This window comes from Manacus candei, unplaced genomic scaffold (genome assembly GCF_025592945.1).
Source record: "Manacus candei isolate 608988 ecotype Guabito, Panama unplaced genomic scaffold, ASM2559294v1 h1tg000022l, whole genome shotgun sequence".
NCBI lineage: Eukaryota > Metazoa > Chordata > Aves > Passeriformes > Pipridae > Manacus > Manacus candei.
Genome location: NW_026138070.1, coordinates 5,638,723 through 5,708,250, shown reverse-complemented (window position 1 = coordinate 5,708,250; position 69,528 = coordinate 5,638,723). Strand labels below are relative to the sequence as shown.

Here is a 69,528-nt window from a genome sequence, read left to right as displayed (position 1 = left end):
TTTCTTTTTTTTATTTTTCTTTTTTCTTTTTTCTTTTTCTTTTTTCTTTTTTCTTTTTCTTTTTTTATTTTTTATTTTTCTTTTTTTAATTTTTTATTTCTTTTATTTTTTATTTTTCTTTTTTTCTTTTTTTCTTTTTATTTTTCTTTTTTTAATTATTTTTATTTTACTTTTTTATTTTATTTTATTTTATTTTTATTTTTATTTTCTTATTTATTTTTCCAGACATTTGCAGACAAACAAATCCCAGGCAGAGGAATCCCAGGACACCCCGAGCTGGAAGGGAGACCCACAAGGATCATCAAATCCAACTCCTGGCCCTGCACAGGACACCCCAAGAAGATTGTGAATTGTTCAGAACTTGGAGTTTGAAGCAACTCCCCCAAAATCTGGAGACTCCTTGACCTGGGCTGTGTCTGCAAAACTAAACCAGAAAGCTAAAAGGCTTCCTGCAACATAGCTAATATTTCTCCTTTCATTCCATCTGTTAAATCCCTTAGGAAAGGACATTTCCAGAGCTTCTGGTGGGAAGGTCTTACAGCAAACCCTGGGAAGTAGAAGGGGAAATTTAGGGTAGAAATCCAGAGGAAATTCTTCCCTGGGAGGGTGGGGAGGCCCTGGCACAGGTTGCCCAGAGAAGCTGTGGCTGCCCCATCCCTGGGAGTGTCCAAGGCCAGGCTGGAACAACCTGGGATAGCAGAAGGTGTCCCTGCCCATGGCAGGGGGTGGAACTGGATGATCTTCAGTGTCCCTTCCAACCCAAACCATTCCACGATTCTGGCAAGTGACTCTTGGTACACAAACCCAGGAGAAGAGTTTCCCACCTCACTGCATCCACATGGATGGGGAGCTGCAGGGAAGGGATGAGCTCCAAGGTCGTCTTGCTGCTCCTGTGCTGGATGACAGAGGGCTCAGCTGGGCTGAACCCATTGCTTTCAAAGGCTCTGCACCCTCTTGGAACGGGAATTTTGGCCCCCAGAGAGACTAATTCCATTCAGCCCTTGTACTCAATCCCTGTCCAGCACGAGGAGTGCACCCAAGGCATGGAATGATGTTTTGTGGTGGGATAACACCCTGCTGACCTGTCCCAGGAGGTGAGCAGGTTGCTGAGCCTGCTGTGGTCACAGCCCAAGGAGACAGAGCTGGAAACAGGTCGTCTTGGTAAATGGAAGAGGCCAAGGACACATTCCCAGGGCAATCCTGAGCTGCTCTGAGTCCCTGCAGAGCCTCCAGCTCTCCCCTGTCCCCACCTCCCCCTGGCTCCTCTCCCCACGCCATGGGTGGCACGTCCAGCCCCGGCAGACTGTGCTTTCCTGTCCCTCACATTATTCTTGGCAGCCTGCAGGTCCTCCAGAACCAGCTCTCTGAGGGAGCTCAGAAAGATCAACACACACTGGGCTGTTCTGTCTGGGAGGCAGGGAGGCCGTGCAGGGTGGCAGGAAAAGAGAGGAGAGAGGGTGACCCGGGGAAAATGAAGCCTCACAGCGGCCCTGCCTCGGGAAACTTGGCCCCCAGAAGGGTTTGCTGAGGTTTAGAGCAGCCCAGCTGTGTGTGGGGTGGTGGAGTGAGGGATCAGAAGGGACATGGGACGGGTGGAAGGGCCCCCAGTGGGGTCATCTGCTGCCACCTCCCTGCTCCAGCGGGGTTGTGCTGCTCTGGGGCTCCTGAGCATCTCAGCTGACAAATTTTGTGTGGAAGATGCAACTGAAACAACACCTGAGACTCAAATCTGGTGTTTGAGCTGCAAGAAGGGGCCTGGAGCTGGCACTGCAGCACCTGTGAAGCTGCTCAGATGAGGTGCTGCAGGTTGGAGCTGCTCTTTCCTCCCCCTTTCCAGCCTGTCTGACCCTGCCTGGAGCAGACACACAACCTGAGCCCTTGGCAGCACCAGGCCACTATGAAATCAGCCTTTCACTGACAAATTCCCCAATATTTCATGGCATAATGAGGTTAATTGACACTGTGGCCCTGCAGTTTCACACGTAACAGCTCCCACGTCGCTGAGCAAACAGCAGGAATTAATTCAGGCAGTGCAAAATGAGCTCATGTCCAGCCCGTTTCTAACACAGAATTTCTGTTCTGCACTGGCCTGACACAGAGGGCAAACCAGCCCACCTGTTTAGTGCCATTTTAGCAAAGACTTGGGAATAATCAGCCCTCAGTTTGCGAGTTAAATGTTTTCAAAAACTAAGACAAGGGGTTTGGTCCTAAAAATGAAACCCAAAAAAACCTGTGCAGCACAGTCAGAATCGTCCACAACGAATTAAAGTCGTGCTGGAGGCCAAGGAACAGTTTTATCTTCAGAGCAGAACATCCACCATGGGTCAGAAGAGGAATGATCCCATAATATTCAGGATTCCATAGGATTGCAGCCACCAACAGGCAGGGAGAAGTGCTGAGGTGGAGCTTGCTGTGTGCTAGTTGGTGGCCATAAAGACGTCAGAGGAGGCAGAAATTTGGGAATTAGGGGGATAAAATGAGAAGCAAGTTTGTCTGGAGCACGAGGTTTTGCAGCCCAGGAGGGAGTGTGGTGGGGTTTGACCACCAGGAGATGGTGGGAGGCCAGTTGGACACAGAGCCCAAAAAATGATGGAGAACTGAGCCCCATCCAGGGAGGCTTTGGAAGGGATAAACAGGAAAGCAAGCGTCAGAGAGGGAAGGAATTTGCCTCCAAAGCCACTTTGCTCCCAGCCTAACCATGATTTATTGACTCCCTTGGGCTCAGCTGAACCTCAGCTGGTGCCAGGGGCAGAGTCCAGGCCTGCCTTGCCCCAGGGAATGCTCGGGGTGGGATTCAGGGATCAGGGATGTGACAAGCCCAGCAGAGGAGCTGGATCTGTGTCTGCCCTGGGAAGAATCTCCCCCAAATTCAATCCCAAGTGGGTTGAAACCTGGTGGTGGCTTCCAGCAAGTTATGAGCAAATTGAGCTTGAAACCCCAATGATCACACAATGAGGACACCAACAGGCTCTCCCATCCTATAGCAGCGTGGTCTAAATGAAATAGGTATGGCAAAAGTTATGATTTATTCTTGCACCAAAAAGAGGGAAAAGCAGAGAAAAAAAAGGAGGGCAAAAAACCAAGAAAGCAACCCTGAGGGGAAAAAAACCAGCAACCAAAACCCACAGTGTGATGGGAGTAAAAGCCTGTCCTTCTCTTGGTGTTCATTCCCCCCATCAATGGGAATTAAAACCACATTTAAAGGTTAAAAAAATGCTGTTTTCTCGTGCTGTCTTTAGGGGGAATTGGGGCTCTCGAGGTAATTTATTCACCCACTGTGAGGGATGTCCAAGTTCTGGGAATTTTTCCCACACACACGTGGCTGGAGCAGCAGTAAAAAAGCAACTGCTGTGCCCTCAGAGCTGCTGGGAGCACTTCTGATGCTACCTGGGGACATTCCTTGGGAGGGAAATGAGGCAGAACGGGGAGATTTTGGGAATTCAGAGCTGCCACAACAATATTTCCGACTTCTTTTTTCCCCCCAGTGCTTATTCCCACGGATTTGTCCCTGATGGGGACACAGAAAAAAAATGGATAAGGGGGGAAAGCCATGCAGTGGGACCTGGCATGCTGGGAATAAAACAAAAGGATCATATTTCTATAGAAATATCCTAATTTACCCACAAAACTCTGGTAGGCAACAAGGAATTCCTGCTTAAAAGCATGGAGCAGAAAGAGGTCCAGCAAAGACTAAGAGGTATAATCAGAATATAGAACTATATGGGTTAGACTGTGAGTGTTCTGCTTGGGAAAAAATAAATGAATGGAGACATGAAAAGGCTATAAAATCATCTAAAGCAGAGAAGAGGAATAAAATGGACCCAATTCCTGTGCAGAGCCCAGCACAGACCGTTTCCCTGGGTTGTCATGTGTGGATAAGAAGATTTTAGAAATGGAGCCAACCCCCTCAGAGAGCAGAGTGGGAGAAGCACATCAGCCTGGCTCGGCCCAAAGTGAATCAAGATGATCTTCATTCCAGGAAATTTGTTTTCATTCACTGGAGAATTTAATTAGCCATGGAAGGAACTCTAATTATGCTGAAGAAGAAAGTCTTGGGCTGCATGTGACTGAGGGCCAGTCCTTCCCTATTGTTTCCAAAGTAAACACTTGGAGGCCTGGGTAATTTTTAGATCATCTGGGTTACAATGAGAATAACAAAGATGGATGAAGCTGAGTCAAATTTAAAAAAAATAAAATAAAATAAAATAAAATAAAATAAAATAAAATAAAATAAATAAAATAAATAAAATAATAATAAAATAAAATAAATAAAATAAAATAAAAATGATAAAAATAAAAATAAAATAAAAATAAAATAAAAAATAAAAAATAATAAAATAAAAAAATAAAATAAAAATAAAATAAAAAATAAAAAATAATAAAATAAAAAAATAAAATAAAAATAAAATAAAAAATAAAAAATAAAATAAAATAATAAAATAAAAAAATAAAAAAATTAAAATAAAATAAAAATAAAATGAAATAAAATAAATTAAAAAAAAAAGCAACAACCTCTCCCAGGAGTTTGGGGCCTTCACCTCCTGGCAGGACACGCTTAGTGGTCCCACTGCAACTTCATCATCTCTGGGAGAAACTGGGGTTGGATTGTGCACCAGGGATTTCCCTGGGATAGTTCTTTGGGAATGCAGGTCAAGCTTTCACTTCCTTTCTCCTTCTGTCTGCAAACAGCTCTTCCTTGGCTGGAAAATGGGTCAGAGCCATGGAACAGTGGGGATGTGAGGCTGCTCCACAGGAAAATGCTTCTTGGGAGTCTTTATAATGAGATTAGAATTTGCTTTAAAGGGAAAAATCCAAGCTTGGGTTCCTCATGTGCTTTCCTGGCCTCACAATGGACTTGTCTCGTTCCTACAACCCTTCAAAAATCAAGGCTTGGGATCTTCCAAAAATCAAGGCTTGGGATTTTTCAAAAATCAAGGTTTGGGACCTTCCAAAAATCAAGTCTTGGGACTTCTTAAAAATCAAGGCTTGAGACCTTCCAAAAATCAAGGTTTGGGACCTTCCAAAAATCAAGGTTTGGGACCTTCCAAAAATCAAGGTTTGGGACTTTTTAAAAATCAAGGCTTGGGACCTTCCAAAAATCAAGGTTTGGGACTTTTTAAAAATCAAGGCTTGGGACTTTCCAAAAATCAAGGCTTGGGACCTTCCAAAAATCAAGGTTTGGGACTTTTTAAAAATCAAGGCTTGGGACTTTCCAAAAATCAAGGCTTGGGACCTTTCAAAAATCAGGCCATGAGACCCCAATATTTTAATTATTGCATTCATAATATATCAGGCCATTCAAGGCTCAATTCCCTTTCCAAAGCCTCGGTGTTTCCTCCTGTAGCTGAGGCAGGAGAAACCCTCCCTGGCCTCCCAGATGTGCCCGTGAGCCTTGATTAATGTTCTCAAAGCACTTGGAGATCTTGGAGAGGACAAGAAGCTTCCCAAATGCCCAGCAGGGCCCTTTCCAGCTGAGTTAGGTCTCAATCCCTGGGAGAGCACACAGCTGGGATTTCCCTCGGTGACATCCTTGGATTTTTGGCTCTTGGAGTTGGGTAAGACAAACATCCTGAGGCTGGTGACCATCTGGAGGGCTCTGATCAGTGGGAACATCTGCTTTTGGGCTCTGGCCACCAGATGGCAGAAAAAAAAGGGTGGAAAACTGTCCAGGAAACCTGGGAGATCCGTGCTGGGAGGAGTTACAGCAATATTTGGGAGGAATTTGCTGCTCAAAGGTCCCGTGGGAGGCTGTGACATCACCCAAGGTGAAGAGATTTATTCCAGGAGAGGTGGGGATTAATCTAGGGGGGACACTGGATAATCTAGAGGGTAATCCAGCCCCCTAAATTCTCCTCTGGGGTGTCTGGATCCCCCTCTCTTAGCAAATTAGTTCTTATATTAGCAAATTACTTCTTGTAACCCCTTTGCTGGTAAACTATTTCTTATATCCCCTTTCTTAGCAAATTATTTCTTATACTCCCTTATTAACAAATTATTTCTTATACTCCCTTATTATCAAACTTTTCCTTATATTCCCTTTATTAGCAAATTATTTCCTATCCCCACTTTGTTAGCAAATTATTTCTTATATCCCCTTTATTAGCAAATGATTTCTTATATCCCCTTTATTAGCAAATTATTTCTTATATCCCCTTTATTGGCAAACTATTTCTTATACCTCCTTTATTAGCAAACTTTTCCTTATATTCCCTTTATTAGCAAATTATTTCTTACGCCCCCTTTCTTAGCAAATTATTTCTTATATCCCCTTTATTAGCAAATTATTTCTTATATCCCCTTTATTGGCAAATTATTTCTTACGCCCCCTTTCTTAGCAAATTATTTCTTATACTCCCTTATCATCAAACTTTTCCTTATATCCCCTTTATTAGCAAATTATTTCTTATATACTTTTTATTGGCAAACTATTTCTTATACCCCCTTTATTGGCAAATGATTTCTTATATTACCTTTGTTAGTAAATTATTTCTTATATCCCCTTTCTTAGCAAATTATTTCTTATACTCCCTTATTAACAAATTATTTCTTATACTCCCTTATTATCAAACTTTTCCTTATATCCCCTTATTAGCAAATTATTTCTTGTATCCCCTTTATTGGGAAACTATTTCTTATACCTCCCTTATCAGCAAATGATTTCTTATATTACCTTATATACATGATTACCTTATATATATGATTTCTTATATTACCTTATATACATTCCCTTTCTTGGCAAATTATTTCTTATACTCCCTTATTAGGAAATTATTTCTTATACTCCCTTATCAGCAAACTTTTCCTTATATCCCCTTATTAGCAAATTATTTCTTATATCCCCTTTATTAGCAAATTATTTCTTATGCTCCCTTATTATCAAACTTTTCCTTATATCCCCTTATTAGCAAATTATTTCTTACACCCCCTTTCTTAGCAAATTACTTCTTACCCCCCCTTTCTTAGCCCATCATTTCCCATCACAGCCCCCCCTGGGCTGGGCACTGCCAGCCTTGCCAAATCCAGTTTTTGCCCAGCCCATGGAGGGAGCAAACTGTTCTTCTTTTCCTCCTGCTTGGGAGATTTCCCACATTTCCAGCGGCCTTTGGCACCTCCCACTCCCGGGATGTGATTCCCTGCTCCCTGAAGAACATCCCAGCCCTCCCTCGGTGGGTTGGGTTGGGCTGGAGCCTTTTGTTGGTTTAATTTTCTAATCAGAGTTTTCAGCCAGGCTGGAGCCACGACCCCGAGCAGCAGCTGGCATGAAAAACCCCACTGTGCTCCTTCACACTGGGGCCTTTTGTAGCCAGGGCACGATGGTTTCAGCACCAGGGCAATCACCCCCGGGGATTAAATATCCCAATTAGTGCAAGTCCCAGCTCTTGACAACGCTCTTTGCCTGCCAACATTCCCCAGGGACAAGAAACCACCCCAGGTGGATGCAAAGGAAGAGGCAGGAGATGCTGCAGGGTTGATTATCTGCATTTCCAGAAGTCTGGTTTACCTCACGGCACCTCTGGAAATCCAGATTATAAACCCTGCAGCATCTCCTGAAGAGCCCTTTTGCTCCCTCTGTGTTTTGCTGGGCAAAAAACTGGATTTGGCAAGGCTGGCAGGGAGCTTTGATGAGAAATGATGTGCTAAGAAAGGGGGGATAAGAAGTAATTTGCTAAGAAAGGAAATACAAGAAATACTTTGCTAAGAAAGGGGGTGTAAGAAATAATTTGCTAACAAAGGTAATGTAAGAAATAATTTGCTGGTAAAGGGGATATAAGAAATAATTTGCTAAGAAAGGTCATATAAGAAATAGTTTGCTAATAAAGGGGATATAACAAATAGTTTGCTAAGAAAGGGGACATCAGAAGTAGTTTGCTAATAAAGGTAATATAAGAAATAGTTTGCTAAGAAAGGGGATATAAGAAATAATTTGCTAATAAAGGGGATACAACAAATAATTTACTAACAAAGGTAATATAAGAAATCATTTGCTAAAAAGGGAGTATAAGAAATAATTCGTTAAAAAAGGGGATATAAGAAATAATTTGCTAACAAAGGGGATATAAAAATAATTTGCTAAGAAAGGGGACATAAGAAATAATTCATTAATAAAGGGGATATAAGAAATAATTTGCTAATAAGGGAGTATAAGAAATAATTTGCTAATAAATGGGATGTGTTTGTGGGCTCCAGTCCCTGCCAAAGCTGTGCCACCACGGGATAATTAAGGTTAGAAAAGCTCTCTAAGGTCACCAAGTCCAGCCAGGAACCACCTGGGCACTGCCAGCTCCACCCCTAAACCAGTTTTTTACCCACAGATTGTTCTAGATTTGCCCAGAAAAAAAACAAACAGGGGGAGAGTAAAAAAAATTCCTCCCATTTCCTTCCCTCTCCCCTGGGCAGGATCCTCCAAGCTCCCACTGCCAGTGCCATGCAGGGTGACTCCCAAGGTTCAATGGTTACCAAATGATGATTTAATCCCACTTCTGTCTTTATTTTTTTTGTCTTCTTTACGTCTGGTTTCTTGCCATGGAGGGGGACAGCCCAGCTGTGGAAAGGTGTTGGATTTAAAGAGTTAAAAAACAACAGTAAAAAAGAAATAAATATCATAACAGTCTTTTAACTAAAGCTCAATGTTCCTGATCCAGTTGTTTATGAGGGGCTGTTCCAGCCCATTTCACTGACAAAAGCCAAGGGAAATCAGTGTTTGCTGTCTGGGATGAAATGGGAAGCTCAATGGGAAGGGAAGTGCTGGAATAAACACCCTGATTGCACGGCAGGGGCTGGGGGAGAAATCAGGGGATCCCACGTTGTTTTGGGGCAGGGGAAGAAAGGGAGAACACATTTGGGATGATTCAAGGAATGAGGACGTTGAGATGCTTAAAAGCATGGAATATCCTGAGTTGGAACCACAGGGATTGCCCAGGGCATCCCAACAATCCCACCCTGTCCCTCAGAGCGTTGTCCAAACACTCCTGGAGCTCTGGCAGCTCCACAATATCCCAATATCCACAAACCTCCTGAGCAGAGATCCTGGGAGTGGAGGGTGAGTTCTCTGGGGATGGGAGCCCCATTCAGTGTCTGAACCAAGCAGGAGCAGCTCCCAGAGTTGGTGGAAGAACCATCCTGGCCCTTCCCACCCTGCAGGGACAGACCCTTCCGAGCACTTTGTACCTGCTCAGTGATGTTGCTGAGGCTGCATTTTCCTTGGATCTGCAGAATCCTCCTCCCAGCTGCTGCAGACTCAGCCTCTGGCCATTCCCAACCCAGGAATCTGCAGCCACTTCCAACCTGCTCCTGGGCCTGTGCCTGTCCTTCTGCTTGGGGTCCTTCAAATCCCACGGAGCGATCCCTGCTCAGCGAGGACGTGGACTGGGAATGCAGTGGGAGGAAAGGAAATGAGGGCCTTTGATCTCTCTTCTCATCTGGAAGGCATCAGAGAGCCAAATGTTTTTGGATAAACAAGCTGTCAGAGGTAGGGAGTGAGCAGATCCACATGGATTGGGTGGGATGGGATGATTCCCAAACATTCCCCTGCCTGCTGATGGAACCTGTGCCCGGGCTGGGGCTGATCCCTACTGTCAATCCCGGGATAATTAACCTTGGAAGAGACCTCTGGAGGTGCCTGGTCCAACCTCCTGCTCCCAGTGGGAGCACAGCAGGTTCCTCAGGGTTGGGAAACCTCCAGGGCTGGGGACTGCACAACCTCTCCAGTCAAGGTGATCCAACCACTGTTGGACTGTTCCCATGGGGAAAAAATTGCCTTTTAATCCAGTTCCAACCCCTCTCATGTCAATGAGCCCATTGCCCCTTGTCCTCTGCCATGGAGAGCCTGGCTCTGGGTCCTTCCCAACTTCTCCCAGCTCTGTATTAATCCCCCCCCAAATTTCTTATCCAGGCTTATCTGGTTTCACCCAGGTTTGAGGTTTGGAACCACTGAATTCCCCCAGGCATTTCCCACTTCCAGAGGCTCCCACAGCACTCCCTGGGCTTCCCCTGGCTCTGGTGGGGCCCTGCCCCTTTTCCCAAAGGAAATGGAGCAGAGAGCTGCTGCTGGGACACTCTGCCGAGGAGAAAGCTCCTCTTGGCACAGCTGGAATTAAAAACAAGGTCATTTTACCCTTCCCTGTCCCTCATTTTCATCTCAGCCCTTCCTCTCTCCTCTTTAGTGACCTCAATGCTCAGGACAACAGGGCTGGGAACCTCCTCCCTGCTGGCCCATTCCAGCCAGCTGGAATATTGATGCAGCAGGAAATCTTTGGGACCCTGCAGCTCCCTGAGTTCCGTTTGTCTCAGGTTTGGGGATTTATTTCAGTGACTCCAGCCTGGCTGAAAATAGGAACTGAGCCTGATGTTATCTGCAGCCCCTGGAGCCCTCAATTATCTCCTCCCTGCTACTCCCAAGAAATTAGATCTTGCTTTTTGTTTTCTTACCCTTCTCCCTGTCCTCAGAAACCTTCCAGCTCCGGGCTTGGGCTTCGATGGAGCTTTTCAGGAGCCCGATTGGACTTTTTTACAAATTTATTCCCTAAATCCAGCCACGGATCCCAAAGCCTTTGAGAGCTTGGCTTGGTGGTGCTGGTGTTGTTATCGCTGCACTGAGGGAGAGGCTGAGGTGTGGAGGGGTTATTATTTCATTTTCAGGGCTGTTTCCACTCGGTTCTGTGGGAATAATGGATGCACAGCACGTTTAGGGAATATATTTGGGAGACAGTGTCAAAGGCTTTGCTGAAGTCCAGCACTGGATCAGTGTCTGGATTTTTCCACGTTTTTTCCACGTTTTTATTGAAAATGATAATAAAAAAAAAAGAAGAGGAAGAGGGGAGGGTGAGGAAAGAAGGGATGAAGGCTGGATTTGGGGATGGAATGGGGAGGTTGTGACGAAGCCGGGGCTGTCCCACTCCATCCCACTCTGGAATAAACAGGAATTCCTGCACGGACACAACCCCTGGGTGATGCTGGTGGGCCCCTGATCCACATTGTCCCACTGCTGTGGGCTCTTCTTCTCCTGGTGCTCCAGAATTCCAGGCCTTGGAGGTGCTTTTTATTCCCCCCTGGAAGCTGCACCCACATGGGATCTGTTTTACTGATAATAAATAAATAAATAAATAAATAAATAAATAAATAAATAAATAAATGAACAGTAAAGATTGCGAAATTTAATTTAAACCAAATATTTATTCCCCATAATTATTGGTGACTCATCCCCTAACCCTGTTTTTTTTCCCAAAATTCTTTAACACTCCCCAAATTCCAGCATTTCAGGTGAATCTTGTCATTAAAGATGAGGAGTAACCAATTCCCTACACCAGGAAAAAAGGGAGTCCCTCCCTCCTGGAGTGTGAATAATTTTATATTTTAACAGAAATATTCCATATTTTAATATGAATACTCCATATTTTAATATAAATATTCCACATTCTAATATAAATAATCCACATTTTAATATAAATAATCCATATTTTAATATAAATAATCCATATTTTAATATAAATATTCCATATTTTAATATAAATATTCCCATTTTAATATAAATATTTCCTGTTTTAATATAAATGACTAGGTTTCATTTCTCCATGTTTTTTAATCCACCCCCAAGTTCAAGCAGGAGTCGGACACAGAGATTTTTTTTTCTTGGAATTCTGAACTTTTTGGAGATTTCAGGAGGTTTCCCTTCAGAAAAGGAAATTTCTCCCCTCAAATCACTCGAATTGTATTTTCAGCTGATGGAAACCCCCAAAAAATCTCGATTAAAGGGATGGGGGGGGGTTGGGGTTGTTTGGTTTTCAATCATTAATTCCACGCAGCAATATCTTAATAACTCCTTCCTAATTCCATTTGGGAATTTTCCTTTTCTCCCCAGTCCCTCTGTGTTAAAAAAGTAGATTTTTGTTAGAGAACAAAGGCAGATTTGAGGCACAAACAGCTGATTTTGGACACTTTGGGGGCCTTTCCGTGCTATAAAAGGCGGGCAGTGACATCTAGTGACGGAATTTTAGAGGGCAAGGCAACAGGAAAATTTTATTTTATTCTATTTATTCTATTATTTTATTCTTTTTCTTTTATTCTATTTATTCTCTTATTTTATTCTATTTATTTCTCTTATTTATTCTATTTTTTAAATTTATTCTATTTATTTCCTCAATTTATTTTATTTCTTCATTTTATTTATTCCATTTATTTTAGTCAATTTATTTATTCAATTTCATTCATTTTTATTCTATTTATTCTATTATTTTATTCTATTTCTTTTCTTTTATTCCATTTTTTAAATTTATTCTATTTATTTTATTTCTTCATTTAATTTATTCATTCTATTTATTCCATTTATTTTAGTCGATTTATTTTACTTATTCCATTTATTTTACTCAATTTATTTTATTTTACTCAATTTATTTTATTTTATTCTATTTATTCCATTTCTTTTATTTTACTCTATTTTTTAATTTCTACAATTTTTTTTATTTATTAATTCCATTTATTCCATTTATTTTAGTCAATTTATTTTACTTATTCCATTTATTTTACTCAATTTCTTTTATTTTATTCTATTTACTTTATTATTTTATTTTATTTCTTTTATTCTATTTATTCTATTTCTTTTATTCTATTTTTTAATTTATTCTATTTCTTTTATTTCTTCCATTTATTTTATTTATTCATTCTATTCATTCCATTTATTTTACTCAATTTCTTTTATTTCTTCCATTTATTTTACTCAATTTATTTAATTTTATTCTATTATTTTATTTTATTCTATTCATTCTATTTCTTTTATTTTACTCTATTTTTTAAATTTATTCTATTTCTTTTATTTCTTCAATTTATTTTATTTATTCATTATTCATTCCATTCATTATGTGCCAGCGACAATAATTTATTGAAATTAATAACTAATAACTCATTGAAATTAATTCCATAAATCGATAATTAACGATTAATTTATTGAAAATAATAATTCATTTGAATTAATAATTTATTGAAACTAATAATTTATTGGAAAGTTAAACCAGTACCAAATATATATATATATATATATATATATATATATATATACACACATATATATACACACACATATATATATATATATATATATATAAAAATCTTTATTTTTTTTTCTTTCATTTGTGGAACTTTTGGGGATTGAAATCCAAGTGCTGCATCTGCAATAAGAGGATTTTTAGTAGGAAAAGTTCAACCAGGACCAAATAGATAGATAGATAGATAGACAGACATATTTATATATATATAAAAAATCTTTATTTTTTTTCTTTCATTTGTGGAATTTTTGGGATTGAAATCCAAGGGCTGCATCTGCAAGAAAAGGATGTTTAGCAAGAAAAGTTACACCAGTACCAAATATAATCTTTATTTTTTTTTCTTTCATTTGTGGAACTTTTGGGGATTGAAATCCAAGTGCTGCATCTCCAACAAGAGGATTTTTAGTAGGAAAAGTTCAACCAGGACCAAGAGGTGAGAATCTCTCAAGCTGTTACAGTACCATCTGAAGTTTCAAATGTCATTTAAGTAGCTTATTTTTCCTGTACAGAACACATTTGGCAGGAATTATAAATAAATAACTCACATTACAGGCATTTAAGCACATATATACAGACAATACTGTGGCAAACAGACACTTAAAAATAGAAATAAAAGTTAAAATCCAGGGAAATTTCCTCTAATCTCGTTAAATTCCTGGTTTGGAAGAGGATCCCTTGGGAAAAGCACATTGCCTGGCAGTACCTAAGCATGCATTAGGAGGGCCACATGCTAAAATAAATGAAATTTTTCCTTAATTTCACTTTGTTTTTCAGAATTTTCACTTCTCTTAATCCTCAATAATTTGATCAAAATGAGAATAAAAAGAAAACAAACAAAAAAAACCCCAATACTTGAGTCCTTTGGTATGAATTGCTAATTTTGTGGTGAAAATAAAGATATTGGCACCCTTTTTGTTTGGTTTTTTCTTTGTGTTTTGTCTCTTCCTGCAGAACAGAAACGGTGTGAAAGTGCAGAGTGCAACAAACAGTAAAATTGGTCCTTGAGGGTGTCCCTCAGGAAAAAAAAAAAAAAGGACACTTCAAAGAGAAAGAAATGTAACATTTTTACACAGAAAAGCAACAAAACTCTGCTGCAGCTGACAGAGCTCACTGGGAGTTGGAAAAAAATCCCTGTGGGTGTTATATATTATATATATATATTATATATGTTTGAATTCCAGGCTCAACTAAAGGTCTGGAGAGGAATGATGTGGTGGAATTGTTTGTCTGCCAGCACTGACTGGTAAAATCTGCAGTTGATGCTGGGCCAGGCCCAAGAATTATTTCAGTGCAGCCACAGCTCAGGGCCACAATCACATTGATGGATGTGGCACCTGAGCAGTTAATTCAGACCTCCTGTACAATTATTTTGAGTTCCTTCACAAGGTGCTTGTTGGAGAGGAGGAGGGAATTCACCCAGGCCAGCTTTGGGCATCTAAATGTGACTTTTTACACTGAAAAGAGAGAGAAGGTTCTCAAACAGGGATTTGCAGAGTGGAGGAACCTATTTCTCTTGAGTACATAGTTTATTTCTTTTTGGACTTCCACTGCTAATCTAGATGAGAACTAATCCAGAGCAATATAAAATCTGAATTCTACAATGCCTTGCAGCAGTGTGAGATATTTACTGCTGGAAGGGAAATGTTTCCTCACACACAGTGTGAGAACCAACCCCTGAAGGCTTTGCAGAACTGTCTGCCCCTCAAAAAAAAGAGAATATATTCTCTACCTGCCCCATACCAAACTCACCCACCTTTCTAAAAGCTCTGGAGCTGCCAGATTTAATTTAGAATAATTTATGTACATGTTGACTTTAAAAACAGCAGAAAGCTTAGAGACAAGTTACACAGAAGGTCTAAGAACTCCATTCCTTGCCAGGAACACTCTCCCTTCCCCCAGCACAGGTATCCCAGGAGGGACACCCAAACTGGTCCCTTTTCCTGCCCATGCCAACAACCAGCCCTGTTCCCTCTGCAACAGCAGCTGACTTGCAGCTCTTTTACTCTTCCCAAGCTGACACTTCTTCCTGGCCAGGAAACAGCAGCAGGCTCTGTTTTCACAACCTTACAACAGCACAAAGGCCTGTCGTGATCTTTAGCAAATAAATCCTGGGAAAAATCTCCCAGCAACTTTTCTCTCCTATCCATATTTCGCCTTCAATCCTGTCACAGGAGCCTTTCCATGCTTTCTGCCACCTATTCCTGTGTTTTCTTTTAAACACCTCTCCCTCCTGCCACGTCAGCAGCTCTGGGGGAGTTTCAGGGTTTCATTGACATAACGAGCCGTGCAAAATCTCTTTTTTTTTTTTTTTTTAAGAGTAATTTGTGCCCCCTGGTTACTGGGATTCTCCCCAGGTAACAGTAACCAAGCTGCGAGTCCATCAGCACCCTTCCTTCCCTCAGGCTCTTCACGGGATGCCATCCTTCCTCTGGCAGCACTGCGAGGGGGGCACCCCCCAGTCGTACATGTAGGAAAGCCGGAGCTTAACCTCCTCCTTACAGAGCTTCCCTTCCTTAGCCAGGGTCTGGTGCTTCTCCAGCATGTCCTCGATGCTCTGCTTGTGAGTCACTATGTACTTATTGTTGCAGCCCCGCGACTTGTACTCGGTGTCGAAGCGGGGGTCGTGCACCCTCTTCACGTCGATGGGCGCCAGCCAGACCCCCAGGGACACGTCCTCGCTCTGCCACATGTTCAGGTAGTCGCTGCTGAGCCGCAGGTAGCGCACCAGGTCGGCGGAGATGACATACCCGCCGCCCAGCGCGTAGGGCAGGTAATAGTCACACAGCACCCAGGCGCTCTCCTTCCACTTCCCCCCCGACTTCACCCGGCCCCGGCCCGAGAAGAAGCCCCAGTAGAGCCGCCGCGGCTCCTTGGCTTTCAGCTCCTCCACCAGCACGTCCAGGCGCACGAAGGTGTCGTCGTCAGCCTTGAGGGCGAACTGGAAGTCCAGGTGCAGGTCGAGCCACACGTAGGTGGCCAGCACCTTGGCCGTCAGGTTCTCGTAGGAGTCGCGCAGCTCCGGCAGCAGCAGCAGGTCGCGGTGCCGGCTCTGCTCCAGCTCCAGGCTCCGCAGCTCCTCCTGCCCGAGCCCGGCCGTGCCCACCACGAAGCGGCTCCACACGCGGCCGCGCTGGGAGCGCCCTCCCGCCGCCATCCAGGTGCTGCGGATGATGCTGCGCCGCTCGCTGTACTTGGGGCCGCTCATCACCACCACGGCCACCAGGGCGCTGCCCTCGGCGCGGGGGGCGGCGGGCGGGGCGCCGCCGCGGCCCGGCTGGCTGTGGGGCAGGGCGGCGGGGGGCGCGGGCAGCGGGCGCAGCCCCTCGGAGGTGCACTTGGCGAGGTAGAGCAGCACGGCGGCGCACAGGGACAGCCCGCCGAGCCCCAGCGCCGTGCGGTGCCGGCCCAGCCGCCGCAGCGCCTTCATGGCCGCCGCGGCCCCCTCACGGAGCGCGGCCACGCCCACGCGGTTTAGGCGGGAACGGGGGGGTGTGTATGCGGAGGGGGCCGTACGGCCGCCGCGAGGGGACAAGATTCCTCGCGGGATGCTCACCGCGCTGCGCCCCGCACAGGGGGATTCACGGCTGCTCCTCGCTTTCCGCCCTTTCCCACCAACTGAGCCTTAGGAGAGGTTTCTTTCAAGAGCCGCTTTTAGGGGGTGCCGCCCCCTCTGAGGGGGAGGTGGCTCCTGCCCTCACCCAACAAGGCGGCCGCCCTCATCCAACATGGCCACCGTGGCCTCGCGCTGCGCGGTGACGTCGTTCCGCCATCTTCCTTCCTCCTCCTCTTCCTCCCCCTTCTCCTCTTCCCGCAGAGCGCCCGGGGGTCCGTGAGGGGCCGCGAGGGGCTGAGGGGCGGCCGGGCCCGCCCGGAGCCTCCCCGCGCCTCTCACGGCGCTCGGGGCCGCGTCCTCCTCCCTCCCGAGCGCTCCCCCGGTGAGTGCGGGCGGCCCCTCCCGCAGCCCCGCGGGGCTTGGGGCGTGTGGGGAGGTTGTGGCTGGGGGGGGGTTCCGGCTCTCCCGCGGTCGCGCTGTTGGATTTGGGGCGTTTTCCCTGGATTGTCCCACATATCGCAGGATATTCTGTGATTTCTGTGGTTCTGTGACAGGTCCGCCGCGGGGTTGCGCTTCCTGCCGCTGTTTCCTGCGTGTTTCCAGCTCCGCTTTCTCTTGGTATCAAATCGCTTTTCCACCACTCATCCCTCTCCAAAAAGACCTTTAATCCCTTTCTAAACAGCTGTCGTGTTGGGATCTCTGGGATATTGCTGTGCTGCCGTGGCTATTTCTTGAAGGGTGTTCCCTTCCAAAGTCCTCTGCCGGCTGAAAACCAGCACCTTAATTCCATTTATTTGTTACTTAAAGGGCTCTTTTTTACTCTCTCACAGCAAATACTTGTGTATTTCTGTGTAGGTCCTTCCTAATTTATACTTCCGTGTAGTTTTTACTACACATAGTATACATATTATACATATTATATATATTTATTTAATGTATATATATTACATATATTTTTATAGTGTACATGTATTATGATGTAGTATATTCATGCCTCTGTGTAGTTTTTTTATACTTATATATTTATATTCTGTGTAGTTTTTTATACTTACATCTTTGTATTCTGTGTAGTTTTTTATACTTATATCTTTGTATTCTGTGTAATTTTTTTATACTCATATATTTGTATTCTGTGTAATTTTTTTATACTCATATATTTGTATTCTGTGTAATTTTTTTATAGTCATATATTTATGTTCTGTGTAATTTTTTATAGTCATATATTTATGTTCTGTGTAGTTTTTTATACTTATATACCTGTGTGTAGTTTTTTATACTTATATACCTGTGTGTAGTTTTTTATACTTTTTATACTTTTATATATTTATAGTTGTGTGTAGGTTCTTCTGAATTTTAGTTGTTTATTATTTCTTATTATTCGTGTCCTCACGTTCCAGAGTTTAACTGATATGTTTTCTCCTTTTTGTTTTTAGATCATTTAACCCCCAGTAATTTCGTCAGCCAGTATTTTAAATTAAAAAAAGGACAAAATGATGTCGAGACAAGCCTTCCTGTGCAGTTTGGGCTCTCTGTATTTGTCCCTCCTGTTCATCTTCCTCCTCATGGATGTTTATGCCAGGCCTGCAAATAATTCTGTGCTCAAGGAGAAAGCGGCTGAGGGGAAGGATGAGAACGAGATCCTGCCCCCAGACCACCTGAACGGGGTCAAAATGGAGATGGACGGGCACCTGAACAAAGAATTCCATCAGGAGGTTTTCCTGGGAAAAGAGATGGAGGAGTTTGAGGAGGATTCAGAGCCCAGAAGAAACAGGAAGAAGCTGATGGTCATTTTTTCAAAGTGAGTCGGGTGGTGCCAAGAGCAGGGAAAGAGTGAAAATTGGAGGGGTTTCCTGTAATATTGAAAAATTACAATGATGAAGGGGGGAAAACCTCACCCTTTAAGTGCTGTGTTTGTGTTTTGAAGGGGTTAAAGACCCAGGAATTCAGCAATCCAAATGAAATGAGGTGTTAACAAAGGCAGTTCCTCACAATTCAGAAAAAGAGAGGGTGAAAAGATTAAAGTTTTCTTTTAGAGCTTTTTAAAAAAGTTCATCTATTTCTTTACTTGGTATAAAAATATTTACTTTAAGACCTTTCCTAAAGCACTTTTTGGTCTGGGTCAGATGTTTGGAGGTCAGTTATTGTGCTGGAGATCAAACCCAGGGTGTGTTTTTAGACACAAGGTGGCACAATTGGCTTTATTTGTATTTTTGAATGAAGGATTAATTTCCTTAGAGCAGCTCAAGTTACATTGGTGCCCTTAATGCTGCTGATTCCACGAGTTTTATTTTAATTTAGGGTGGAATCCTTTATTATGTCTGTTATTCACTCACTTCACTGGTAGGATATTTAAAAATATTAAGATTTCTTTGCTGTTTTACATCTATTGGAAACATTGTTAGTAATTTGGGAAGGACAGTTTACTAACTCTTTAATTTCTGCCTGTTTGTTATGAAAGAGGTTTCTTAGGAAGCTTAAATTAATTGGATTTAAGATCAATTCCATTCAGATCCTTAAAATTACATTCCCTCAGATGATCAGCTTAAAAATGTAGGGAAGCATTTTGGGGGCTCTGATTGCTTTCTAAACATCCTCCTAAAGGCTAAAAGAGAAATCCTGGGAAACTTGTGTGAAAATCCAAAATCCTGGGCTTCCAGATCTTCTGGAATTGCTGTTGGAAGGCACAAAGACAATGAGATTCCTCAGGGGCTAAATAGGGTAAAATAGTCAATTCAAAGCATAAATTATTGTCTAATAGGAGTAGTGAAAATAAAGTTGGGACATGAAAGAATTGCTTCCCAACCTGTGATTTTTCCAGGCAAGTTCCATGTGACTGAAGCAGTTGGTAATTGTGTTTTGCTTCCTGGTGTCCTCCCTGAAATCATCCTTTGGATGAAACACAAACCAGCTCTGAAGTGATTTATGGGCTTGAAAAAAAAAAAATTGGCATTTTTGGGGCTCTGGGTGAGACCTGGAAGTGGGTTCTTGATAATGGACCTTCTGGAAGGTGGCCACAAAAATCTGATTTTTTTTTCATGGCTTGTGGTTGAGAAACTGGGCTACAAGTGGCTTATTTTTCTTTTATCCATATGTAATATAACCCTCACTGTAGGAAAAAGTCAGTTATCCTACAAAGTGCCCACTTGTTTCTTACTCAGAGGTGCCACCTGTGTGCTTTCAGGACCTAAATGAGCAATAAATGGGATGTTTGTTCCCTCCCTCTGCAGTTATGGGGTGATTTAGGTGGAAAGTACAGCTTGGAAGTAGAAAGTTTGATAGCTTTGATCTAAGGAAACCAAATGTTAAACGTTGAGGGGGGGGAAATGCTCTGGTTTAGTCTCATTTTTATTGTACCTGGTGGGTGCAAAATCACCATCTTCTTGCTCTTGTCACCAACACTGATATTTATATATTTAAATATAGCCCTGACATGATATTTAAACCCCTCTCATAACAGTTTTATTGTGTTTTATAAGACTGGGCTTGTTCTTTGGCTCAAGCTTTTAACATTTAGTTGACATTTAAAGGCAAATCACTTGGGTTTCAGTGATGACACTTCAGTGATAGAGAGATAACAAAACAAGAGTCGAGCTGGGGCTTTTTATTATGTTTGGGGTTTGTTTTTTTCAATTGAACCAGAGTGGTTTTGGTGTGCCTTAAATAGATCCTTGCCTCTCAAATGTTAGTGGTGGCTTTTCAGTTGTAACTGTTTTGAATAAATATTTAAAGGTGTGCTCAAAAAAAAAAAAAACCCTCCAAAGTGGCAAATTAGTGACTTTGTGTTTGCTCTTCATCCATAGTTTTTATATTCTGAATGAAATCAGCATTAATGGAATTGGAAAGCAGTTACTGGTGGCACATTGAGGAAAACAGGATTGTCAGGTTGGATTTTTCCTGGTTAATTTTAGTCAGAAAAAAAGCACATCCTTGGACAAAGCAGAGCCAGACAACTTGGAAACCTCGTGGAGAACAAGTGTTAAATGTGTTCAGAATTAAAAACTCTCAGCTGTAACATGTTCCCAGAGCTGGAGGTGTAACAGAGGAAACTTGCTTTAGTAGGGTTAATTCCACTTAAACTATTTTATAGTTTGTAGTATTTTTAAAGTACAAGTTTATTCATGTTTATTCACGTTTATTCAAGTTTATTCATGTATTTTCATTGTTTGGGGTGAACACAGAGTTGATCTGGGCAGATACAGGGAGGCAGCTCAGCAATAAACCTCAGAGAGCTTGGAATATTAAAGGGAAAAAGGGCTTGGAAAGACAAATGGAGAGGGAATTCTTGGCTGAGAGAACTTTGGAGAAGTGTTTGCAATTAGTGAAAGCCTGAAGCTGCTGGCAGCTGACAGCTCTGCACCAAAGGAAATGAGCCAATATTCCATTTGTGATGAGCTGTGGTTTCCTCCCTGTGAAAAATTGCCTCAGAAACATAAATGGGAGTTGACTTGAGCAGAATGTGAGTTAACTTGACCGAAACATGAGTTAATTTACAGGGAAGTGAAGGGTGGCTGAATGGGTTTCACTGAGGGGTAACCAAATGTTGCAGTTCCTTTAATTAGGCAATAAATTGCTCACTTCCTGCTTGTTACTCTGGAGTTCCAACAATGTGCAGCTTCTCAGAGGGGGTTGTAAATGTTCTCAGCCTGCTGAATAAAGCAATTAATTTAGAATCTAAAAATAGATTGCACCTTTCCCTCCTCGGTCCTTAAATCTTGGACAAAGTAGAGCCAGACAGCTTGGAAAGCTCGTGGAGAAAAAGTGGATGTGCAGAGCCTTTAGATGTGTTCAGGATTAAAAACTCTCAGCTGTAACATGTTCCCAGAGTTGGAGGTGTAACAGAGGCTTTGTCCTTTCTCCAGGGTGGATATCAATAATGATAAAAAGATTGGAGCCAAGGAGATGCAGCGCTGGATCATGGAAAAGACGGATGAACACTTCCAGGAGGCCGTGGAAGAGAACAAAATGCACTTCAGAGCTGTGGACCCCGATGGGGACGGTAAGAGGAGCCATTCCTGCCACCTCCTGGTGTCCAGAACTACTCAGAGGTGCTGTGCCAACATCCCAAATCCCTTTGGGCTGCCCACAATCCCAAGTTTTTCATTCCTGTGCCCCAGCCCGTGGCTCTGAGCTCACTGCTCTGTCGTGTCACTTGTGGGCAGAGGGCACTGGAACAAGAGGCTCTGTGGGGATGGGGTGACAACAGTGACATCACTGATTGTTTCCACAGAGCCCAGACAACAAGAAAAGTGAAATCAGGTGAGAGTTTTCACCTTGCCATTCATAAATCTCAGTCTGCTGCTCGGGCTGGACCAAAAGCTTTGGGACGAGTTGGTTTTTTAGTCACAAGTTGATCATTTTTAACCCTCTTGTGTCATGCCTGACATCTGTCTCCTCCTTACAGGCCACGTGTCCTGGGATGAATATAAAGTTAAATTCCTGGCAAGTAAAGGCTTCAATGAAAAAGAAATTGCTGAGAAGATCAAAAACAACGAAGAGCTGAAAATAGATGAAGAAAGTAAGTGCAGACTGGGGGGTGTTGGTTTTTCTGTTCTGTTCTTAAAACCTGAATGTCAAAACTGTTCCTAATAGGAGAGGAATGCTTTGGTTGTTCTGCTTGTACACAAATATAGGATGTGGGAGTCATAAAACAGAAATCCTACGTTCTTTCCAGCTGGAACATGCCATAAAAATGGCAAATTTTAGCAGGAATCTCCCTGCTCCCTGACTCAGGAAGGGTTTAAATTTACCATTGATTAAAACACGAAGCTTTTGCCTTTCCCTGCAGGAATTAGTCACTGAAAATCGAGTTTATGTGACACTTTCCACTGATCAAAAAGCAACTGAGATGCAAATGGGAGCAGGGAAAACACCTGGGCAGTGTGGTTGGGGTGCAGTTTACAGGAATGCTCATCAGATAACACAGCTGCTGAGTCAGGCAAGTGTCTGCAGCAGCACTTCTCTACCTGTGCTACCCAGCCTTATTTGGGAAAATCAAATTACTGATCTGCAGCTGCCTGGGCTGAGAGGCAAAGCTGAGGCTTGGGCTCTAAAGCAGCATAAAAGTGCTTTTTTGGGGGGTCTGTTAAAAAAAAAACACCAGGATGTTCAGAGCTTAAGGCCTGTTCTGAGCCTTGAGCAGGAGCACGGGACAGTTTGGATGCCAGGCCAAAATTAAGGGCACCACTTGAATTAATTGATGCAGATAACATCAATTTTAGCTGGTGATTGACAGTTTTAATTTAGTTTTAATTTCATTTAAGACTAAGGCAAAGGGAGTTGATTTAGGACTTCTCACATTTGGGATTGACTACCTTGGAAAACCATAAATTATTCTGAGTTAACTGTGTCCTTGATATAACTAAAACTTGCCAGTTACAAACCTGCCCAAGATTATTAAATATCTTCATATTAAGACTGAAGGATTTCTTTACTCTTCACAGGAATATTCACTGAAAACTTCACTCTAAATTCCAACTCTCAGCTCAACAAATGCAGATGTTGGGGTGGTTTTTCCTCTTGTAACTCAGCAACCAAAAGCCTTCAGGAGTTATTAAAGCCAGTTTGTTAAATTAAATTAAAAAATGATAATCTGAAGGTTTTCAGAAGGTTTTTAAAGTTTTGAACTCACAAAGTTTTAAATTGTTAAAGCGTTCAGGAGTTATTTAAGACTATTAAATGAAATAAAAAAAATTATTAAGTGAAATTTAAAAATTTATTTTATTAAATAAAAAATATTTGTTAAATAAAAATATTTATTAAATTAAAAATATTTATTAAATTAAAAATATTTATTAAATTAAAAATATTTATTAAATTAAAAATATTTATTAAATAAAAATATTTGTTAAATAAAAATATATATTGAATTAAAATATATATTGAATAAAAATATATATTGAATAAAAATATTGAATAAAATATTTATTAAATAAAAAAATTAAAAAATATCTGAGTGATGAATAACACTCAGAGTGTTGAAAACTTACTGAAAGCAAAGACTTCAGACTTGTGTTTCAGGGTGTTTGCAGGTAGCAGGGAGTGCTACAGGCAGAGTTTTTTCCAGTGTGTCATTTAGAAAATGCCTACCCGAGACAAAGAATACTCTGGGCAGGTATTTCTTTTCCTGTGGCTCTGCTCAGGCCCAAATTCATGCTGTGTGGGTTTGATTTCAGCTCAGATGTGTGGTTTTAGCAGAAACCCCGGGGGGTAAATTCTGATTCTCAGTCGAGTCAGGAAAAAACTTCACTGCAGTGGTTGTGTGCACGGGGAGAGATGAAAGGAGTGGGATTGTCAAATGAAATGAAATGAAAGGAGAGAGAAGTAAAAGGATTTTTTGCTGCTGATTTCTCTGTTGGTTCACAGGAACTTCGACTTGCATTTGCTCTTTGCAGCAAAAATGTTTCCTTTGTGTTAAATTACTGAGACACAGGGAGGGTTTTGGCTCGTGGAGCATCCACCGAGTGTCAGGGCAAGGTGGATTTTAAATGAGATTGAACGTGACAGCAACTTGAAATGTGGTTAAATTTGCAGCCCAGGAAGTTTTAGACAACCTGAAGGATCGGTGGTACCAGGCTGACAACCCCCCTCCTGACCTGCTGTTGAACGAGGAGGAATTCCTGTCCTTCCTGCACCCCGAGCACAGCAGGGGGATGCTGAAGTTCATGGTGAAAGAAATCATCCGGGATCTGGGTATGGAATTCTCCAGGGCCTTCCTGGGAGCTGCTTCCCTGCACACCAGTTCATTTCCCTGTCAATTAACTCACACTCTGCTCAAGTTCACTCACATTATGTCTCTGAGGAAATTTTTCACAGGGAGGAAACCACAGCTCATCACAGATGGAATTTTGGGTGGTTATTGCAGTGCCAGGGGTCAGGCTGGGATTCTGGCATGTCTGGTTTGCTCATCTTCTGATGTGATAAGTAAAAAAAAAAAACAAGCTGTTAACACAAATCCTGCAGTTGTCTCAAGGCTAAGTTGGGTCTCTGGTTGTTAAAAACCAGAACATTAGAAAGATACTCTGAGTAGGAACATTAAAGGTGCTCTGAGTAGGAACATTAAAGGTGCTCTGAGTAGGAACATTAAAGGTGCTCTGAGTAGGAACATTAAAGGTGCTCTGAGTACTTCATACAAAGCAAAACAGCTTCTACTCCTTCAGCTTCTGCTTCTTCACTGCTTCACACAAAGCTCTGCTGCTGCAGGGTCATTGGAGCAATAGTAGAAAAGGTTTGCTGAGCATTAAATACTATAAACCACATTGATATGAAATGTTAAATATTATAAAACACCTTGATATGAAGGTTTCATGAGGAGGGCATTGACTGCTCTGCACTCCCCTAGTCCAGCAGCCCTGTCACAATCGGGACTTCCACTCAGAAAAGTGGAAATAAATGGTTGAGTTTTCCAAGAAATTGTGTTTTTTAATTCAGAAGTGTTGGTACCTGAGTGCAGTGAGGACTGCTCAGAGCAGGCAGCCTGTCCCAGGGAGGTTTTATCATTTTTAATGGGCATTAAGCCAATACTTCTGAGTTCTTTGGTGGTTCTTTTGTAGATCAGGATGGAGATAAGAAGCTCACCCTCTCCGAGTTCATCTCCTTACCTGTTGGCACCGTGGAGAACCAGCAGGCTCAGGACATTGATGATGACTGGGTCAAGGACAGGAGGAAGGAGTTTGAGGAGGTCATTGATGCCAACCACGATGGGATTGTCACCATGGAAGAGCTGGAGGTGAGTTTCCTGATCATTAAACCCCAACAGTTTCAAAACACACCGTTGAAACAGCTGGAGAGATCCCAAAATCCCAAAATATTCCAATTAATAGCACAACCCCCTGGGTTATAGTGCTCTGTGGGGCTTGCAGGTGCTGTTATGATTTTAGTTCAAGAGGAGGGGGAGTTTTCTTAACCAAACTGTTATTCAGGGCTTTGCTTTGAGGGTTTTTTTGTCACACACAACACACTGGTGAGTGTTTTTTTGGGGTGCCTGAAAGCAGCCCTGGATTTCCTCAGGTGAGCTGGGCACAGAGTCACTGTGACTCAGACTTTCAGTTGCAAAAGGAGTAACTGCCAACCTAGAGATTCTTTGGGGGGGGGGGGGAAAACCCCAGCAAAATAAAAGAAAGCAAAAAAAAAAAACCCCAGTGCCCAACAAACACTGGGGCCCTTGGAAAGAGGGGGGTGTTTTTCTTCTTTAAAAACCCAAATGATTTTCAAGAGTGGAACAAACACAGCTTTGAAAAGAGCAGAGAGCTCTTGTCTTTTAGGCTGTTTTTCTTTTTTAAAAGTTGTTATTTTCAAGTGTGGATTCTAGTTTGGGGCCTTTTCTTTTTTTTTTTTTTACTGCAAGAAGAACTACTCTATTACTTTTTTCTCTCCCCAAGGCTGTTAAAGTTGAGATGGATGTTGGATGAATGTTAAAGTCCCTCACCTTCTCAGTGTGCAAATATTTGGATATAGATACTTGGTAGTGTGGATAAATTGTTATATGGACAGTTTTATGGTATTTTATGGATATATGGACAATTTTATGACCTTTTTACTGAGAATTTTCTTCTAAAAATAACTCTTCTACCTGTGAAGTCTTTATGTACTTACACATCTGTCACATATTCTGGGGAGAAATGAATCTTGACTCTTCTAACTTTTAATTAAGTGCCCCACCTGAGACCTTTGAATTTATTTTACCTCAGGTGAAGGGGCAAAATGCTTTCATTCTGAGCTTTCTGACCTCTGCAGTGTGGTTTAAAATGGCCCAAATTAAACATATCCTCAAAAAAACATTGTCTCCAGAAACAGGAGAATTTAGAATTTTGAATTGGGGTGAATTCTGAATTTGAAGTTGCTCATTTGGTTTGAAGCCAAAATGTCAAAAATATTTCTATTGGCATAAGCTGAGAGGAAAAAGAGCTGGGACAACGTTCTTGGCTCCTGGAGATCAGTGCCAGGAGCTTCTCCCAGGATTTGGGAAGGGTGGTGTGGGTGAAGTCCACACAGAACCAAAATTCCTCGTTCCGCCGTGTGGGAAAGCGAATTCCAAAGCTCCTCCTCCCTGTTTTTCAGGAATACATGGATCCCATGAACGAGTACAACGCCCTCAACGAGGCCAAGCAGATGATTGCAGTGGCAGATGAGAATCAAAACCACCACCTGGAGCTGGAGGAGATCCTGAAATACAGCGAATATTTCACCGGCAGCAAACTCATGGACTACGCCCGCAACGTCCACGAGGAATTCTGACCCTGCTCGCTCCTCCAGAGCCCTCAAGCACTTTCTGGCTTTCAAAAAAAAAAAGAGAGAGGGGGAAAAAAAAAAGCCCCAAAACCAGACAGAAAGTTCCTTTGCTGCTAATCTGTGTCCTTTGCCTCCGGTGTGTTGTCCCAGACTTCCAACCTTCCGTCCGTCCACGGGATCTTGCTGCCTTTGGGGTGAGGGGAAACCAGGCCAGGAAGAGTGGGAAAGGTCCTGGAATACCTCAGTTCCCCCCTGGATTGGGCAGGAATTCCAGCTGAAGTTGGGCAGATCGTGTTTGGGGGAGGCTTCTGAAATATTTCACTCGTGGCCCTCGTAGCTGCTGATCCCTGGGAATCCCAGATAACAGGGGGATGGGGGGTTTTTGGGAAGGGAGTGGCAGTTCCAAGGCATGTTCTGACCTCCTGGGAATACCCACGGGATATTCCACTGATCTCCCAGTGTTTTCTCAGCCTAGTTGGGAATTTAATCCACGTTTTCCCCCCATCACTCAGTTATCCTTCAGGACCGTGGGGAGGAATTCATTTTAAAGGTTCCACAGAAGCTTTTTTGCATCTACCTGAAAATAAACCTGGTTGTAGCATACCAGGCTTTGTGCTGGGGGGAGATGGGGGAGAATTCAAATTATGGCTGAAAAAAAAATCAGATTTTTGCTCTAAAATGAAACCAAGAGGGGAAAGTTTCTGTCTTGGTCAGAGAACTCCTTGCTCAGACTGGTAAAATCAGTTGTCCCTGTGCAAACTGGAGCTGAATTGGAGGTGCTGAAGGGGTGGAATTCCAGGATTTGCTTTGGAACTGTGCATACTTGGGAAGCCCTTGGGTCAGCCTGGCTCTGGGTAAATCTCGGAGAGCATCTTGGCTCACATCCACTCCTGCAAAAACAGAACAGTTATTTTTACTCTGGTTCCATCTTTACTGTAAAAAAAAGAAAACCCCTCTTTCTGAAGGGTTCCTGCAAGTGAGATGTTATATTTGATTAAATTTATTCTCTTAATATAATGTAAATATAAGTGTTGCCGGTTCTGTTTCACTCTTCCTTCTCTTTAGTCTTTATTTTTTTTTGTTTGTTTTATTAAATGGCTTGTATAAGAGTCTTTTTATATCCATATTTCTCTTTTTTCTCTTTTTTTTTTTTTTCCCCATCAAATATTTTTCTCCCTTTGGAAACAGTGCTGGGTTCAGGTTTGTGGGGAAAAATGAGAGAAATTAAAATACAATTTTAAAAATGGAAGAGAGGGATAAATTCCATTGATAACCTCTCATTAAAACGAGCTTAAAGACAGAAATTTTAGTAATATCAGTTGATAAATGTGTGTCCTGAACTTTGGCTGTTAATATATGCCAAGATCATTAAAATTTGGGAATTAGATGATGCTTAAACCACCTTAATTAACCTGACAACATGAGCAGGGAACCCCTTGGAAAAGGGATCCACCAGGTTATTTCTGGCTTGGAATGTTAGGTTCAAACTATTCCAAGTTTGTCAGGAAACTTCTTTTTAAGAATTCAGGTATTTTATATGTGTTTTTATATTTTGTATTTGATATTAATAATTTCTGTTGGGCTCGGGATGATCCCGAAATGGGCAGAGGTTTGGCTGCTCCCTGCCTGCAGTGAGCAGGGAAAGGGGACTTTGGGAAAGAAAGATTTCAAGCTATAGCTACTTTTCCATAGGGATTGTCTTCCCAAATCCTTGGAGAACAGGAGAAGTAGTAAAACAGTTGCTGTTTTGCCTCTCCCAGAAATTTAGGAGAGAAGAGAGAAGTGGCAGCTCTGGATAAATCCCACCGGGATGTCGCCATCCAGCCTTCCCAAACCCTGCAGGAAAACTGCAATTCCAGGATTCCTGGTGTTCCAAGCAAGTCTCCTTTACTCCTCTGGCTGTGACTTGGGAAGCCTGGCTGTGGTTTTTAATCTAAATTAAATCTAAATCAGAGATTTGCTCCCTGTGGGGTGTCTTTGCTCCAATCTCGGGAAGACCGAAAATTTCATTCCAGCAGGAAAAGCAGGGATGGAAGAGGCTGAGCAGCTCCCTGGCATCTCAGCCGTGCCCCCACCTGACACCAACAGGCAGAAAAAGCAGGGAACACATTAAGAATTATTAAATTTAATTGTTTGGTCTCTCAGAATTTGACTCGTTTGGGCAAGGAATGAAATTTTCAGCCTTCCCGAGACTGGAGCGAAAAGCCCGAGCGAAGGATTTCACTCCTTGCCCAGACGAGTCACATTTTGGAAGGAAAGATTTCAGGCTATAACTTCTTTTCCATAGGGATTGTCTTCCCAAATCCTTGGAAAACAGGAGAAGTAGTAAAACAGTTGCTGTTTTGCCTCTCCCAGAAATTTAGGAGAGTAGAGAGAAGCGGCAGCTCCGGATAAATCCCACCGGGATGTCGCCGTCCAACCTTCCCAAACCCTGCAGGAAACCTGCAATTCCAGAGTTCCTGGTGTTCCAAGCAAGTCTCCTTTGCCCCTCTGGATGTGACTTGGGAAGCCTGACTGTGGTTTTTAATCTAAATTAAATCTAAATCAGAGATTTGCTCCCTGTGGGACGTCTTTGCTCCAATCTCGGGAAGACCAAAAATTTCATTCCTTGCCCAATCGAGTCAAATTCTGAGAGACCAAACAATTAAATTTAATAATTCTTAACATGTTCCCTGCTTTTTCTGCCTGTTGGTGTCAGGTAGGGGCACAGCTGCGATGCCAGGGAGCTGCTCAGCCTCTTCCATCCCTGCTTTTCCTGCTTTTCCTGGCATTCCCAGCCTGGCCTTTGCCGCTCTTTTGGAGTCGCCGCGCGGAGAGCTAAGAATAGAAACCTCCTCAAAATGCAATTCAGCATCTTACCTTCCTGCCTGCGAATCTTTCAGTGATGAACTTAACAAAAAAAAAAAAACCCTCCCCGGGGCTCGGGGTGGTGTGGGAAGAAGGAAAGGGGGGGGTGGGAAGAAGGAAGGGGGCGTGGAAAACTCGCCGGGAATTTCCCGGCGCCCGAAATATCAGTTTGTTCTGGTGGCCCCGGGGCTGCGAAATCGCTGCTCCCCGAGCACCCAAAGCGGGCTGGGACGGGGATGGCACGGCCAGGGGGGAATTTTCCCGCTGTTTTCTTCCTCCTGCTGGTTGCTGTTCCCGATTCCCGGGGGTTGGAATGCAGGGAACACCAATATCCGTACCGGGATAAATGCTGCAGCGACTGTGCCCCGGGTAAGTCGGGTTCGGTGGGAAATCTTATTTATTATATAAAATATATAAATGTATAAAACAGCCTTCTAGGAATATTTCAGGATATATTTAAATATATACAAGGATATATTTAAGGCTGGAGGAAGGATAACGTAGAGAAAATTTGGTGAGGAGCTTTTTTTCTTTCTATAACATAAAATCAGATAAATCTTTCTATGACATAAAAGATCTTTCAGATTTTTTTTTTTCTTTCTATAACATACAAAATTTAGGGATCTTCCTTTTATTCTTTAATTTCTGTGTGTCTGATGTGTCAGTCAAGGGCATTTTCACTTTGGGAGTGTTGTCTGTTAAAAAAAAAAGTGGTGGCATTTCTGTTATTGTCTTTTATCACATAAAGAACCTCAGAAGTCTCAGATAACAACAAAAATTATTAATTCTGTTGCTAAAGGTGTTTTTTGAAGCTTTTTTCCTTTGTGGCAGAGTTTATATTACTCCTGTTACTGGTGGGTTTTTTTAAGGGAAAAAATATCAGTGTTTTTGGATCATAGAGATCAGCAAAGTGTAACAAGGTGGTTTTTTTTTTTTAAACAAAAATACTTTATTCCTAGATGAAGATGAGCAAAGTTACTTGATAGGGACTGTATTTGTTTCCTCCTTTCTTCTTGTAGAGATTGAACAAATTTTTTTTCCCCAATCCACGAGTCTCCAGGAGGGATTTCAGCCTTTTGTCAGGAAAAACCAGCTTGGTTTTCCCTCCTTAATTCTTATTTTCATCATTAAATCTATCCCCAAGATGGATGCAGGAGTTTCATCCTCCAGGATGCTAATTGGGTTAAAATCAGCCTTTAATCTTAAGTTTTGAGGCAGTTTGTGGTGTTATTCTCAAAATTCTTTAGAATCTGAGTGTTTGTGAACTCAAGGTACGTTTGTGGGCAGAGACAGATAAATAACACTTTATCTCTCACATTTTCTTCCCCCTTAAACTGAAAAAAACCCTCTTATCAGGTTTTTGCATTGTTAGAAAATGTGCTGCTGTTGGGGAAACGTTTTTTCACAGTCTCTTCCTCGTGCAGATGGTAAAAATGGCATTTATTGCGCATATTATGCTCCCTAATAATCCTAATTTTGCCACTCAGCCCTCAATAAAACAGAATTAGAGTGAGCAAGAGGCTTGATGCTCATCTACCTGCAGATGGGAAAATGGAGAAGCAAAATGAAGGGAACAACCATTTTTGTCCCTGTTTGGGATTATTTGGGCTGAATTGCATCATTTATGTATAAATATATATATTTAACTCCTGAAGGAAGGCAGGTTCTGTCACAAAGCCATTGTACTACACTGGAAGTCAGACTTATTGCTGGGCTAAAAACCTGCTTTTTTTTCCTGCCACTACCTGCAAACTGAGATGCCCAAATCCTATGGAAAAGTGGTGTGGGGAAGGGATATTTGGAATCTGCTGGAAGAACTATTTGGGGAATGAAGCCTCAGCCTTTTTTCCTGCTACTGGCTGCAAACTGAGATGTCCAAACCCTGTGGAAAGGTGGTTTGGAGAAAGAATATTTGGGATCTGTTGGGAGAATTATTTGGGGCACAAAGCCTCAGCCTTTTTTTCCGGGCACTGGCTGCAAACTGAGATGCCCAAACCCTGTGGAAAGGTGGTCTGGAGAAGGGATATTTGGGATCTGCTGGGAGAATCATTGCCTCAGCTCTCAGGCCCTTTTTATCCCAGTTTAGCTACTCATTCCCAGTGCTGTGGGTCAGAGTTTTTTGGGATGCTGGGATGTCTAAACCTGCCAAACGTTCTCAGGCAGAGCTGGAGGTGGGACCGACACACTCAGGGTGTTGTTTTGTCCTAATGGGTGAAAATGCATTACCCTGTGAAAATGAAAATCCTAATTCAGGGGGGGAAATGGGGGGGGGGAAAGAGGATTTTGTGGTGATCCCAAGCAGTGTGTGTGCTCTGTGATCCCTGCTTTAGGGGAGAGGATGAGGAACCGCTGCACGGCCACGGCGGACACGGAGTGTATCCCCTGCCAGGATGAATATTTCAGCAGTGAGCACCACCACAGCTTCTGCAACAGCTGCACAGTCTGCAACACCAGTAAGGCACTGGCAGGGGGGCATTTCCTCCCACAAAGTCAGGAAGAATCAGTCTCTGTTTGCTTTCTCACCTCCCACCCAGAGTCTGGGTTGTGCCAATGTCTGGTCTCTCCTGCCCCTGCCCGTGGTGGGGCCTGAAAACACTGCAGGGTTCTTCTCTGTTCCCTGCAGGTGTTTCCACACAGGGAGGGGAATTAATTTGTGTTCTCTCTCAGTGTTATCTCTTGTATCTCACTTGCTTTTTAATCCTTTTTTTTTTTTTTTTTTTTAGAGAGAGGGAGCGTGGAGGTGAAGAAGTGTGAGAAGACCTCGGACAGGGTGTGCGTGTGCCGGGCAGGGTTCATGCCAGCTGGGCTGCCCCTGGGAAGTGGTGAGTCAGGGATTAGAGAATCACAGAATCACAGAATCAGCTGGGTTGGAAGGGACCTCTGAGATCATCAAGTCCAACCCTTGATCCAACCCCGCTGTGGTTCCCAGCCCATGGCACTGATGCCACATCCAGTCTCACCTTAAAAACCTCCAGGGATGGAGAATCCACCCCCTCCCTGGGCAGCCCATTCCAATGGCTGAGCACCCTCTCTGCAAAGAAATTCTTCCCAATACCCAACCTAAACCTCCCCTGGCACAGCTGAAGACCCAGCCCTCTTGTCTTGCTGATGGTTGCCTGGGAAAAGAGACCAACCCCCCCTGGCTCCCCCCTCCTGGCAGGGAGTTGCAGAGAGTGAGGAGGTCTCCCCTGAGCCTCCTCTTCTCCAGGCTGAGCCCCCCCAGCTCCCTCAGCCTCTCCTCACAGCACTTGTGCTCCAGTCCCTTCCCCAGCCTTGTTGCTCTTCCCTGGCCCTGCTCCAGCCCCTCCATGTCCTTCCTGAGCTGAGGGCCCAGAACTGGACACAGCACTCCAGGGGTGGCCTCAGCAGTGCTGAGTCCAGGGGCAGAATCACTTCCCTGGCCCTGTTGGCCACCCTGTTCCTGAGCCAGGCCAGGATCCATTGGCCTTCTTGTCCCCCTGGGCACACTCTGGCTCCTGTTCAGCTTCCTGTCCATCCAAACTCCCAGCTCCCTCCCTGCCTGGATGTGCCAGGCTCTCCCAGCCCTTGCCTCCACACCAGACTGAGGTGGTCATTTCCAGTGTAAAAAAAAAAAAGCTATTGTCATTTGTCTCCTCTTATTTCCAGTGTAAAAGCTGCTGGCATTTCTCTCTTGGACATCTCCCCACGAGGGGAGTTGTTCAAACTTGTTGCTCTGTGGTTCCTGTCAGAAACAGGAACGTTCTCCTTGGTAATATCCATCATTTACCAGTGGCCAAAGCAGGGAATCCTGCCACTTGCAGATTAAAACCAACCACTGGGTGTGCTGTGTTACTTCTGCCCCGATATCTCGGGTTTTTAGAGGCTTTTGTTGGGTCTGTTCTACAAGCCAGACCATTCTAAGTTATTATTTCATTTTTGTGTAGCTGTCACACAGTTGTGTTGCTCCCTGGGCTCACACCCTGCCTGCTTTATTCCCTTTTTTCCAGTGTGTTCACCGTGTCCTGAGGGGACTTTCTCCCCAGGGAGGAACGAGAACTGTCAGCCTTGGACCAAGTAGGTGTCACTGATCCAGAGGTGTCCATCTTTACATCTTGAGCAGTTGATGCCCAAAAAAATCAGGATGTGCAGAATAAACCTGCAGTAGGGGCAGTGAAAATTGTGTTCCTTGTGGCTCTCAGGAGCCTCGAGCAGCCTGTGCTCATTTGAAGCCTTTGACCCTTTCTCTCCTCACCTCCAACAACAGAATTCTCAGCCTTTTTTGTAAAGATTTGTAGTTTTTGTTTCTGTATTAAAGGTGCAGCTGTGCCTCAGGGCTGTTACCTGTCAGAAAATCCCAGTAGGATTGTTTTTCCACTAATAACTTTGATTGCCTCAGTTGTTCTCCACATCTCTGTGCACTCCAGGAAAAATAACCCTTGAGTTTGTGCTGCTCAGACAAGGATTGTGGTGGATATAATTCAGAAAGCCATTGCAGCAAGTGCTTGAAAAATTCCCCTGATTTATTCCCAGCTGCAGCAGCCTTGGGAAAAGCACCCTTTGAGCAGGGACAGAGGCCCAGGATGCTTTGTTTCTATCCAGAAGGTTCCTTGGCCAAATGCAGGGCTGTTACCTGTCAGAAAATCCCAGTAGGATTGTTTTTCCAGTAATAACTTTGATTTAGTTGTTCTTAAACATCTCAGTTGTTCTCCACATCTCTGTGCACTCTAGAAGAGCTGAACCCTGAGTTTGTGCTGCTCAGACAAGGATTGTGGTGGATATAATTCAGAAAGCCATTGCAGCAAGTGCTGGAAAATTCCCACTGATTTATTCCCAGCTGTGCCTCGGGGCTGTTACCTGTCAGAAAATCCCAGCAGGATTGTTTTTCCACTAATAACTTTGATTTAGTTGTTCTTAAACATCTTAGTTGTTCTTTACATCTCTGTGAGAGAGAAACTCTGAGTTTGTGCTGCTCAGACAAGGATTGTGGTGGATATAACTCAGAAAGCCATTGCAGCAAATGCTTGAAAATTCCCACTGATTTTTGGTATTTTTATTTGGTATTTTTATTTGGTATTTTTATTTGGTATTTTTATTTGGTATTTTTATTTGCTATTTTTATTTGCTATTTTTATTTGCTATTTTTATTTGCTATTTTTATTTGCTATTTTTATTTGCCATTTTTATTTGCTGTTTTAATTTGCTGTTTTAATTTGCTGTTTTTATTGAGTATTTCTTTTTCCCAGCTGCAGCAGCCTTGGGAAGAGCATCCTGAGAGCAGGGACAGAGGCCCAGGATGCTGTTTGCAGCAGCCCTGTCCCCCTGCCAGAGGTCCCTGGGACTCCAACCCCTGCCTGGAGCATCCTGAGCACTTCCCCCAGGGATAACAGCTCCACTGCTGGGATCTCCTCCCCACCCAGACCTGGGGAAGGTCCTTCCATCTGCCCCGATCCCACCGACCCCACAGACACCAACTGGGGTAAGGAGGGCACTGGCCAAGGCTGGGCTTGGCTTGCAAGAGCTGGGCAGGGATTTTCACCCTCAGACTGGATTTCTGGGAGGGGAAATCCCACTGATTTTTCTGGGAGGTAAAAGCAAACTGATTTTTCCAAGAGGGGAAATCAAACTGATTTTTCCAAGAGGGGAAATCAAACTGATTTTTCCAAGAGGGGAAATCAAACTGATTTTTTCTGGGAGGGGAAATCAAACTGATTTTTTCTAGAAGGGGAAATCAAACTGATTTTTTCTAGAAGGGGAAATCAAACTGATTTTTTCTAGAAGGAGAAATCAAACTGATTTTTTTCTAGAAGGGGAAATCAAACTGATATTTTTCTGGGAGGGGAAATCAAACTTGATTTTTCTGGGAGGGGAAATCAAACTTGATTTTTCTGGGAGGGGAAATCAAACTTGATTTTTCTGGGAGGGGAAATCAAACTTGATTTTTCTGGGAGGGGAAATCAAACTTGATTTTTCTGGGAGGGGAAATCAAGCTGATTTTCCTGGGGGGTGAAGATTTTCCTGGGGGGCTGAAATCAAACTGATTTTCCTGGGAGGAGAAATCCCACTGATTTTTTCTGGGGGATAAAATCAAACTGATTTTTTCTGGGAGGGGAAATCAAACTTGATTTTCCTGGGAGGGAAAATCCCACTCTCTCTCAGAACCATATCTTTATTTTACACATCTTTCCAGTGAGACACAAGATCCCAGATTTGGGATTTTTAGGCTTTGTGGTTCAGGGGTACTTCCAGATCCCTCCTTTTGAAGCTGGAAAGCTCCACCTGGAGCTTTTTTTTTTTAATCTTTGAATTTTTTGAATCTTTTTTTTTTTAATATCTCTTCCTGTATTTTTTTTCCCAGGCTCTCTCTCCCTCCTCCTGCTGTGTCTGATCCTGCTCATGGTGAGTGGAATGTCCATCCTGCTGCTCATCATCCAAGCAACCAGAAAAGAGACCAAGGGGAGGCCTCGTGGAAGCAACAACCAGAGTGAGCTTCTTTTTATGGGATAAAACATAGGGGAAAAAAGAACAATCAGGGCTCTCCTGCTGGAAAATTGATAATTAATCCTAATGAAAGCTGCAGTTCCAGAGGTTTAGCCCAGGTTTAGTCCTGCTGGCTGGAGGTCCCAGTTTTAAAGCCCAGTGTTTATTTTTATTTGGGGTTTATTTTTATTTATTTGGGGTTTATTTTTATTTATTTGGGGTTTATTTTTATTTATTTGGGGTTTATTTTTATTTATTTGGGGTTTATTTTTATTTATTTGGGGTTTATTTTTATTTGGGGTTTATTTTTATTTGGGGTTTATTTTTATTTGGGGTTTATTTTTATTTGAGGTTTATTTATTTAGTATTTGTTTTATTTAGTATTTATTTTTTAATATTTATTTTTAATATTTAATTTTTATTTTCATTTTTATTTTTATTTCATTTTTGTTTTTATTTCGTTTTTATTTTTACTTCGTTTTTATTTTTACTTCGTTTTTATTTTTACTTCGTTTTTATTTTTACTTCGTTTTTATTTTTACTTCGTTTTTATTTTTACTTCGTTTTTATTTTTACTTCGTTTTTATTTTTACTTCGTTTTTATTTTTACTTCGTTTTTATTTTTATTTCGTTTTTATTTTTATTTCGTTTTTATTTTTATTTCGTTTTTATTTTTATTTCGTTTTTATTTTTATTTCGTTTTTATTTTTATTTCGTTTTTATTTTTATTTCGTTTTTATTTTTATTTCGTTTTTATTTTTATTTCGTTTTTATTTTTATTTCGTTTTTATTTTTATTTCGTTTTTATTTATTTTTATTTATTTTTATTTAGTTTTTATTTTTATTTAGTATTTATTTTTAAATTAGTTTTTATTTTTATCTAATTTTTATTTTTATTTAGTATTTACTTTTATCTAGTTTTTATTTATTTATTGTTTAATTTTTTAATTTAATATTTATATTTATTTAGTATTTATTTTTATTCAGTTTTTACTTTTATTTGGTATTTTTATTTGGTATTTTTATTGAGTATTTACTTTTATAATTCTCTCTTTCAGAGGATGGGAGCTGTCGAATTCCCATCCAGGAGGAACAGGTGGACTCCAATTCCAGCCTCATCAAGAACTGACTTCCCATTCTTTGCTGTCTCCTGCATTTCTGAGCCTGGGGGTTGTTCCAAGGGATGTGCCTGTTCTGGGACTGTGTGGAACTGTTTGATTGTGGAGCTGTTTAACTGTGGAACTGTTTGTTTAATTGTGGAACTATTTGTTTGTTTAATTGTGGAACTGTTTGATTGTGGAGCTGTTTGTTTAATTGTGGAACTGTTTGTTTGTTTGATTGTGGAGCTGTTTGATTGTGGAACTGTTTGTTTGATTGTGGAGCTGTTTGTTTGACTGTGGAGCTGTTTGACTGTGGAGCTGTTTGACTGTGGAACTGTTTGACTGTGGAGCTGTTTGATTGTGGAGCTGTTTGATTGTGGAGCTGTTTGACTGTGGAGCTGTTTGTTTGACTGTGGAGCTGTTTGTTTGACTGTGGAGCTGTTTGTTTGACTGTGGAGCTGTTTGTTTGACTGTGGAGCTGTTTGTTTGACTGTGGAGCTGTTTGTTTGACTGTGGAGCTGTTTGTTTGACTGTGGAGCTGTTTGTTTGACTGTGGAGCTGTTTGTTTGACTGTGGAGCTGTTTGACTGTGGAGCTGTTTCCTTGGGTCCCTCTGGGGCTCCTCAGTGCCCCTTTGGCCTTAGGGAGCAGCTGTTCCCGTTGGAATTTTGTGGTTCTCCCTCCCAGGCACATCCCGTGCTCAGCATCCCGGGCTGGGCTGGCAGTGCTCCCTGCATTCCTGGGATGGCAGGGAATGTTCAGGGAGCTGGAAGGGCTGATTGTTGCAAAAAACATGACTTAGAAAAGACATCCATTCCCTGGCTGCTCCCTGGGAAAAGGCACGAGCTGATTTATTAACCCAGGGCTGAATATCTGGCCCTTTGGGGCAGGATTTGGGCAGAGATTTTACTGCCTGAACTCTGCTCTGCCCTAAACTCTGATCCCCTCGAGCACACTGGGAGTGGAACCCCCACCCAGAACCCCCCCACACTGTGTGTGATAACTTGTCTGATTTTTCCCACAAGTTCAGCAGCCTGGAGTGTTTTGAAAAGCATTCTGATTTTTTTTTTTTTATTATTTTTTTTAAGACAGTAAGTTCGAAAATCTGGGAGGAACCTGAAGTGTTGTCGTGGGCAGCTTTTGATGTGTTTGAAATGCCTCAGTTCAAGAGGCAGCAGACTTGAGAGTGACACAATTCAGAAGTGGTTTCCACTTCAAATGTATCTCCCCTGTAGGTAACCCCTCAGAAATGACACTTTGGATCCCACAGCACCGAAGCATATGATGAAAATATGCAGCTAAAAATGTATTCAAGAATACAAAGGGGTGTCTAAACCCATGTTTTTAAAGATAAGTTTCCTTATATGTTATACATACGGGGGACTTAGCCAGGATTTTTCCTGTTTTCCAGGTGCATATACGATGTATAGAAACATTTGTGTTGGATGGAAACATTTGTATTGTATACAAAGGGCTGAGAGGGACTTCTGCAAATAAAGGTGTGGTCGCAGCTCTGCCCGTGTGTGTGTGTGTGTGGTGTGCGGGATTGGGAGCAAAAATTCTGGAGTGTGAAATTCCTGCAGAAAGCAGGATTAACTCAGAGGAGGAGAAGGGGAGGGGCAGGCACTGAACTCTGCCCCGTGAGTCTAGCAAATACAATTTTGCAATGATTGCTGAAAGGCTTTTAATTGACCTCATAGTGCTGCAAGTCTCAGGACTTTTCTGGCTTGTCTTGTGAATTAATTTTAGGGTTTTTTTTAGTTATTGTTGTTGCTTAAATTCAATTTAGTTTATAGGGATAACAAGTAATAATCAGCTTCTTTACATAAAAAGTAACATTATGCAGCAGCTGATTATTTAACTGCTTGTGTGACAGCTACTGTGGGAGGGATCTAATGGTTTGGTTAAATCATTTCATTTTGAACTGTGAATAATTTGGTAAGATAAACTATGCTTGGTTCTTAAAAGTTGTTTTAAAGGTAGAAGGCAGTGTGAGCAGCGACAGGACCCGAGGGAATGCCCTGAAGTCGTGCCAGAGCAGGTTTAGGTTGGATCTCAGGAAAAGGTTCTTCTCCCAGAGGGTTTTTGGGCACTGCCCAGGCTCCCCAGGGTTTGGGCACAGCCCCAAGGCTGCCAGAGCTCCAGGAGGGTTTGGACAACGCTCTGAGGGACAGGGTGGGATTGTTGGGGTGTCTGTGCAGGGCCAGGAGTTGGACTGGATGATCCCTGTGGGTCCTTTCTAGCTCAGGATGTTCTGTGCTCACCAAATGATCAGTCGTGGCTTTGAGTTCCGCCCCTGCCTTGCCCTCGGCTTCCTGTGGGACCTGAGAACTGTGGGTGCAGCTTCTGCTCTGCAGACCCAGCCTGGAGCAGCTCTGACCACAGAGGCCATAGAATCACAGAATCACAGAATCAGCTGGGTTGGAAGGGACCTCCGAGATCATCCAGTCCAACCCTTGATCCAACCCCGCCGTGGTTCCCAGCCCATGGCACTGATGCCACATCCAGTCTGTCCTTAAACACCTCCAGGGATGGAGAATCCCCCACTTCCCTGGGCAGCCCATTCCAGTGGCTGAGCACCCTCTCTGCAAAGAAATTCTTCCCAATATCCAACCTAAACCTCCCCTGGCACAGCTGAAGACCCAGCCCTCTTGTCTTGCTGATGGGAAAAGAGACCAACCCCCCCCTGGCTCCCCCCTCCTGTCAGGGAGTTGCAGAGAGTGAGGAGGTCTCCCCTGAGCCTCCTCCTCTCCAGGCTGAGCCCCCCCAGCTCCCTCAGCCTCTCCTCACAGCACTTGTGCTCCAGTCCCTTCCCCAGCCTTGTTGCCCTTCTCTGGCCCTGCTCCAGCCCCTCCATGTCCTTCCTGAGCTGAGGGCCCAGAGCTGGACACAGCACTCCAGGGGTGGCCCCACCAGCGCTGAGTCCAGGGGCAGAATCACTTCCCTGGCCCTGTTGGCCACCCTGTTCCTGATCCAGGCCAGGATCCATTGGCCTTCTTGGCCACCTGGGCACACTCTGGCTCCTGTTCAGCTTCCTGTCCATCCAAATCCCAGCTCCCTCCCTGCCTGGCTGCTCTCCAGCCACTCTGTCCCAGCCTGTAGCACTGCCGGGGGTTGTTGTGGCCAAAGTGCAGGACCTGGCACATGATAAGGCTCAGCCCCTCCAGAAGAACTCTTTGAACCTCAAGGTTCACTCCTCCTGGGGGGTGGGCGGATGACTCCGAGCAGGGATTCCAGGGAACACCCGGCAGGTTCTCGGAAGAGGAGCAGCATCAGCCCGTGGGCAGCAGCAGCTCAGGGGCCACGGGGCAGGAACCACATTTCCCTGTAAGTGAGAGAGGTGCTGAGAACTCCTGGGCCCTGTGAGGCTGCTGTGGGTTGTGATAAGGGCAGCCCACAGGAACAGATGAGCTGGTGGCGTGTCACAAGTCTCAGCCCCTCTGTCCCGTGGGCTCGTCAGCTGCTTCCAGGAATCTCCCTCGTTTCCTGCCTCAGCTGAACAGGAATGAACCCAATGCAGAGTGTTCTTGTGCCTTCCTGCAGCTTCCCCAGCTGGAGATTTCCTCAAAAAACAGGGCTGGAGAAGGAACATCTCCTGGCCCTGCTGGGGGAGCTGAGGACAAGTGGCATTTGCTCAATCCTGCCCTAGATTTGGATCCCATCCCTGTGCTGGGTGATCCCATCCCTGTGCTGGGTGATCCCATCCCTGTGCTGGATGATCCCATTCCTGTGCTGGGTGATCCCATCCCTGTGCTGGGTGATCCCATCCCTGTGCTGGGTGATCCCATCCCTGTGCTGGGTGATCCCATCCCTGTGCTGGGTGATCCCATTCCTGTGCTGGGTGATCCCATCCCTGTGCTGGGTGATCCCATCCCTGTACTGGGTGATCCCATCCCTGTACTGAGTGATGCCATCCCTGTGCTGGATAATCCCATCAAAAAACTCAATATTTGATAGGATTGAAGGCATTTACTGGGAATCCTGCCCATGACAGGAGGTTGGAATGAGCTTTTCTTTAAGGTCCCTTCCAACCCAAAGCAGTTTGTGATTTGTGATTGGATTTGCTGAGGATTTGGGTGTTGGTTGGCGAGTTGCCAGTTTAAATAAACCAGCACAGATATTTCCCTGGAAATGAAGGAATAGCAATTTTTTATTTTTAATTGCCTTTGTCACTCTTCTGTGAAAAACTCTCTCGGAAATGAAGGAATAGCAATTTTTTATTTTTAATAGCCTTTGTCACTTTTCTGTGAAAAACTTGCTTGGAATTTTTTTTTTTTTGGTCCAGTCCTCCCTAAAATGCCAGGAAGTAGCTGAACACAGGCTGAGAGTGGTGAATGATTTGGTGCTGCCTCTGCCCACGCTCGTCTTCCTACTGCCAGAAATGAAACTTTCCCTTCTCAGAGGTGCAGGCCTTGTCACCAAGCGAGTTCCTGTTTTTCAACCTTTCAGATTTCCCCTCTTTTTCAGGCACTTGAGAGACACTTCAGCTTTTATTTTTCACCCCCAGTGTGAGCAGGTAACGTGAGGCTGGGCTGCTTTGTGTCTGACTGTTGTCACTTAAATCTGGCCCCTCGGGATTGTTTTAAGAACCAACTGTAAAAATGACTAATAACTGTATTTCTGGGGGAGAATAATGCCTTTTTTTCCATGGATAACTCCACTTCCTTTCAGTTGCACTGGCCATGAGTTACAGCCCCTTCCATTGTTCGTGAGGAGCTGCAGAGGTTTGGGTTGCTCCCAAAACCCAGGAGGAAAACCAAACAAAACCCCAAGTCCTCTTGTCTTTCTATCCACAGTATTTTTTTCTCTCTGCCTGGAGTTTTATCAAGCATATTTGTTTAAAATTCAGGGATTTTCCTTTTTTTTTTTTTTCATTATTGCTGTGCTGCCTTCGGTTTTGGAGGAGGATTGGGGCAAGAACAGAAACAGCAGTCATTCAGTTTTGGGGAAGGATTGGGGCAAGAACAGACAGTATTTGAGAGCCACACTGGAAAAAATGAGCTGGGTTTTGCTGTCTGTGAACCCTCCTCTCAGACCTGGCTGTTCCAGACGTATTTCGTGTTACAGGAGCGATCATAATTATTTTTAACAAGACCCAAAACTCCCCCCCCCCCCCCGATCTGTCCCTTTATGCTTTTCATGTTCACTTCCTCCTTTGCCTTTTTTCTTCTTCGTGGGTTTCTCCCCAGCCTGTGACGAGTTTCTGTTGCTGTGGCTACCCCAGATCCTTTATCTCCTGCTTTTTGTCTCTTCACATCCTCCCCTGCTTCGGAGGAGCCTTGCAGTGACTCAGGTTTGCCATCAGAAAGGTCAGGGACAGACACTCAGGCAGTTGCTGAAGATGGGAAGGGAACACAAAGCCTGGTTGGGGGGTTTTGCCTCTGTCTGGGTTGGTTTCCCTCTGGGAGTTCAGTTTTTTTACTCCCTGGGCTCACTTTTGAAGCCCATAGAGGTGACTCCTTGCACAAGTGACCTTCTTTGGGAAGGATCTGGAGGTCCTTGTAAAGCCCTGAGGGTTTGGGGTGAGGGTTTAGCTCATTTTATGAGTTCTGCCACGTTGTTTGTCTCTCCTGGGCCAGGTGAGATCCTCTCTGAGAGACAAAGGGAGCAGGAATTAGGCACTGCAAGACCTCGAGGTCTGGCAGCCCCAGTCCTGTCACTGCAAATGCTCCAGGTTGGCAAAAAAGCAGAACTTCTAGGAAAAAGGGAAAACAAAAAAAAGGAAGGAACACAGCAATTTGAAGGAACACAGCAATTTTATCTCCTGGCTTCAGGCAGCAGATAAATTATTTGCCCTCCAGCTTTTTTTCCACCCCAGTCTTTGGGCAGCACTGGGTGAGCTGTCACTGCTGGGGGGTGTCCTGGGGGTGTCCTGCTGTCCCTGTGCCACCCTCACCATGCCCCCACTGCAGGGCTGAGCTGCACTCCGGGCTCTGCCCGTGTCCCTCCAGGCTCTCTGCAGCCCAGGCTCACAGAATTCATTCCCTGAGGTGGGAAAGCACCTCCAGGATTGTTGATTCCAAACTTTGACCCATCCCCACCTTGTCCCCCAGCCCAGAGCACTGAGTGCCACCTCCAACCCTTTCTTGGACACCTCCAGGGGCGGGCACTCCAAACCTCCCTGGGCAGCCCCTGGCAATGTTTAACAACCCTTTCCATGAGGAAATTCCTCCTGGTGTCCAACCTGACCCTCTCCTGGCACAGCTGAAGGCCATTCCCTCTCCTCCTGTCCCTTGTTCCCTGGGAGCAGAGCCCGACCCCTCCAGCTCATCCCTCCTGTCAGGGAGTTGTGGAGAGCAACAAGATCCTTCCTGAGCCTCCTTTTCTCCAGGCTGAGCCCCCTCAGCTCCCTCAACTGCTCCTCCCAGGACTCATTTTCCAGCCTCTTCCCCAATTCCACTGCTTTAAACTCCCTGTGCCAAACCCCTTCATCTCCTGAGTGACATCTCTTGGTGCTGTCCCAGCAAAGGGCTTTTTCCTCAAACCCTGACAGACAATTGTTCCCCAGGAGCACAAACCAGTTCCCCCCTCTCAACAGGACGTGAATCCTGCAGGTTCTCGTGGAGTTTTTCCACGGTGGCACGAAAATAATTGATGAGCTGGAGCTTACAAGGCAAATTTGGGCCCAGCAAAGCTCCTTAGTCATTCAGCAATTACGCAGCTTTCACGTGAACAGCCTCTTACAGGAGAACTGGAGGCTTTCTTTGGTCACCCCTTATGGGTAATCAGCAAAAACTCAGTGTCAGGAAACCAAATATTCTCTCTGGTGACAAAGTTCCCTCACTGCTGACGTGAGGGCCAAGCAGTAAAGCTGCTGGAGTGCCAAGAACTAATTTGGGGGTTGAGGGGTGGTTCGGGCTATTTTTTATTTTGGTTTTATTTTGGTTGGTTTTGTTTTTTCCCCAAAAAAAGAAGATTAGTCATTTGGGCAGGTCAGCAGTGGTCAAAAAAGGAACCTGGTTCTTCATTCAGGTCTCATCCCTGAGCACTCCTTGTTGTGTTCTGGGTGCAGGTCAGCAGGGAGAAGGGATGAGGGGGTCTGGAAGGGCATTTTCCCTGTTCCATCACAAGGTGCATCGATGTTTGAGCCTCAGTTTTCCCTGAGGAAGGCATGGGATGGACAGGAGGGGCTGGAACAGAGACCTTTCCCCTGGGGAGGTCGGGGTAGGGAGTGGAGCCCTGATTTTGGGGTCTGAGCGAGGAAGGGGCTGACAGCTGAAATGTCACCTTCCAGCAGAGACAGGTAAGGCTGAAAAACCCCAAAGATTTTAAAGCCAGATAGTCAAGTTACCTCTGAAAGGTCACTGCTGACTCTAGAGCTTTAAACTTGGCTTGAACAACTGTTGTCTGTGATCTGACTGGAAATGTTCCACCATCTCACAGTGCCATTACGACTGCAATGCTTGAACAAGAATGAAAAACACGTACAGGGCAATTTTTGGGGGAAAAAAAGAACGTAAAAAAAACCCCAAACCCACCCAACGGTCCAGAAGAGAGAGAAAAATAAATAAATGATCTGATAAACACCAGGTGGCAGGTACCAGCTGGGCCAACTGCCTGCACCCCCTTGGGTACCACCTGTGGGCTCAGTGGGGCCCTCAGAGGTCCCTTCTCTGTTCTCTGTGTGACACTGAGCTAAAAAATTCCAATTAATTGGCTGTTTAGGCTGTGCTGGTGGTTGTTGTTTGGTGCTGAGCTCCAAGGGAATGAGCCCTGGCACCACCACCCTGCCCTTGTCTCTTCTGTCTCTTTTAATTTAAAATCAAATCCCTTCATTTTAAACAGATATGCTTGATAAAACTCCAGGTAGAGAGAGAAAAAATACTGTGGATAGAAAGAAAGGCTGGGAGAGCTGGGATTGTTCAGCCTGGAGAAGAGGAGCTTTGGGATGACCTGACTGTGGCCTTCCAGGACCTGAAGGGAGCTGACAGGACAGACAGACTGTTTCCAAGGACCTGGAGTGGCAAGACAAGGTGGAATGGCTTCAAACTGACACAGAGGAGGTTTAGAATCATAGATTGGATATCAGGAAGAAATTCTTGGCTGTGAGGGCGGGGAGGGGCTGGCAGGGAATTCCCAGAGAAGCTGTGGCTGCCCCATCCCTGGAAGTGTCCAAGGCCAGGTTGGAGCAACCTGGTCTAGTGAAAGGTGTCCCTGCCCATGGCAGGGGGTGGGACTGGATGAGCTTTAAGGTCCCTTCCAACCCAAACCATGCTGTGTCTCTGTGCTCTACTGATGAAGATGAAGGTGGTGAGGCATCAAGAGAAAAGGTGGGGAGAGACTTGACCTTCTGCTACTCCCACTTTCCCCCATAAAATCCCCCATCCCACGGGAGCAATGGTTATTCCAAAGTGTGCTGCTGCACAGGGCACCTCTAGACCTTCCCCTGGCTGCCAAGCAGGGTGGTTATGCTGTTTGGGAAGAGGGATCCTGATTTAGGGGGCTGACCCACGACGTGGGGTTTCCCAGCCGGGCACCGGTGGCATCGTGTCCCTGTTCCCTGGCACGGGACAGGCTGTGCCCAGCCAGCAGCAGGGCTGTGTGGGAAGAGCAGGGGATCTCCTGGGTGGCAGAAGCACCAGGTAGGAGGCTTTTGGTTTCTGAAACATGGGAGTTGTCCTTCTCAGGGCATCGTGTGGGAAAATGTGAGGGCAGAGCCCCGTGTCCCCCGCCAGCCTTGGATGGGAAGGTTTCTCTCAGCACATCAAAGGGCACAGGCAGCTCTGCAGCAGCAGTTTTAAAGCTGGGAGGGGGTGTTTGCATGTCAAATCGACCTGAGGGTTTGCAGCCCACGGCAGGAACACCAGGAAGCCATTCAGGGATCCACCACCATCCGGGTGGATCCCTGGATGGGCCAAAGACCAAGAGAGGGGTGTGTTGAGTGACTTATTCTTTGACTGACTTATTCTTTGACTGGTTTATTCTTTGGCTGATTTATTCTTTGGCTGGTTTGTTCTTTGACTGATTTATTCTTTGATTGGTTTATTCTTTGGCTGATTTATTCTTTGGCTGGTTTATTCTTTGAGATCCAGGAGTGACTCTTCAGGCAGAAAGTGCAGAGCACTCTGAAGGAAGGGCAGTGGTGCCTTGTGGGAAGTTAATTCAGGCTTCACTGGGTGTCTGTTTAACTCAGGAATTAGCAGGACAAGTGTCAGAAACTACAGACCTGGCATTTTCTAGAGCTGCTTCTCCCAGCTCTGACTCTCCAGAGCCTTGAATCCATTACAAGGTGATTCTGCACCAGAATCCCTCTGCTCAGTTGGGAATGGGGCTGGATTTTAAATAGCCTTCACTGTGCACATGTAAAAGCAGCCCCAAGCCACAGGATTAAAGCAAACCTGGGGAACAGGGGAGGTAGGAGGGGATGGGGGGAAGCAAACTGGGCCCAGTTCCAGCAGAGATGGAAGTCTGTGTGTGTGTTTGTGTCAGACCAGACATTTGGGAACCGAAACCCAGCAGCAGGTGATGCTCCCAGGCAACAAGGCTGTGCCTGAGTACAATTCTGCTGAACAAGTGCCTTTTGCACCCCAATCCCAGGGGGATAAATGGTCTCTGAAGAGCCCAGGGCAGCTCTTTCCAGCCTGGGTGCCAGGGCTGAGCTTGCAGGATTCGTTCCCTTGGTTTCGTGGCATCCACGTGGATCCACATCAGCCCTGGAAAATAACTGGAGTCTCCTGATCCAAAGGGAAGAACAGTGAACAGAATGAGAAGGTCTGAGTGGATGGATGAATTTCCTGGACATTGAAATCTGATGGGTAAACCCTTGAAGGTTTCTAAATTTGTTAGGAACTCCCAAGTTGAAGCTTGTTCTGTTGGAGAGAGTCCAGAGGAGGCACCAAGATGATCCGAGGGATGGAGGAAAGGCTGGGAGAGCTGGGATTGTTCAGCCTGGAGAAGAGAAGCTTTGGGGTGACCTGATTGTTGCCTTGCAGGGCCTGAAGGAGTGACAGGAAAGATGGAGAGAGACTATTTCCAAGGGCTTGGAGTGGCAGGACAAGGGGGAATGGCTTCACACTGACAGAGAGGGGGTTTAGATCACCCTGCCCTGGTCTCTTCTGTCTCTTTTAATTTAAAATTAAATCCCTTCATTTTAAACAGATATGCTTGATAAAACTCCAGGCAGAGAGAGAAAAAATACTGTGGATAGAAAGAAAGGCTGGGAGAGCTGGGATTGTTCAGCCTGGAGAAGAGAAGCTTTTTGGGGGGACCTGACTGTGGCCCTCCAGTGCCTGAAGGGAGCTGACAGGAGAGAGAGACTGTTTCCAAGGGCCTGGAGTGGCAGGAACAAGGTGGAATGGCTTCAAACTGACACAGAGGAGGTTTAGATTGGATATCAGGAAGAAATGCTTGGCTGTGAGGGCGGTGAGGGGCTGGCAGGGAATTCCCAGAGAAGCTGTGGCTGCCCCACACCTGGAAGTGTCCAAGTCCAGGTTGGATGGGACTTGGAGTAACCTGGTCTGGTGGAAGGTGTCCCTGCCCTTGGCAGGGGGTGGGACTGGATGAGCTTTAAGGTCCCTTCCCACCCAAATATTCCATGATTCCATGAATCAAACAACCTGGCTGCGCTGAATCCACCCAACCACTTAGTTTACTTTAATTCCCAGTTGTCCATCCACCTGCAAACCCCTTGGAGGATCGGGCTGCTCCTCACCCTCACCCTGCTGTTCTCTCCTCAGAGTCACTGCTGTCAGATTTGGTGACGTGCCCGAAATCACTTCCCCGCCCCTCCAAAAGCAGGAAGAGCGAGGCCACAAAAAGCCCAGCACCTGCCCCAGAGCCAGGGGAAGGAGCCCTGGGGCAGGAACAGCCCTGCCACAGCCCACCCTGCCCTGCTTTTGGGTTGTCTGCTCCAGACATGACCCTCAAGCCTGGGCCCCTCAGGGCTCGGGCTCTGCTGCTGCTGTGCCTGGAGCTCTGGGCACAGCAAAGCCTGGCACTGCAGTGCCAGCCTGGGGAGAGGAAAATCACCAGCAAAGATGCAGAGAAATGCTGCCCCAAATGCATCCTGATGGAAGGTAAGGGAATCCTTGTGTCTGCCAGGGGAGGTTTGTTTGGCTGAGTGTGTCTCGAGGAGCTGGAGGTGCAGAGAGAGGTGGGAAGAGTTTCCTCTGAGCCCTAAATTCAGGAGGTGCCTTGGATCCTCCAAGGGGAAGTGGAGGGGCAGCTCTGCTGACCAGAGACAGGACTCAGGGAACAGCTGGAGCTGGGCCAGGGGAGGTTTAGGTTGGATCTCAGGAAAAGGTTCTTCCCCCAGAGGGTGGTTGGCACTGACCAGGCTGCCCAGGGCAGTGGGCACTCACCTGTGCCCATCCCAGAATGCACACAAGGTGATCACCAGTTCTAGCCTGTGTTCCTGCCTGATCTCAGGGTGGTGGTGAGGTGGGGCTGGATTTAGATTGGATATTAAGAAGAAACCCTTCCCTGGGAGGGTAGGCAGGCCCTGGCACAGGTTTGCCCAGAGAAGCTGTGGCTGCCCCATCCCTGGGAGTGTCCAAGGCCAGGTTGGAGCAACCTGGCACAGTGGAAGGTGTCCCTGCCTGTGGCAGGGGGTGGAACAAGATGATTTTTACAATCCCACCTGACCCAACCCATTGTGTGGTCCATGATTGTAACTCCCCTGTCTTTTTAAGTCAAATTGAGGTAGCAGAGGTGGGAGGGGGCAGCTGCAGGATTGCCCAGGGCACAGCCTGTGTCTGGGAGGCTGCAGGACAGAGCAGAGGATTCTCGTGGTCCCTTCCATGGTCCCAGGACCAACCATTCTGTTCTTTAGTGCAGCCAGAGCTGAGCAGGGGGGGATTTTCAGCCAGAAGCCTCCCCAGGCTGTTGGCACTCCCTCCACACCTCCTGGAGCTCTGAAGGTCAGGGAGAGGAGGGCAGCTGGCACAGGAGGGTGTGGGCATTCCCCTGGTGATCCTGTACATTCCACCACCAATCTCAGGAGATGATCTTTGCCGCTCTCTGTGGGTTTTTAATCACACCACTGACCCAGCCAGCATTTCCATGCAGGTTTTTTTTCCTTTAACAATTACTCAGCTTCAGGATTGAGCAGATCTTTCCTTCCTAACCTTTCCTTCTTAACCTTTTCTTCTTAATCTTTTCCCTGCTGCCTCAAGGGCTTGGTGCTGTTCACTGATGGGCTCAGGAGACATGAGGAATCCTTTGCTCTCAAGAACCCTCAGAACTAGAGGGGATATTTTCTCAGGGCAAGCAAAGTTCGTGACAAAACTCCTCTGGAAACAGAGGGATGGAGGGTGGGAAAGGTGCTGGTTTAATGGCTTGGGTTTAGACTCAGCTTTGCCAACAGGCATAAAAATGTGAGTGGTGCTGCTTTTGGAAACTCCAAACCTTCCCCAGCGTGTTGGGACTGACATCTTCCGGCATCCAGCTCTTCCAGGAAGGGATTATTCCCAGCGATGGGAATTTGTGGGCTCTGTGGAGAGGCAAATCTAAACTCTTTCTTTCTGGCAGGAGGCAACAACCTGTGCCAGGGCATCGAGGACCACGAGTGCAAATGCCCCCAGGGCCACAGCTGTGGGGATAACACCTGCCTGTACTGCAGGAAGCTGCCAGAGTGTGCTGAGGGCCAGGAGCTCACCAGGATTGGTAACTAAACCAACACCAAACTCACTCCAAGAGTCTGCCCAAGCCTTGCAATGTCACTGCCCTGCCCACTTCCTTATGTAGAATATATAGATAATGTGCTAGAATATATATATAATATGCTAGAATATATATATATATTAGGCCTTGTTATGTTTTTAATATAATTAATATAATTAATATAATATATTAAATATAATAAATATTATATATAATATATAAAGTATATATTATATAAAATATATAATAAATATATATAATATATAATATATAATATATATTATATATAAAATAATATTTAATATATAATATTAGATATAATATATAATATATAAATAATATGCTAGAATATATATATGCTAGAATATCTATATTATATGCCTTGGTATGCTTTTAATATAATTAATATAATATATAATAAATATTATATATAATATACAAATATATATATTATACAAATATATATATTATATAAAAATATATATTATAAATATATAATTTATAATATATATTTATTATATATAAAATAATATATAATATATAATATTCTGTATATAAATATATATGTAAAAATATATAATATATAGAAAAATATATAAATATATAAAATATATAAAAATAGATTATAAATTTTATTATAGATTTATTTACATATATTTATTTATATATTTATATATTATAATATAATATATAAATATATATTATAATATAATATATAAAATACAATATATAATAAAATGTATATTATACATATTGTAAAATATGTATATTATCAAAATAAAATATAAATTGATATAAAATATAATATATAATACATTTTTATATATATTATACAGTATATAATATTATATATAATATCATACATAATATATAGTTATAAACAATTTTTATAGATATATAAGAATATAATATAATATATCATAAATAAAATATAATACATATTTATATCTAGATAGTATTCCTTAATATGCTTGTTAAGCTCCCCTGCTTTTGGGGAGGCTCAGGGAGAAATGTGGCCTCTGTGCCAAACCCCCTCCCTTCCCTGTTTTGTACCCAACCTTCCCCTTCCTGACTGGGAGCCTTTCCCTGCTGTGCTCACACTTCCAGGGGTATTTCCCTCCTGGACCAGCCCATTGGAGCCCGTTTCAGTCCCTGTGGGCTCCCAAGTGCCCTCCTGTGCTGGCAGAGCAGCCCCTGCCCCTCTGAGCCTCCCCAGGGCTGCTCCATCCCTGCAGGGAATTCCCGCTGCTCTAATCCCACTTTCCATGCGGGATCTGAGCACCGACCCTTCCCCTTCTCTCTTCCTGCAGGAGACACGGATTTCACATTCCAGTGTAAACCCTGCGAGACGGGAACGTATTCCAGTGTGAAGAATGGCTGGTGCAGGAACTGGACTGAGTATGGATTTATTGACATTGCCCTGCTTGGAAAATAGGCATTAGAATAACAATAGTAATCATCATTACTAGATAATATTATATAGTAATTAATATTAATATTAATTATTATTTAGATTATTATTATATTATTAATATTATCTTATTCTTTAAATATCATCTTAATAGTATTAATATTAAATTACTATATAATATTATATATATAATATAATATATAATATATAATATATATAACATTATATAATATATATAATATTATATAATATATAATATATATTACTATATAATATTATATATCTCATATATATATAATATATATTACTATATAATATATAATATTATATCGTAATTTAATATTAATTATTATTTAGATTATTATTATATTATTATATTTTATTATTATTTAAATATCATCTTAATATTATTAATATTAAATTAATAATCTGAAATAGTTATTATTACTTAAGAATGCTAATTGTTATCAATGGCTATACATTAATGTTTTAATAATTATCTAATTATTTAAAATAATATTAAAATATCAATTTAATTAATATCTAAATAATAATAGTATTATTAATATATTAAAAGTAACATTAAATAATATTTAAATGATATTAATATTATTAATATATTTAAATTCATATTAATTAACATTTAAATACTCAAAAATATTTATAATTATTATTAATTATTAATTAACATTTAAAGAGCAATTAAAATATTTAATGCTGGCGTTACAAAACAAAACCCAATCAAAGACAAGATCACCAATGAGATTAATTGATGAGCTTTTTAAATTAATCCAGATGTGTCTCTTTAGATTTTTTAGTTAGTCTCAAAGCAGAACTTAAGACAAACTGCTGGGTTTTCAACTTGCTTCCAAGTCAAGCTCAGACTGATGGAAAAATTATTCCAGACAGGGACATTATTCCAAACTGGAAACAAAGAGAGTAAAGAAAATGGGAATATAAAGCAGTTGTGACGTGGGGGAACAGCAACAACTTTACCTGCACTGCTGTAAAAGGGGATTAAAGGAAACAAGCTGTGGGAGGAGGGAGGGGAAGGAAAAGGGGGAGCCAAGAGAGGAAGGAAGGGAAAAGAGGGATCAGGGAAAACAGGGATCAGGGAAAACAGGGATATTCCAACTGTGCCTCTTGTTCTCCTTCCAGCTGTGAGAGCTCGGGGTTTGTGACGCTCAGCCGAGGCAACAGCACCCACAACTCCAAGTGTGGCGTCCTTCCTTCTCCCAAAGACGTGGGGCAAGGTACCTGCTCCCAAAGATCTGCTCCTTTGGGAATTCCCCTGGGGCTCTTTCTGCCCCAGAGCTTGCTGCCATGGAAGCTGGCTTCGGGAATTCCAGCTTTAATTGTGGAATTGTTGACCTGGGCAAAGATCCAAAGCTCTGCCAGTGCCCCAGGTAGAGGAGAGTCCAGTTATCCTTGAACAGAGCACATTTATTTGAGTTTTCCACTGGAATGCTCCGGCTGTTTTGCCGGGGTTTCTCGGGAAAACAATGGCTTGGTTCCCTAACAAGTCTTGGCTGAGCCCAGGGCACCCAGCCCTGGAATTCCATGGATCAAATGACAGGGTTGGGGGGTCCTGAGGCCCTCCCAGCCCCCAAGCTCCTCTGCTCCTGCCCTTTCCCACCCCCTTGGCCCTCCAGAGAATTGCTGCCTCTCAGATCCAGGCCCGTTATCCAAAAATGTTCCCAGTCCTGTTGGGACAAACTGCAAAAAAGGTGCTGCTTTCAGCTCCTGGGAGGCAAATACAGGGCTGAAAATCTGGCTTGTTGAGGAGCTGGGCAGGAGACATTGAACCCCAATCCTTCCAAAAAAACAGAGGAGACAGAACAAGTGGGAGAGACCTTGAACAAGGAAGAGATGGGAAGGGGGGGTTTGCAGGAATGGTTCTCACAGGCAGTGATCCCTGGGGGTCCCTCCCAACTCAGCATATTCTGCCTTCTATTTCTAATTTCTATTTCTTATTTCTAATTTCTGTTTCTATTTTTGTTTCTGTTTCTATTTCTATTTCTATTTCTGTTTTTATTTCTGTTTCTATTTCTATTTCTGTTTCTATTTCTGTTTATATTTCTATTTCTATTTCCATTTCTATTTCCATTTCGTTATCTATTTCCCTCTCCCTCTCCCTTCCCCTTCCCCTTCCCCTTCCCCTTCCCCTTCCCCTTTTTTTTACTTCCTTTTCTTTTTTCACTCCCTTTCCTGATTTCTTTCCCTTTTCCTTTTCCCCCTTTTATTCCTCCCTTTCTCCCTTCCTTTATTACCCCACAACTCCACTACACCCTTGACTTGGAACTCACCCTCTTTCCTCAGGAACTCATTTCCCCCCGAAAAACTAAATTAACACCTAAACTTCCTTAAAATATCTCTCCTTTAACAACAGCCTGGGCACATAATTCTTTAATTGTGATTAAATCTCTTTAATTACAGCTCTCCTGCCCTCCAGCTCCCTGTCCACCACCATCCTGGCCATCCTGACGGCCGTGGCCGTGTTCGTGCTCATCCTGCTCACCTTCCTCCTGCACTTCTGCATCTGGACCCTGAAGGACAAATATTTCGCAGCTGAGGGTAAGGACACCCTCGGGGGCTCTCCAGGAGGCCCAGTGGGATAAATGAAGCTGGAATAAATAGAATTTATGTGGATTTACCGAGTGGTTTGGGGCAGGTCACGCCACAGGATAGCTGGGGTGGGAAGGGGATCATCCCTTCCAACCCCAATGACAGAGGGCAGGGTGAGATGGGATATTGGGGAAAAAATCCTTCCCTGGGAGGGTGGTGAGGCCCTGGAAGGATTCCCTATCCCTGGAAGTGTCCAAGGCCAGCTTGGAGCAACCTGCTCTAAGGGAAGGCGTGGGGCTGGTTTAAAATCCCTTCCAACCCCACTGACAGAAGGCAGGGTGAGATGGGATACTGGGACAAGAATCCTTCCCTGGGAGGGTGATGAAGCCCTGGAATGGATTGCCCAGAGGATTCCCCATCCCTGGAAGTGTCCAAGGCCAGCTTGGAGCAACCTGCTCTAACAGAAAGCACAGAGTGGGTTTAAAATCCCTTCCAACCCCATTGACAAAGGGCAGGGTGAGATGGGATTTTGGGGAAAAAATCCTTCCCTGGGAGGGTGGTGAGGCCCTGGAATGGATTCCCCATCCCTGGAAGTGTCCAAGGCCAGCTTGAACACTTGCTCTTGGACCTGCTCTAAGGGAAGGCGCGGGGCGGGTCTAACATCCCTTCCAACCCAACCCGTGCCACGATTCCACCACTTCCATCCCTCCCTCTTTTTGGGAAGGTCTTTGGGACCCCCGAGGTGTGTGGAGACTGAGTTTGGATTTATTGACATTTCCCTGCTTTGAAAATAGGCATTAGAATAATAATAGTAATAATCATTACTATATAACATTATATAGTAATTAATATTAATTATTATTTAAACATCAACTTAACATTGATAATATTAAATTAATAATTTAAATTAATTCTTAATTAATATGGTTAATATTCAGTTAATTAAATTAAATACTGAACGGGTTTGGGGGTGGGTTGCTGAGTGTGACTCAAGTCACACCACAGGGTGGGAAGGGGATCATCCCGTCCAACCCCACTGACAGAGGGCAGGGTGAGATGGGATATCAGGAAATAAATCCTTCCCTGGGAGGGTGGTGAGGCTCTGGAATGGATTCCCTATCCCTGGAAGTGTCCAAGATCAGCTTGGAGCAACCTGCTCTAAGGGAAGGCACAGAGTGGGTTTAAAATCCCTTCCAACCCCACTGACAGAGGGCAGGGTGAGATGGGATACCGGGGAAAAAATCCTTCCCTGGGAGCGTGGTGATGTCCTGGAATGGATTCCCCATCCCTGGAAGTGTCCAAGGCCAGCTTGAACACTTGCTCTTGGACCTGCTCTAAGGGAAGGCGCGGGGCGGGTCTAACATCCCTTCCAACCCAACCTGTACCACGATTCCACCACTTCCATCCCTCCCTCTTTTTGGGAAGGTCTTTGGGGCCCCCCGAGGTGTGTGAGGAGCCTCGTGGGTGCAGTTGCTGTCCTTGTTGTCACTGCAGACGTGGACCATCACTTCCCTAGGCCGCCGGCGGCTCGGCAGCTCCCGGAGACCTCCAGCATCCAGTTCCCCGAGGAAGAGCACGGAGGAAAGACGGCCGAGGAGAAGCTTTCCATGCTGTCCCTCAGGGTCTCCAACGAGCTCTCCACCAGATAAACTGCTCTGGGGCGCCGTGGGAACGGGGAGCTGAGCTTTCCCCAAGGAACAGGAGGAAGGGGATGGGCTGTGAAGCATCAGGAGACCCGCGGCGAGGAGGAGGAGGAGGAGGAGGAGGACGAGGAGCGGCTTTTTGGGGCATTTTGGGGCTTTGCTCTCAACAAACCTGGCTTTGGGAAATGAAAATCCTACTGATTCAGGCTGGCATTCATTCCTGAGGGTGCTCTCCCAGCTTTTCCCTTGTCCAGAGTGATGCCCACGGTAAGGGAACAGGGCACAGGGAGAAGGAATATTCTTATTCCCTCATTTATCCCCGAGCTGCTTTTCCCTCCTGCCAAACCCTCTGCCCCCATTCCATCCTCTCCTCTGCCATCCCAGAAGAAGGTGCTGCTCAGGCCCAGTTCTCAGGGCACAGAGGTTCCCTTGGGAAGCCACAGAATTTGCAGGGAAACCAGGGATTAAAAAAAAAAAGGGAGTAATTCTTGTTGTCCCGTCCCTCAGCAATCCCTGTGCCTGGAATATTGGCTCCCAAAAGGGACACTTCCCAACACCTCAAAGGAGGATCAACCTGCCTAGAGGAAGACATTGGCTTGAATGAGTTTATAGAGCAGGAAAAAGACAGTGGAAAACAGGAAAAAGCCCAACATTGATGGGTTTTTTTCCCCCCTGCCCCTGAAGAAAAAGAACAAAAGCTTTTTTTTTTAATCTTACCTTAGTGCTCCTCCAGTTTCCTGGAGCTGGAAATGAATTATTCTACCCGAATTTCGAGGGGCAGCTGGAGCTGGCTGCTTTCTGACACTGATTTCAAACAAGGCTCTACCCTTTGGCTTCAAATAGTTGAGTCTTTTTTAAATACAATTATTTTTTGTGCTGCGTGACTGCATTCAAAGCCCTTTTTGCCTTCTGGTGGAAGCTGCTTGGGGTTGGACACTACTGACAGAATCAGCTCGAGGCAAAAACGACTCTTTTGAGTTTCAGAAGTGACTTTTCACTTGCCAAAATAACTTTTCAGCCTCCACGGGGGGGTATAAATCCTTCCCAGCACAGCCCCAGCATCAGCTCCCTCCTTAGAGATCCCAGAAACAGGATTTAATCCTAAATTAAACCCTGCCAGATAAAGGAGTTGGTGTTAATCACCCCAGAGGGGATTATTCCAGGTAGGAATGACAGGCAGAGAATCCTAAAACCTGGGCCAGGTTGTTATCCCAGCCAGCTCAGAGGGACTGGATCACTCTTGGATCCAGGGAATTATGGACCAGTTTGGGCTGGAAGGGACCTGAAAAATCATCTCATTCCACTGAGGTGACTCAGGGAATCCAGTCCACAACTCATTTATGGCAGAGAGGAAGAGCTAATTAGTTAAAATTCAGCTTGTCCATCACGATCCTGAGGAATTCCCGGCTCTCCAACATTCCTGCACTGCCACATCTCCTGGAATTCTTTAGGAATCTCATCCTGCCTCCCAGCTCCTTTCCAGACACTCTCAGCTGGCCTTTCCTGACCCTTCCCCCGAGGAGGGCTTGGAAATCCTGAATAAAAGATTCATTTTATCCCTCATGGGCATGGTTTTGTTGCTGAATATTCCCTTATTGCTGAATATTCCATTGCTGAATATTCCCTTATTGCTGAATATTCCATTGCTGGAATATTTCATAAGTAAAATTTCATTTTATTTTATTCCTGATAAATTTTATTTTATTTTATTCCTGACAAATTTTATTTTATTTTATTTTATTCCTGACAAATTTTATTTTATTTTATTCTTGACAAATTTCATTTTATTTTATTCCTGATAACTTTCATTTTATTTTATTCCTGACAAATTTTACTTTATTTTATTTTATTCCTGTCAAATTTTATTTTATTTTATTCCTGTCAAATTTCATTTTATTTTACTCCTGACAAATTTTATTTTATTTTATTCCTGACAATTCCAAGTTCTTTTGCCATTGACTTTTCAACCCAATTCCTTTTTTTATTGAATTTTCAACCCAATCCTTTTGTCACTGAATTTGCAACCAAATTGGTTTTTTACTGAATTTGCAACCGAATTCTTTTGCCACTGAATTTGACACTGAATCTTTTTTTTATCGAATTTGCAACCGAATTCTTTTGCCACTGAATTCTTTTGTCACCGAATTTTCACCCCAGCCCTCTCAGCACTTGCACTTCTTTCCCTTCCTGCCTCCCCCTCTCTCATTTCCTGCCCGTTCCCTCCCCTGGCTTTTCAGCTCCTGCCATGAAACCGCGGCTGCCAAAGTGTTTCCTGCAGAGAAACAGCAAATTTTGGGTTAAGAAACCCTCCAAGGGCGTGAGGAATAAATTCTGAGTGCCCAGGGGAAGCCTGGCTGAGGTTCACGAGGCTTTTTGGGGGCGTTGAGGGGTCAGTGAACACTGAAACAGGCTGAGCTGGGCCTGATTATTCCATGGAAATTCAGATTTTTCCCGCCCCACCTGGAAGAGCAGTTCCACTTTCTGCTTGCTGCTCGTTGCCCCAAAGGAAAGGAAAGCTCGTTGCACCAAAGGAAAGCTCCTGGCTCAGAACTGAGAGTGTTTCAGTTTCCCTCAGAAAGAACAATATTTATTGTGCCGTTACCCTGATGTTTGACTCAGGTGGTGCTGAATTTTCAGCTCAAATCGCAGAGTTTAGGGGGTTTTGTGGCAGTTGGAGAGCCCCAAAAATCCGATTTCCAAGTCCAAGCCCCCCTCCCACAACTCACCCCAGCGGGAGAGGGGTTTTCCAGGCACAGCACAAGACTCAATATGGGGGGGAAGGGAATTATATTTCAATTATTCCCCAAATCATCTCACCTCTAGGCCCTCCGGCTCCCAGGGGGGGCAATTTCAAACCAAGACAAGTTGTAAAGTCCTGGTTTAAACTGCAGGTCGATCTGGGCTGGAGGGCAAAATAAAAAGGGTTCTCTTTCAAATTGTTGGCATTCGGTGAAATACTCAAAAGCTTTTGGTTTTCTCAAATCTCTTTTCAAAGGAGAAAACAAAATCTCCCTGAAAAACACCCCGAAGGTTTTAGAGGCGAAGCAAAAGTTAGAAACGGAGAGAATTAAGAAATTCGACGTTTCATTCAACTTAATTGTTCAAACAACTGTTTAACGTTTTAAAGAGTTAAAGAGTTTGACGTTTTAAAGAGTTAAAACGTGATCTGGAGGATCCCTGAGGCTGGAAAAGCCCTCCAAGATCGAGTCCAACCATCAATCTCACCACCCCAGTGCCACATCCAGGTGTTTTTGGAAGCCCCCCGTGTCCAACACATCGTTTTTTTTTCCCCTTTTTTTTCCTCTCGGAGACCCGGGAGAGGAAAAACCCGCTTTGCAGGCGCCAACAGAGGGCACCGAAGTTCCACACGTTTTTTCTCGGCGAGCTCCTTCTTCTCCCTAAAATGTTCTTTTTTTCCTCTTCAAAGCTCGCCCCCGAACCTTCCGTGTGCAGGAAATGCAGGACTGAGCCAGGGCTTTGTTCTGCTGCTGAGGGGAAAGGGAAAAAAAAAGAGAAACGACCCACCTTTAGTTCATTTAATTGTCTTTTAGTTCATTGAATTGGGTGAGTCTTTGCTGGAGCTCACGGAGGGGGGAACTAAACATCCCACTGGGGTCACAGGGAAGGAGTAACTTGAATTAAAAGTAACTTGTATTAAAAGTAACTTGAATTAAATCCCATTCAAGTTACTGTGTAATAGTTAGAAAAAAATGGCCCAACTTTTTCTTAAACTCTGCAGCCCAAATGTTTCCTGTGTTCCAGTGGCCAGTTTTCTACAATCCAGGTAAGTGTGCACCTTTTCCAGTTTACTGTAGTCTCATTTTGTGCAGCTTCACATTTCCACTATAAATATACTCTTTTTTTTTTTGTCTCCTAGGCTGTTGATTAGCTTCCACACTTTTACAAGTTGACGAGGATTTTTGGGGAGTTTGTTTTTGGCTTCTTTGGTTGTTTTGGTTCTGTGTTTTTTTCTTTTTTTTTTTGGTGGTGGTAAATTAAATGCATTTAGATCTCTGTCTTTCATGGAAATTCATGGTTCCCAGTTCTTTAATGGTTCCCATGATGATATCTTGAGTCTGTGCACAAATTCTGTGCACAAATATCTGTGCCTGGTCTGTGTTACCTCCAAATTTCACCAACACTGTGTTTTAGACTTCCTGATCTAAAACACAGTGCCTAAAACTAGTTAAGTCTTTTAGACTAAAACAGTGTTTAGTCTAAAACACTGTGTTTTAGACTTCCTTCCAGTCACTGGGAGACATTGTCAGAAGTGTAAGGTCACGACCACATTGTCAACTTTATAGTTCCACAGAGCCAAGGCTGACTGGGAATGTGGGAATGTGGACATTCCAGGTTCCAAATGGCTCTGTGACCACCAAGTGTCTGGAGACCCTCCTGTCAAAAAGCAGATTTGGGGTCTGCTTGTGGAATTTGGGGTCTCCATATGGAAAACTCAGGGGGCTGGAAGGGCTGAGGTTTTAAAAAAGCCAAGACTGACTGGGAATGTGGGAATGTGGACATTCCAGCTTCCAAATGGCTCTGTGACTGCCAAGTGCCTGGAGAGCCTCCCCATCCCTGTCAAAAAGAAGATTTGGGGGCTGCTTATGGGAATTTGGGGTCTCCATATGGGAAATGCAGGTGGCTGGAATGGTTGAGGTTTTTAACCAGCCAAGCAGGAGTTTCCACAACGGGGTGACACTGGAACTTCTCTTCCACTTAAAAGTTTCCCCAGGCAGGGCTTTTGCAAGCCAAGGTTGGGAAGGACAATTCCCGGTGAAACCTGAGCAGTCCCCGCCCCCGAAGGACAATTCCCAGTGAAACCTGAGCAGCCCCAGCTCCCGAAGGGACAATTCCCAGTGAAACCTGAGCAGCCCCAGCTCCCGTGGCTGTGCCACCGACTCTCCCCCGGTGCCCTCCCGCACAAAGGGACCCATTGTTGGGTGCCCTGCCCGCTCCTGCTGCACTAATTCCACCCTTTCACGGGCTTGGCTCTTCCCGCTGCCCTTTGCCGGGATGTGTTTGAGCTCCTTTTCACCACCAGAATCTGCCGGGTGGTTTTTTGGGAAGGGCTGGGCTGCTCTCGCAGCGCCTCAATCGCTGCATTTAACGCTTCCCTTTCCTCGGGTAACCCCTTGCCCGGGGTCGATTCACCCTTTGCAAGCTCGAGGTGTAATTTGAGCAGGTTTTTGAGGCTCTGTGGGAGGAGCTGCTGCTAAATGGTCAACCTGGAGATGCTTCTTCTGACACTTGGTGGATAATTATTGATAACTCAGGGTGGTGAAGGCAAGTTCTTCCTTGCCGTGGATGGATATTTAAGTAGTGGAAATCAGTGTATTCCCTGTGGTGTCAGAGGCTTCACACACTGGTTTAAAGCCAGGGATCATCTGGGATGTGGATCAGGGCTGGAGCCCCTCTGCTCTGGAGCCAGGCTGGGAGAGCTGGGGGGGTTCACCTGGAGAAGAGAAGCTCCAGGGCCACCTTAGAGCCCCTTTCCAGGGCCTAAAGGGGCTCCAGGAGAGCTGGAGAGGGACTTTGGGACAAGGGATGGAGGGACAGGACACAGGGAATGGCTTCCCAGTGCCAGAGGGCAGGTTTGGATTGGATATCAGGCAAAAATTCTCCGCTGTGAGAGTTTTGGCAAATTCCAGCAACTCGCAGCAGGTGCTGCTGTTTCCCTCAGTTTGGAGTGGAAATGCACGGAAAGAGAGGCCAAAAAGTTGGCTGGAAAGTTTCTCATCCTCTGAGAAACCCGGAGAACTCAACCAGGTTCTGAGCTTTCTCTAAAACAAAGCATGTCTTCACGATTTCTTTTGTGTTCAGCTCCAAAGCTCAGCATTCCCAAAATTCCCCCCCGAGGGAGCTGTGCCCTCTGCCCCCACCATTCTCACCCCAGTGAGTCGTGGAGAGAACTGATGCATCTTTGGGCTCAGGCTGAGGGAATGAAGCCTCAGGGATTCAGGTAATTCCTCCACTTTGCTTCTTGAGGAAGACGGGGAGGAATCAAAGGGGTCGAGTCTTTTGTCTCCTCCCTGACAGGAGAAGATCTAAAGCCCTGCCACGATTTGCACATGGCAAAATCAGGCAGAAAGTGGACAATGAGACCAATTAGACAGGAAAGGGCTCACTGGCAGTGGGGTCCCTTCCCAGAGCTCCCTAACATGGATTTTGTTTTTTAATGCAGGAGCAGAGCCTTGGGCTGGGACTGTGAAGCCCATAATTGCATTTTTATCACCAGCATTGATGTCCCCACTCCTTCCCTCAGCTGTTTGTCTGTTTTGTTAGAATTAAACCCTGTCTCTTCCCTCCTGGGGGAGGCACCTGCAGGTAAAGGGTTGCCACAGGGCCACCAATCCCTCCCTGCTCGCTGGGGGTGTTTTTCCTTGGGGAATTCAGGGAGCTGAAGGGTTTTCTCCCTATCCCTGCCTCCCTAATTAGGCCCAGAGCAGTAAACACGGTGAAACCCAGCCTTTGGGGAGCCTTTGGTGTTCCTGAACCCCTCATTAACGTGGCTGGTGAAGTTTCCACCCTCCAACCTGTCTCATCTTTCCCCAGGCAGGGAGTTCTGGGGAACAGAGCACGGGGAGAATCTGGTTTCTGGCAGGGAAGGATAACTGGGAAGCAGCTGGCATGGCACACATCCCACCCCCCTGGCTTCATCCAGGCAGCTGGAATCGGGAAGAACCCCAGGATCAGGTTGTTTCCCCCCTCCCAGCAGGAACTGCTCTGCTAATAAACACCTGCCCTTTGTTTAACAGCACCGGTGCCAGGGGATCCTGAATTCCCGGGTGGAAAGCTCTCCCCCTGAGCAAACAAACTATTCCAGGGAAACCAGAGGCACCCTGATAATCCCAACCACAACCTGCACTTCCACAGGCCCTGTAAAACTCCAACTGAACAGGATTGTCTGATATATAGATTGATATTCCAGGGTGTGTTTTGCCAGTGCTCGGAGCAGAGGGTGGCACTGGGAGGAGAGAAGGGTTTGAAAAGCAAACTGGTCCTTCCTTCTGGTTCTTTCAATTCCCTTTCATCAGGGACAGTTCCAACTAAGGGAGAGCCTTATTGGGAGTAAATCTCAGGGAGAGCTGAGCAAGGAAAGCTCAAGTTTTGATCTATTTTTATTATTTATTTATTAGATTATTTATTACATTACATTTATTATTTATTTATTATTTATTTCTTTTTATTTCTTTATTATATTTATTATGAAATTATTTCTTTTTTGGCCTCTCCAAAGTCTTTCTTGCTCCCACCTCTGCCAACCACACCCTCCCCTTCTTCTGGACTGGGAGTTTTCCTGACCCATCAGATGGAGAGTCAAAGCTCCCAACCAGCTCATCCCACACCTAAAAGCTCTTTGTCCCTTTTCCAACCCTTCTTCAGGTGTTCCCAACACTCTCTGGCAGCAGAGGGAGCTCGTGGGAGAGGCTGGAAAAACCACAGCAGCTCCTTTCCAGAGGAATAGGATCCGTGTGATCCGGGGAGCGGGAGGTAATTAAAGATTTACTAATATTTACCGGGGAATATACGAAGTTTATGTCAGAACACAAAGAGCCCTTCATGCAGCAGCGCTGCTTTTATTGCCAGGGTGATGTAACCTGGGAATTGTTTCCCTTTATCATCAAAGCTGGATGTCTGCACAGCCAACAAGGATATGCTGTTAAAGCAATCGATGCCAACAGCAGTTTTCAGAGGAATAAGGAGCCTCAGAGCACGGGTCATTCCTCACTAATGGGAATCCAGGTGAGATCCAAGGCAGGGTCCAACCACTTCTTCCCTGGCACTGCTGCTTGTCCGTGGCAAAACCCACCTTTTGGTCTAAATAATGACTGATTTTGCCAATCTAAACCAATCCATTCTTGCTCCTGAATCTGCAGGATAGAAAAACATCTACATGTAAGAATTTAAGGTCACACAAATCAGCCTTTTTACCTTCACATTTTTGCCTGAGGCTCCACAAGTATCACAATCCTTTAACACGCCCAGTTTGGTAACAAAACAGCAGCTGCCTGAAAAAAAAAAATAAAAAACCAAACCAAACCAAAACCAGGCTCCCATTGTTTCAACCCCTTTTCACTGCACTCACAAAATGAATGGGCTGATAAAAACAAAAATGTGAGGGAGGGAAGGCTCCTGTAGAAACAGGGATCTGTCATCAGCATCAAATGGTTCATTGAGCCAAAAACTGGCAGGGGATAGAACTCAGGGTTGAAGAAGCCTCCAAACACAGCCTTGTTGCTTTTCCATGCTTATCCCAGCATTCTCAGAGTCCTGGAAATGCCTGTAGGGCTTTAAGAGGTTTGGAATGAAGAGGGGAGTGGAGATCCTTCCAGGTTGCTCAAGGTTGGACAACCGGCCTTGGACACTTCCAGGGATGCTGAGACCTGCTGGGGGAGGAGGGAGCTCCTTCCTGGGAATATGGAGAATCAGAGAGTCAGAGAATCATAGGATCAGCTGGGTTGGAAGGGACCTCTGAGATCATCCAGTCCAACCCTTGATCCAACCCCGCTGTGGTTCCCAGCCCATGGCACTGATGCCACATCCAGTCTCACCTTAAAAACCTCCAGGGATGGAGAATCCCCCACTTCCCTGGGCAGCCCATTCCAATGGCTGAGCACCCTCTCTGCAAAGAAATTCTTCCTAATATCCAACCTAAACCTCCCCTGGCACAGCTTCAGACCCAGCCCTCTTGTCTTGCTGATGGGAGAAGAGACCAACCCCCCCTGGCTCCCCCCTCCTGGCAGGGAGTTGCAGAGAGTGAGGAGGTCTCCCCTGAGCCTCCTCTTCTCCAGGCTGAGCCCCCCCAGCTCCCTCAGCCTCTCCTCACAGCACTTGTGCTCCAGTCCCTTCCCCAGCCTTGTTGCTCTTCTCTGGCCCTGCTCCAGCCCCTCCATGTCCTTCCTGAGCTGAGGGCCCAGAACTGGACACAGCACTCCAGGGGTGGCCTCACCAGGGCTGAGTCCAGGGGCAGAATCACTGCCCTGGCCCTGTTGGCCACCCTGTTCCTGAGCCCCCAGGCAGGGAGGTTGAAAACCCAGCAGCAAACCTGCTTTCCCACGGGGTGACTCCCCCACTCCCCCCGACCCAAAGGGATGAGAGAAGTCCCCGGGAGGTGGAATTTGGCTGCCATTCCCCCTCTGGAGTGAACCCCCTGTGACCTCCAGGAACATTCCCAGTGCTTTCCCCGCTGCCCACCAATGGCTCTGCTGGGCTCCAGCATTCCCAGATTCTCCCAGGAGCCTTGGCCTTGGCTCACCTTCCACCTGCCCGCCCTCCCTGCCCTCCCCGGGCACACCGGGAGTGTCGCAACCCCCTGGCACCGCCAATTCCTGCAGTTCCACCCTCGAGGAAACGTTGCCCAATTGTTGGAGCAGGGCATTAAAAAGGCATTTCAGTCACCCGAGACGTTCCCCCGCTGCTTGTTTTCCTCCGTGTGGAGGGAAATGAGAAATTCCGCGGGGAATTAATAGAGAAAATTGGATTTTGTGTTGATTGTGCGAGCTCAGATCCCATTTTAAAGGCACTTCGGGCATCTGTTTTCCCACTTTTTGCTGTTTTAAATTTGTAATTCAGTGACTCTGGAGGTTTCTTTTGGCTGGGGGGAGACAGGGAGGGGGAAGGAGCATCACCAGCTCTTCCTCTTCTCCCCTCAGCTGCCCCTTCACACAAAACCTGCACGAACCTGGGAGGCTTTAAAACTCCAGCTTAAAATTGTTTAAAGCAAGAAATTACAAAGTGACTGTTCAGTATTTATTTAGATAGTTATTTATTATTTTATTATTCATTATAATTATATGTAATATAATAAATAATAAAGATAATAAATAAAATAAATAAATAATAATAAATAAGAAATAATATTACATTTGTTATTTATTTATTAGATTATTTATTATTTATTTATTATTTTTAATTTTATTTCCTTATTATATTTATTATTAGATTTATTATTAGATTATTTATTACATTCTATTTATTATTTTTTATTTATTTATTTTTCTGTCTATTATATTTATTATCAAATAATTTATATATTTTAATTATTTATTTATTAGATTATTTATTATCTTTATTATTTATTATATTATATTTATTATTTATTTATTAGATTATTTATTACATTATATTTATTATTTATTTTTTATTTATTTTTATTTCTTCATTATATTTATTATGAAATTATTTATCTATTTTATTATTGATGTATTAGATTATTTATTATCTTTATTATTTATTATATTGTATTTATTATTTATTTATTCGATCATTTATTACATTATATTTATTGTTTATTTATTGTTTATTTATTTTTATGTCTTTATTATTATTATTACCTTATTTATCTATTTTATTACTTATTTTGTAGATTATTTCTTTTTATTCTCTATTATATTAATTATTAAATTATTTATCTAATAATTTATATTATTTATTTATTTATATTATTTATTATATTTATTACTTATATTGTCTTTATTTTTATTTCTTTATTATATTTGTTATTAAATTATTTATCTATTATTATTTATTAGATTATTTATTATATTTTATATCTATTATATTATATTAATTATTTCTTTATTAGATTATTTATTACATTATATTCATTATTTATTTTTATTTCTTTATTATATTTGTTATTAAATTATTTATCTATTTTTATTATTTCTTTATTAGATTACTTATTACATTATATTTATTAATTAATTTTTATTATTATTTGTTTATTTATTATATTATTTATTATATTTCCTATTTATTATGTTATATTTCTTTATTATTTACTATATTATATATTACATTATATTTAATATTTATTTATATTATTTATTTATCATATTATTTATTATACTTATTATTTATTATATTGTATTTATTATTAGATTATTTATTTATTTTATTATTATTTATATTCTTTTTATTTATTCTTTATATTATTTATTATTATTTATTATTTTTAATTTATTATTTTTATTATTATTGTATTATTATTTTATTATTTTATTATTTATTATTAGATTATTTATTTATTTGTATTATTTATCTATCATATTATTTATTATACTTATTATTTATTACATTGTATTTATTATTAGATTATTTATTTATTTATTTATTTATTTATTTATTTATTTATTTATTTTAATATTATTTATTATTATCTTGGAAAACCCAAAGACAAAAAAATCCTGGAAAAAGAAACAGGAATGATCCTGTGCTGCCACCACAGAGACTTCACCTGGGGTGGTTTTTCTGTCCCAGAGTTCCTGGGGCTGCATTTGCTCCACAAGCAAGATTTGAGTCATTTTGGGGACAATCTCTTGTTGAAGGGGAGAAAGTTGGGAAGTTTGGATGGGAAAGGCCCATTTCTGCTCCATATTTTTTGGGACTCGTGGGATCCACGGGAAATACAAGGGGACCAAACCTGTCCCTTGACTAAAACAGAGCAAGAAATAAATATATAAATAAATAAATATATGTGTGTTCTTCCACTCTAGAAGATATAAGGTTATAAGTCTTGCTTGGTGTTCTCTTGAAATCTGAGCTGTGTAAGACAGAAAAATGGGCAAAATTCAAATATTAAACTGCAGAAAATTTATTTCAAAATAGAAAAATAAAAATAAAAACAGAAAAATAGACAAAATTCAAATATTAAACAGCAGAAAATTTATTTAAAAAAAAATAAAACCAGAAAAACAGGCAAAATTCAAATATTAAACAGCAGAAAATTTAGTAAAAAAATAATAAAAATAAAAATAAAACCAGAAAAATAGGCAAAATTCAAATATTAAACAGCAGAAAATTTATTTAAAAAAAGAAAAAGAAAAATAAAAACAGAAAAATAGGCAAAATTCCAATATTAAACAGCAGAACATTTATTTAAAAAAAATAAAAATAAAACCAGAAAAATAGGCAAAATTCAAATATTAAACAGAAGAAAATTTATTTAAAAAAAAATAAAAATAAAAACAGAAAAATAGGCAAAATTCAAATATTAAACAGAAGGAAATTTATTTAAAAAAAAAAATACAAATAAAAGCAGAAAAATAGGCAAAATTGAAATATTAAGCTTCAGAAAATTTATTTTAAAAAAAATAAAAATAAAAAAAAAAAGTGGTTTTCCCACTCATTTCTTTGTCCCTTGGGAGTTCCTGGCAGTGAACCTGTTGTTTCCCAGCATCAGAGGGGGCCAAATTTTCCTGCCTGTTGCCAATCACGTCCTGCAGGGCCCAGAGCTATTGTGATTTTTTTTTTAACCCTTTATTTGTCAGAGCCAGGAATTCAGGAGCTGTTTTGGGAACTCCCTTGGGAGTGGCTCCAGAACTCAGTTTTATTTATTTATTTATTTATTTATTTATTTATTTATTTATTTATCTTATATTTTTATTTTATATTATATTTATAAGACATTTTATTTATTTATTTATTTTATATTTTTATTTTATATTATATTTATAATATATTTATTTATTTATTTTATTTTATATTCTATTTATAATATATTTTATTTATTTATTATGGAGTTATCATCTCCAACTTCCAGTTCCTTACAACCCCAACTTCCCCCCATCCCTAAATACCAACAAAAGGTCACTGGGATTTTGGCACCATCAGCCTGGACTAGAAGTGGATGTAAAAACCAGTTTGAGCCACGTGCAGGTGTAGCCCATAAATTTGATTTTTAAGCAGCATTCAGCAGCCTGGTGGCTTTTTAGGGACTGTTTCCATCAGCTGCCTGCTCCAGAACCTCAGAGCTCGATATTAAATGAATTTATCTCGGATTTATCTGGTTTATGGCATGCAGGAAAGATGAGATGTCGCCACAATGTATGCCTGAAACTTCTAATTTAAAATCTAATTTAATTAAAATTAAAAAAAAGAGAGAGAAAGAAACAAAAAAAAAGAGTTAAATTCAGGCTGTGTCTAAGTCCTCACCCTCCAACCAACCCTTCCTAAACTGCTTGTTATCATTTTAAATACATTTATAAGCAGCTCCCCTGTTCCCAAACAGCTCTAAAATGGCCCTGATTTTTTTTTTTTTTAGGGAGAAAAAGGCCAAAGGTGAAAGAGTTGAGGTTGTGAACCCATCCTGGCTGGTTTTTAGGGCTTCCCTTTATCCCCCTGGGGCTCCAAAATTCCTCTCTCCCTCTGATTCCGAGGATGGGTTGGGACAGGGAATAATGAGCTGGGCAGGCCCCAAATGGCTTCACAGAATTAAATATTAAACATTAAACATTAAATAGGTCGAAATAAGGGGGTTGGGGTTGATGAGGAACAAATAAAGACAGAAAAAAATTCCTTTTGAAAACTTTAAACACAATATTTGTTGCTATTTTTTGAGGTTTGTGTCGTCAAATCGGGTCTAAGATAAAAGGGAAGTGGGTCAAAATGAAATAGAAATAAATAAAATTATTTTCTTTTAAAATTTCGCTTACAAAATGTGTGTTGCTTCAAAATAAATTCGACTCAGAGACAGGACAAGTTTCAACTCTTTTATTAAAAATAAACTAAAATGCCTCAAATTAACACAGCGAAACAGCACATGAAATGGCTGTAAAATATGAAAATATATCTGTGCAGTGGCAGCTACTGAAGCTTTTCTTCCTAAAATTCTGCAGAGAAAACCATCTTTGTGGCCCTGTTTTTCCTCACAGGTGGATTCCAGGGATAAAAACCAGCAACAGCAGAATATTCCTGCCAATAATTCCAGGGAGGTGAGAAGGGAGCATCAGTGGTTGGAGCAACTTCTTCAGCCCTTTGCCTCCTTTGAGGGTGTTTGAGGCAAAATTCACCCTGAAAATTGGCTGTACAGGGCATCTCGGGGGGGGGGGATTTAATAAAATATTTATTAAAATATTTTAATAAAAGGCATTTCTAGTTCCTGTTTTCACTTCTTTTAAAGATCATCAGCAAAGAGGTGCTGAAAGGTCACGTTTGTTTCGTTTCAGGGAACAGCAGAACTCCCCCAAAAAATCCCCTTGGATGTTGTGTGGGGGCAGAAATATAAATAGCAAAGCTCCACCAAGGGAAGGTCCAACAAGGTTTAGGATGAACTGCTCCAAACTGGGTCAGGTTTGGGATGGACTGCTCAGATTTAGGATTAACTG

The 69,528-nt window shown here is 43.4% G+C and overlaps 4 protein-coding genes across 7 annotated transcripts; 3 read left to right on the top strand and 1 right to left on the bottom strand.

Moving 5' to 3' along the window:
• Positions 1–15,301: 15,301 nt before the first annotated feature.
• Positions 15,302–16,687, bottom strand: B3GALT6 (beta-1,3-galactosyltransferase 6). Its single transcript, XM_051786422.1, has one exon. It carries the CDS (start codon positions 16,462–16,464, stop codon positions 15,445–15,447), a length of 1,020 nt encoding a protein of 339 aa, XP_051642382.1. The 5' UTR covers positions 16,465–16,687; the 3' UTR covers positions 15,302–15,444.
• Positions 16,688–16,823: 136 nt separating this feature from the next.
• Positions 16,824–27,941, top strand: SDF4 (stromal cell derived factor 4). Of its 2 annotated transcripts, none has more exons than XM_051786419.1 (7): positions 16,824–16,972; positions 18,024–18,388; positions 21,450–21,586; positions 21,992–22,105; positions 24,121–24,279; positions 25,140–25,315; positions 26,647–27,941. In XM_051786419.1, the coding sequence occupies exons 2-7, from the start codon at positions 18,081–18,083 to the stop codon at positions 26,821–26,823; spliced, it is 1,071 nt and encodes a 356-aa protein (XP_051642379.1). In that variant the 5' UTR covers positions 16,824–16,972; positions 18,024–18,080; the 3' UTR covers positions 26,824–27,941. The 2 variants fall into 2 exon arrangements, with proteins under 2 accessions (XP_051642379.1, XP_051642380.1); XM_051786420.1 differs by lacking the exon at positions 16,824–16,972 and adding an exon at positions 17,302–17,441.
• Positions 27,942–29,787: 1,846 nt separating this feature from the next.
• On the top strand, positions 29,788–38,952 carry TNFRSF4 (TNF receptor superfamily member 4). Of its 2 annotated transcripts, XM_051786427.1 has the most exons (8): positions 29,788–30,033; positions 31,995–32,117; positions 32,388–32,486; positions 33,633–33,699; positions 34,869–35,101; positions 35,981–36,106; positions 37,161–37,198; positions 38,290–38,952. In XM_051786427.1, the coding sequence occupies exons 1-8, from the start codon at positions 29,901–29,903 to the stop codon at positions 38,383–38,385; spliced, it is 915 nt and encodes a 304-aa protein (XP_051642387.1). In that variant the 5' UTR covers positions 29,788–29,900; the 3' UTR covers positions 38,386–38,952. The 2 variants fall into 2 exon arrangements, with proteins under 2 accessions (XP_051642387.1, XP_051642388.1); XM_051786428.1 differs by lacking the exon at positions 38,290–38,952 and having other exon boundaries at positions 37,161–37,241.
• An 8,649-nt stretch (positions 38,953–47,601) lies between these two features.
• On the top strand, positions 47,602–56,977 carry TNFRSF18 (TNF receptor superfamily member 18). 2 transcript variants are annotated; one of them, XM_051786430.1, is made up of 6 exons: positions 47,602–48,216; positions 49,670–49,804; positions 51,112–51,199; positions 52,371–52,465; positions 53,649–53,786; positions 55,294–56,977. In XM_051786430.1, exons 1-6 carry the CDS (start codon positions 48,057–48,059, stop codon positions 55,458–55,460), a joined length of 783 nt encoding a protein of 260 aa, XP_051642390.1. In that variant the 5' UTR covers positions 47,602–48,056; the 3' UTR covers positions 55,461–56,977. The 2 variants fall into 2 exon arrangements, with proteins under 2 accessions (XP_051642390.1, XP_051642391.1); XM_051786431.1 differs by having other exon boundaries at positions 47,605–48,216; positions 55,272–56,977.
• The last annotated feature ends 12,551 nt before the right edge of the window (positions 56,978–69,528 follow it).

Excerpts from the sequence above, each read along its gene's own strand:
- B3GALT6 (XM_051786422.1), bottom strand. The coding sequence starts at position 16,464 with ATGAAGGCGCTGCGGCGGCTGGGCCGGCACCGCACGGCGCTGGGGCTC.
- SDF4 (XM_051786419.1), top strand. The coding sequence starts at position 18,081 with ATGATGTCGAGACAAGCCTTCCTGTGCAGTTTGGGCTCTCTGTATTTG. Across the intron at positions 18,389-21,449 it reads CTGATGGTCATTTTTTCAAA|GGTGGATATCAATAATGATA; the intron begins GTGAGTCGGGTG and ends TCCTTTCTCCAG. Across the intron at positions 21,587-21,991 it reads TGTGGACCCCGATGGGGACG|GCCACGTGTCCTGGGATGAA; the intron begins GTAAGAGGAGCC and ends TCCTCCTTACAG.
- TNFRSF4 (XM_051786427.1), top strand. The coding sequence starts at position 29,901 with ATGGCACGGCCAGGGGGGAATTTTCCCGCTGTTTTCTTCCTCCTGCTG. Across the intron at positions 32,118-32,387 it reads CTGCACAGTCTGCAACACCA|AGAGAGGGAGCGTGGAGGTG; the intron begins GTAAGGCACTGG and ends TTTTTTTTTTAG. Across the intron at positions 36,107-37,160 it reads TCGTGGAAGCAACAACCAGA|AGGATGGGAGCTGTCGAATT; the intron begins GTGAGCTTCTTT and ends TCTCTCTTTCAG.
- TNFRSF18 (XM_051786430.1), top strand. The coding sequence starts at position 48,057 with ATGACCCTCAAGCCTGGGCCCCTCAGGGCTCGGGCTCTGCTGCTGCTG. Across the intron at positions 51,200-52,370 it reads TGGTGCAGGAACTGGACTGA|CTGTGAGAGCTCGGGGTTTG; the intron begins GTATGGATTTAT and ends TTCTCCTTCCAG. Across the intron at positions 52,466-53,648 it reads TCCCAAAGACGTGGGGCAAG|CTCTCCTGCCCTCCAGCTCC; the intron begins GTACCTGCTCCC and ends CTTTAATTACAG.